Source organism: Periplaneta americana, chromosome 8 (genome assembly GCF_040183065.1).
Source record: "Periplaneta americana isolate PAMFEO1 chromosome 8, P.americana_PAMFEO1_priV1, whole genome shotgun sequence".
In the NCBI taxonomy this organism is placed as follows: domain Eukaryota; kingdom Metazoa; phylum Arthropoda; class Insecta; order Blattodea; family Blattidae; genus Periplaneta; species Periplaneta americana.
In genome coordinates, this window is record NC_091124.1 from 85,185,616 (window position 1) to 85,257,704 (window position 72,089).

General features: G+C 35.9%; 1 long non-coding RNA gene across 1 annotated transcript; it reads right to left on the reverse strand.

Annotated features, from left to right (window-relative positions):
• Positions 1–37,172: 37,172 nt before the first annotated feature.
• LOC138704317 (uncharacterized) lies at positions 37,173–40,305 on the reverse strand. The gene is made up of 3 exons (XR_011333310.1): positions 38,723–40,305; positions 38,526–38,611; positions 37,173–38,140 (listed from the first exon to the last, which is right to left on the reverse strand). It is a non-coding gene; the product is annotated as an uncharacterized lncRNA (long non-coding RNA).
• Positions 40,306–72,089: the final 31,784 nt, after the last annotated feature.

A 72,089-nucleotide genomic window follows, 5' to 3' on the forward strand; every position in this document is an offset into this window, starting at 1 on the left:
ATAAGCTGGGGGACTATTTCGAAAAATAGTCTAATCAGGATTTGAATTATGCGTTATGCATTATTTACAAATAATGCCGCCACATCGGTTCAGTGGCTACAGCGTTGACTTATAATTAAAGGCCATTTTCTTAGTCCCACAACAGTGGAATGAGTATAAGTGTGCATGGGATATACAATAGCGTTTCCCCTTCAGTATAGGCTCTCCTCACAATCATAACAAATAACACGCACTACAGAGTCACTCTAAAACAGGTTCCTTACTCTTAAACAAGTACAGTATACTTCAGTTTAGCAATGTTTATGATATTATGCACTACTAGTTCAAATGTATAGTATATATTTAAAACAAGTACGAAAGTACGGAAGTTAGTAGAGGAATTCGGAAGACAGTATGTCTGTGTAAGTGGCTACATAATTGTATATAATTAATGTAGACTGACATAATCTGTTCTAAAAAAAACTATACTTACAGCAGCACTGTAATTTTAAAAACACAGAAACGTTTTAAAATTGATAAAAAGAAAATAGTCTGTCGATCTACCTTCAACTAATAATTCAGTGCCAGCGCACGAATTTTGTAGAGATCTGTGTGAAATGATTGAGCTTGCAAAATTTTCTTCAACAAAGTTGAGGGCAAGCAATTTAAAAATTTTATTGAGAAGTACTCATGTATATGGAGGGTAGCTGTGAATATATTGAATAAGCAGTCGCGGACAGCCGATGAGGGGTGGCCCTCCAGCTTCGGGGTTGGGCGAATGGCTAACAACCCATCACAGTAAAAAACAGCTTGTTACGAAACCTTCAAATAAGCCTCGGAATTGGAATGATTCTCTGGCACGACCACAGCAAAGGAATAAGGTTTTTAGATTTGGTACTTGGAATGTTACAAGTCTATTAGGGGTACGATTAGTAGCAAAAGAACTAGCTAGATATAGAATAGACTTTGTGGGAGTACAGGAGGTTACGTTAGATGGGAACGGCATAACACAAATAGGAGATTACTTGTCGTATTTTGGGGAAGGAAACGATAATCACCAATTAGGAACAGGATTCCTTATTCATAAAAGAATAAAATCAGCATTAAAAAAGGTCGAATTTATCAGTGATAGGTTATCGTATTTAGTACTTAAGGCACTTTGAGAGAGAAATATTGGTTAAGGGGGTTTGAGAATAAGGTGCTTAGGAAAATATTTGGGGCTATGAGGGATGAAGTTACAGGAGAATGGAGAAAGTTACACAACACAGAACTGCACGCATTGTATTCTTCACCTGACATAATTAGGAACATTAAATCCAGACTTTGAGATGGCCAGGACATGTAGAACGTATGGGCGAATCCAGAAATGCATATAGAGTGTTAGTTGGGAGGCCGGAGGGGAAAAAAGACCTTTGGGGAGGCCGAGACGTACATGGGAAGATAATATTAAAATGGATTTGAGGGAGGTGGGATATGATGATAGAGACTGGATTAATCTTGCTCAGGACAGAGACCAATGGCGGGCTTATGTGAGGGCGGCAATGAACCTCCGGGTTCCTTAAAAAGCCAGTAATTAAGTAAGTAAGTACTCATGTACACAAGGACAGTATCTGTGTTATAGGCTAGTAGTACCGGTATTTTAAGTAAAATTTTAGAGAAAAAAGTTTATTGCAATATAGGCTTCAACATTTCATTAAGAGCAGCATTTGTGTTACAGTTGTATCGGCATTTCAAGTTAAAATTTTACCACAAAGATCGTAATGTAGATTTAAACATTTCATTAAGAGCAGTACCTATGAAACAGTAGAATTTTGAGTTAAAATTTAGAGAAAATATTATATTATAGGCTAAAATAATTTAAAATTTATATAAATATTTTCCTCAAAAAAGAAAAAAAGAAAAATATTTATATTATTTTAAATTATTTTAGCCTATGTTATAATCTTTGCTCTAAATTTTAACTCAAAATGTTACTGTTTCATAGGTACTGCTCTCAATTAAATGTTTAAATCTACATTACAATCTTTGTGGTAAAATTTTAACTTAAAATGCCGATACAACTGTAACATAAGTGCTGCTCTTAATTCATATAGAACTAAAATTTGACAAATTTTAGTGTATCTCACATAGTCAATGTGAATGTGAATACTGTTCACGTGAATTTTTTTAGTAAGTTATTTTACGACACTTTATCAACATCTTAGGTTATTTAGCGTCTGAATGAGATGAAGGTGATAATGCCGGTGAAATGGGTCCGGGGTCCAGCACCGAAAGTTACCCAGCATTTTCTCGTATTGGGTTGAGGGAAAATTCCGGAAAAAACCTCAACCAGGTAACTTGTCCCGGCCGGGAATCGAACCCGGGCCATCTGGTTTCACGGCCAGACGCGCTAGCCGTGTTCATGTGAACCACACCAACCGAGCTTTCCCTCCTGTAGGAGGCTCTAGCCCTTCATCGGACACAGTGGCTTCATTCATTCATTCATTCATTCATTCATTCATTCATAAATATTTTAAGGTGGGAAGAGGACATTGTCATGATCTACTTGTAAAAGACATAGCTGCGAAAAGATCAATGTGGTTCAGAGTTTCTGTAGTATGTGAACTTGTAAGTACTTATTGCTTCGCTTCGAATAGCGGCAAAAATTTTCTCTATAAATCAGGAAGATCTCGTACACTTTCAGTTCCAAATCGGTCACGACTAAATTAATCGATTCAACGTAAATTAAGAACGCAGAAACTTACATTTAAAATAATTTAATGACAAAAACATCTGTTCTTTTTTATGAGCACACTTTTTTGACTTGGAATATTTTGCCATATTTACCGCAACTATTTCCTTCAATGTAGAACACATTACTCCTGCCGCAGCTATGGTTTTTGCAAGTTGATCATGACATTGTGCTCCTCCCTTCTTAAAATATTTACACATATTTTGAATAATTTTAGCTGACTGTGTATATATGACGTTACTGAATCCATTCGGTAACACACAATGTTCATTTTCATCATAACTGTCAATATTTCGAGACAGACTTCCAAGGACGTCACATGACAACTAGTTTACATTTCAAGTAACCCCAGCACAAAACTTAGTTTCAACTCATATGCGAAGAATAGAATACTGAATAGTCTCTTCTTCAAATAAATTGTTGCAACAGCGCTTGGTTTCTTGTAACTGTCGCATATCGATACGCTTCACTGACTGCAACCTCTACAGATACTACCCCCTTCCCAATGGCTAAAACATCAGTGAACGAACAGTATGTTATATAAACTTTTTTCATCACAACGATGTCGGAAATCAGATCCTAGAGTGTGCAACGATCTTCGTGATTCACCCTTATGTAGTTATGTATGTGTGTATGTATATATGTATGTATATATGTATGTATGTATGTATTTTAGTAGGTTATTTTACGACGCTTTATCAACATGTATGTATGTATGTATGTATGAATGTATGTATGTATGTATGTATGCAAATTAAATTGTTTTGTTTATGACGTGTCGCCAGTGTGCCGGAATTTTGTCACGCAGGAGTTCTTTTACATGCCAGTAAATCTACCGAAATGAATCTGTCGCATTTAAGCAAACTTAAATGCCATCGACCTGGGCCGGGATCGAACCCTCAACCTCGGCCACAGAAGGTCAGCACTATACCGACTGCGCCACTGAGGCCGACTGTATGTATGTATTTATTTTATTTTATTAGGTTATTTTACGACGCTTTATCAACATCTTAGGTTATTTAGCGTCTGAATGAGATGAAGGTGATAATGCCGGTCCAACAGCGAAAGTTACCCATCATTTGCTCATGTATGTATGTATGTGTGTATGTGTGTACGTATGTATGTATATACGCACATATACACACACACTAACCGTGATGACATGATGATAGAAGCAATGAAGATGTTTTCGAACTTCATTATTTTTTCTTCGTTTCTTAGGTATCGTATTTTTATCAAGTCACAAATAGAGCTGAGAGTATTGTTTAATATTTTTCTTATTTTATGGTCAAGTTTACCCCATTTTACAGTACGTTTCCAGTTTTGACACAAAGGCCCAGTTTTAATTTTTATCCTGCTTATACGAAATATAATTTACATAAATTTGCTCTTAATATGTAGGTGCGAACAAATAAACGCATGAACCCATACACACTCATGTTAATGATAAAGATATTTTAATTGGAATTAACACAAAAATTGATCGTTTGTTTAAAATAGGTAACAACCACTACTGTACCGAAGGGTAATGCTTTGGTTCCATTTGGACATAGTAATTAACTTTCTCATCTTTACATCTTAAGAGTTTATAAATGTGAAATATTTTTAGTACTACTACTACTACTACTACTACTACTACTACTACTACTACTACTACTACTACTACTACTACTACTCAATTATTATTTTTTAAACTAACTTGAGAGGGGCAATTGCCCTCCAGACCGCCGTCGCTAAATTAGACTAGTGTTCGATGTGAGAGAATCATACATTTATGTTTTTCATATAAAATAGTTGTTAACGAAATATTTAACTATTCAATAATTTCTAGTTAGTTATGTGATGACATTGTATCAACTAGGTTATTTAGCATCGATGGAGTTGGTGGTGGGTCTGTTTGTTGAGTTGATTAGAGGACTCGACATATGATTCGCCTTACAGTTGGTTAAAACCTCAGAAAAAATCCAAGCAGGATTCGAAGTTGCTATTATCACCCACACCTCTACCACCACTGCTACTGCTGCTACTGCTGTTACAGGTTACTACCACAACCTTTACTACTGTTGTTACTATTATTAATTATACCTAATTAGTACAATGAATGAAACAACAAATATATTCTAATACTAAACTCAAAATACATTAATAGCTTTCTATATTGTTATCATTTCATTATGAGACATTAAAATACAACAGTACGTTTATTTAAACGCGCAGAAAACTCAATCCATTCAAGTTATACAAGAACGTCATTTTATTTTTACTTCAATTTTTATTGTACCTGAGTTTTTGGATGTACTTCACTCCCACCCCTTCTACTAATGAAGTTCAACCGTCCTCCACACAGATCCAAGACCTCATATACAGTCATAGTAGCCTTACGGTCATAGTAAAAAACAGTACGTTCCAAAAATATGTTCGCGTTTTCCAGTGGCGAAAGAGCATTCAATATTGAATTATTTTCGCACAGGTACTGTCGTCCATTTGCCTACGTCGTATCCCGGTTTCCCCCACCAGCTTTTATTCGCCAGCTAGTGGGTGGGCTGACTTAGCTCTTTTCTGAGAACATTAATTTCTGTTAGGAATGGATGTTTACGTAATATTATACAATTGTTTAAAATAACTTAAATAAAACGGCCTCGTTAAGTAATTAACTGTCACGTGATTTCCCCTCTTTCTACGACCCTACGACACAACCATTTGGACGGACAGTAGATAGTATGTCTGAGTAATTTTATCTTTTCAGATCGGGCAGAAGTGAAGATTGAATTTACAGTACGTAAAGTACTCTTTTATAGAGTAGGTACAGAATTATTTCAACATGAGTTACTAGTACGAAGGACGAAACTGGTAATTGGGATTAGGTACAATAGTCTGTAGTGCGATAATATGCACAAAAGAACTGAAGCCTGTATCGAAATGAACGGCCACCATTTTAAATATGTGTTTAAATATCCATATTATGATTATTTTTCAATTTAACTTCATTCTCTAAATTGACGTTAATGTGCTGTAGACAGTATAATATACACGCATAATGAATACATCCGAATGGACAGCTCAGTTCGTGAGTAAAAACACTCATTGTTAATACTGTACTGTATTCTGATTAAATAAAAACCTAATGAAAATGAACAAACTCAAAAGCGCGATATTTTCTAGTTTACGGAAATGGATGAACTACTTTTCTTCCCTCCTATACCTAGTAAAGTGATTTGTTCCTATATTACGCCAGTATCATCGAACTCCAGTCGTGGAAGGGGGTAGCAAACGGCGTTGATCCAGAGGTATAGCCAGTAAAATGCTATTAAAAGTAAAATGATGTCCCTGTACATGTGGATACATATCATAGAACAAATAATTTTTAATGAAATAAAAGAAAAACGTTGATTTCACACTAGACTGGAAAACAAAATGCAAATACTCACTCAGTTATATACGATGTAAATTCTTTCTTGTTAGGCTCAAAAATCGGGCAGAATGTGAAAGCCGGAACAGGAACCATTTTACGTATGTCCCTAACCACATTGACTGTCGCTGGGTTCTCCTGGTACGCTGTCCAATAGGATGCAATGAGGAACAATGAAGAGACTAAGGCGAAGAGGACACATACTGTCCAGAAAATTCTGAGGAAGAGAACATCAGAATAAATATGTTACTGTCCGTAACAGATTCAGCTGAAATATCTTCCAAACACAGTACATTGTGGATACCTCCCTAGTAATTAATAATCTACTGTGTACCTATACATTTTATCTTCTCACGCTCGCATGTGGATAGCTGCGTTTTGTACTGCCGCTTTCTCTCTACCTCTGGAAGCATGGAAAGATAAAATGTATGCACTCTAGTTGTACAGAGTGGGCAAAATAAAACTGGCCCGGAAAGTATCCATACAGTCCTTCATCTTCTTTGAGTTGATCCACATAATTATGGATTAAACAGATTCTGGACATACCGGTCAGCATTAACAGTTTCGTGAAAGAATCGTGTTACGATGCGGACACCTGACATTGCGCACCAAACACCAATCTTGAGATTATGCAACGGCTCTTCCAAGTAATCATGGGGATTTACTGATGCATAATGGCGCATGTTCTGTGAGGTAACATACCCTGACAGGCTGAACCAGGCCTCTTCTGAAGAAATGAAACCTGTGGATCCAAAAGTCCGGATTCCACTTCACTTAGAAACCACCGGCAGAACTCAACACGCGAAGGTTCGTCTGGACGCTTTAACGCATGCACATCAGTAAATTTGTAAGGATACAGATGCAGATCCTTTCTGATAATGTTTTAACACGACGTTCTCTTAATTCCCACTTGCACAGATAAACGGCGTTGCGATTTCGTCAGACTTTGTTCCAGGTTTTCCGGCACTCGAGCAATGTTTTCTGGTGTTCGAACTCTTTTCGGATAGTTACGGTTTTTATTCGCTACAGCCTTATACATATAAATTCATATATTTCATATATATTTTCCGCAGGCCAGTTTTATTTTGCCCACCCTGTATTTCAACAGAGTATCTGCGCAAAGGGAGCTCTAACCGATATAACGACTTTTTTTTTTGTTTTGTTTTTTCCTTCCTTAATTTTTTATTTAAAAGTATGTAGGCCTATAGCGCATATTGCATCGCTTAAAAATAAATCTTCTAGACAACAAATACTTCACCCGAATACAATAATACTGAAATAGTGCTTCAAATGGGGCAAGGAGGTAGAGAGCTCCATGCTTTCATGATCCCAGAAATTTAATAAGATGGTGTTGTCGGCACCAAGCTCCGACTGTCATTTTAGTGCCAAAAATTTTCGGTGTTCGATTTGGTAGGAAGCTGAGTGAACCTTGGGGCCTTTATGGAAGTTTGGCAACGAGAAAGAAAAATCGCGCCACAACCAGGGATTGAACCCGGAATCTTCTGCTCAGTAACCAGTTTATTGTTATATCAACTGAATTACCCGACTTCACTTTCGTATATTGAAAATTTAACATCCTGCAGCATCCCTCCCGACGATACTTCTCTATTTTTTTTTTTTTTTTTTTTTTAGACAGAGCCTGTCAAAAACGGCAGAAATAATATTCTACAGCGTAGTTACTGGAACGTGTTTTAATTGTGTAACCGACTTTTCTAATAAAAAATGCCGCATTAAGGGTAAATTACAAGATGAGATTTGGTTCTTCCTTATGCGACTAAGGAAGTGTAAGCTTTATCTTTATCATAGACTATTTACTTCATTTTATTTCGAATGACAGTATATTACTCGCCTGTCGAATATAGAACGTCCTTTCATGGAAATCTCTTTACACCCGGTGAAAGATAAATTGCTTAACAGTTCCTTCATGAAATTCATTGTTACACGAACTTCCACCTTCTTCCTAAGTTAAAGAGAAAATACTAATGCGTGTGTCGAACCATTGCTTCTCCTACACATAAAGCCGTAATGGAAATGTTGCGTCATGATTTTGAAAACCCAGCTGCTGTCATGTTAAGCAATATACACTGCGTCTCAAATTGAAGTCATTTAGTACTTAAGTGAAATTGCGCACTCACTTGAGTTGCAAAATATAACCGTAAATACAGGGTGATCCGTTTGGGTTTGAATAAAATAAAAACACCGTGAAACATTTACTACTGAACTTTATTTGTTGAAACTTTATGCATACAACACTGAAAGATGGGAGATTCCTCAGAGCTCAACATGAACCCTATTGTGCACCCTGCACAACTCATAACGATGATGCAATTCAGCCCATGTCCGTTGTAACATAAGAGGGGTGATTGTTGGAAAGCTTGAGTAATTTTTACTCTCAGATCATCAATGTTCCTGGGTTTCTGTGAACAAACAATGTCTTTAACAAAACCCCACACGAATAAGTCAGGAGATATTACATCTGGGGAGTTTGGGGAACAAGCCAAGAGATACCTGCTTCTGGTACTGGGTTTCGCCTGCGACCTCCTGCATGTTTTTTTTTTTTTTTTTTTTTTTCCCCCACAGAACCTGTTTCTACAAATGTTCGCTATCACAACATTATGGAATCATATTTAGGTACATTACGCACACCATACTCATGTCGAAATTCCCTTTGAACTCTTTTAACACTCTCAAATTTAGCATACCAAAGAATACATTGTGCCCGCTGTTGATCTGTAGTAGCCATTTTAATCATCTACGATTTTCATTTGTCCTTTCAGATTATGCATTGTTGATTGTCATATATGGGAACTCCCATCCTTTGATCATAATATAACCAGCAAGAAATTTTCCCTACTATCATAATAGCTTTATAATAATAAATTAATATTATCCATATCCAAACGGATCACACTATGCATTATTCCATTTTCCTCACACATTTCCATTTTCAATCACAACAAAAACTTCGCTTACTCACAAATAAACCACTTTAATTGTTTCAACCAGCAAAAATTACTTCGTTTATTTGAGAAAAGAACTGTCTGTCACTTACATGTTTCAATGAATCATTTTTAGCTCTTTATATTTTACTTAGGTCAGTGATAAAATTGTAAGAGAGGTAATACATTCATACTTCAGACTAATTTATACATTTTATAACCTTTCAAACTTTTTCGACCTAATTTCGCCATAAAAGGTATAAACATTTGGGGATGTCAGGCTGTATCGCATTATTCATATCAAGTGATGCTATTTATTGTGCATAATCATGTCATGTGGCATTTGAAACATCATGAAATCTTAATACAGTCAAGTTCATAATATTTTTGGCGCAAGGGGCACTTCTATTTTTACTTTCCATCCTCCCCCCACCGCAAATTCGAGTAGGTATTGATTCAAACTCTTCTAACCCATCCATGCCAATAATTGTCGCCATATTTAAAACATAAACATGGCTTGAATTTCTACTAATCCACCCATATTTTGGCACGCAAGAACATTGTTACTGAATATTAGATAATATTCATTCGCAGATAGTGCAAATATATTCTAAAGGAATAAAGTGACACAAAAATGAACTTACTTGCAATACAAGTGGTGTAAAACGAAACCGTAATCGCATCGTGGATGATAATATACAGAATATCCCAAAAAGACGTATACACTGTTTGTTCATCAATAACTTAGCAACAAATTGAGATAAAATTCTTATTTTCGGGGAAATTATAGCTTAATGTTGTTGGTTAGCAGTGACTGTCTACGAAGGTCAGAGCGGACAATTGGACAATATCCAAATACGTTGTGCATTGAAACTGGTTATGTCTAAATTTTGTACTGTAAGAACAAGAACCTTGTGCATTGAATGAAAGATTGTATTCGAGATACTGAAAGATAAATGCAATGTTTGTCCTTGGTACTTACAACTTTAAATCAACGTTTTTATTTAAGAACGCAAGTCTAATTTTTATAGGCCTAACAAAAGTAATGAAGTATAGGCATGATGTTTCTTTTTAATTAATGAAAATAATAATACATTTCAAGATAAATTCTGTAGCTTTTCCTTGGGACTTAAAGCTTTCAATAAATCAGTGTTTTATTTAAGAACACAAGAATGTATACTGTAAGTTTATGAAAGCAATAAAAGGTAAAGTAATACAAGTTTCCATGTTCTTATTTATGTCTAAACAAAATAATCTACTATGATGTAATAATATGTTTTTAATAAGTATTTCTCTAAATTAGACCGACAAAATTAGGGAGCAGGTAGATAACCTTCGTGGAAGCATATTTTGTTAAGGAACCCATGGACTGCGACTCTTCGTTTCATTGCAAGAAGGTGGGAAAGGATAATCACTCTTTTCAGTCAAAGAGTGGTGTGTCATTACTACTATCACTCGGTTTGTATACGTCCGGAGCCCAGTATCATTTGGTATCGATTACAGCACGTTTGTTTACTTCCATTGGTACGACCTCTTGTTATCCGTGTTATTCGTCTACGTAGTTTAGTACTTGCACTGCACTCATTCTGTTGTAATGTTCAGTGCAGTTCAATGCGTCTTTGGTTTCGTTTTTCTGTACGTATTTTTTCTTTGTTTGGATTAACACACAGAATCATGTGACACAGAATCGCTTGTTATTTGCAAATACCTACTTACTTTATCCCGACCTGTAATTCCTTCTTGCACTGAAACGAAGCGTCGCAGCCAATGGGTTCCTTAACAAAACATGCTTCCACGAAGGTTATCTATTTGCTCCCTAATTTTGTCGGTCTAATTTAGAGACACCCTGTATATGAAGATAGAAATAATAAATTTCAAGGTACAGAAACCTACAGAAACTTCACTTGGAACTTAACAACTTTTATATTGATAGTGTTTTGTAATAGGTATTATCAACAATTTTGTGGCTTTATAAATCATTTCTCCATCGGCTCATTTCCTTGAAAAATAAAAAAAAATAGTGAAAATACTGGAATAAAGCACGTAACACATTTTATGAAATGATGGATCTTAAACACTTTTTAGTTAAGTCTCCTGATTTTGTTGATAGCGCCTTTCTACAAAACACCATCGATATCAATCAGTGTTTTTATTTAAGAAAACAAGTAATACGTCTACTATGTCTAATTTCGTGGAAGAAAGCTTGTTCCTTTTTTTCTTTGAAAATGAAGCCTGCTTTGAGAATATGCGCTTCGAAGGAACTGACGTTGCTGGTCGCGAGATATTCAAGGTTAACTCGCCTGTCATTATTTAAAAAACGCACTTTTTTTACGGTGAGAACCGAAGCCTTTTGGTTATGTAGAAATCATTCGGATGATTTTGTAAGCATACAGAATATTTTGAATGCTTTTAACAACCAAAATAACAGAATGAATTCATTCTAATAGTTCCCAGCACTATTCCTATTAGAGTCCTGCAAAACCGGTTGAAAACCGAACATACTTACATAGCGCTACTGAACGCCTGGCTTTATAGGCAGTATGCGAAGTACATCTGCTTGCGTACTGCCTCAGTATTCGGTTTAACTAGTATTCGAGTTGATTCGATCTCTCTGTGGGTGGACGGCTCTGGCGTATAAAATGAAGATCACAGCTGCGGATCATCAAGAGGAACAAAGAGCATGCAGCGTGAAACTACAGACGTTGTAAAGCGTAAATTGCAGAAAAAAAACTTTCGGTATCCACAAATTGCCAAGGTTGTAATTTTTGCTTACACTAGAAAACTGAATTATAATATTACAATAATGACACACTTAAAAACAGTAAACTCGATCAATAGTAAAACTAAAACAAAAATAACTTTATATCTTCTGAAACCTACTACAACCAATGCGTTTAGTATGTTTACTATGACTAGAGTCATAAACGTAATATAGGTTTTCCATTCATTTAAGTGAACCTTATCGCACCGTACAATCTGCAGAGTTATTTCACTTCTACCCTGTATATGAATAGCTACTGTTTTGGAGGAATGCATTTAGAGTTAATAATTATTTAATTTTATGTTTCGTGATTAATTGTAATTCTATTTTGGATTTATTTACTTATTATATCTCACATTATACATTATGCTCATTTCATTTTCTACATACTAAATTGATGGAAAGATCACCAAACAACTCTAGCCTCTCTAGCAACACTTGTGAAACGAATATTGGCCATTCCATGAATAAGTGTTTCCACCGAGCGTAACTTTAGATTAGTAAAACAGATTTATTAATACATAAACACAAGAAGTCAACTCTGACCATGTAGTCTATGATAATAGGCCCTAATAATAATTGTGAACATCAAATAGTTGATATTAGCACGTGTGTAATAAAATAGTTCTTTGAATGACACTTGTTTTCTCTGAAGTAGATCTTTTCTATACAGAATGATTTGTTTCTAAACCATGCTATTCTTTTATTATTCGTAGTTTAGAAATGTGTAAATTATACTTATTTTGTACAGAACAACAACCATTGGGAGTCAAAGTAATCCTATTGTTAAAAATAACATTACTGTTTATCAACAGTAATCTCACTAGACGTTTTGATTTATCTAGAGAAAATCAAAACTCGAGTGGGATTTACTCCAATACAATAAAATATTAATTGACTTACGAAAATACAACTGTCTTCAAATGCATTATTGTACCATCTCAACATTACAAATATTACACTAGATGCATGCTAGATGGCAGTAGTGTCTTTATACAGACACTGTAATGATTACTAGCAATGCCTTTTCGTCGAGAAGTTCTCGATCTATACACGATGGCAATGTTACTAGTCAAGAAGGCTTTGTTGATTCAGTTTCATTTTTATTAAAACCACTACAGTTGCATTCCACTTCAATTATCCGAATCCCAGTAATCAACGTCACTTGACAGATGATTTTCAATAAATCTTAATATTAAACAATCTCTGATACGTGACTATCCATAATATCATATAGCAGAAGCTATAACATAACCTAACTAATATACACAAGTGTTAGAAAATTTTTAATTAACGACGATGACATAAAAAATAAACATGAATAATTTTAAAAGGAATAATTATTATTGAATGTACAATTTTCAAATTTGAATGTGGTTGGTGGTTCAATTGATGTTACATTGCACTTGTGCGTAATAGAAGTGGAACTCGTTGATTTATGCCTACATGGTGTATTCAACTTATTCAGGATTTCCGAATGGTGCTCTTCATTTATTTGTAAATCGGATTTCAGAAGATGCATAGGTATGATCAGTGATTTTTATTAATTCTTGTTCTTGAATGGCAATGCGAGTCATATTTGAAACTGCTGTGCATCGACTGGAGTTGTTTGTGTATGTATATATATATATATATATATATATATATATATTTTTTTTTTTTTTTTTTTTTTTTTTGACGTCCAGACCAGCGCAGTTTCAAATGTTGGCAAACAAAGAAACAAATGCTAGGAATGCGATAAAATTAAACAAATGCTAGGGACGCAATAAAATTGTGCGATAAGCAGCCATGATTGGTTGAAATACGTCCTTTCGTACCGTTTTATTGGTCAAAAGTAGTATGACGTAGTAAGAGTGTAATAGTCTTTTTAAATTGATTTCTTAATAAATAATATTGCAACTGATTAGAATAATTAAAAAGCATGCAACTATTGTTTTAGACGTAGGCCTATACATTTTTTTAATTTAAAGTACAAACGTCATAATGGACATGTACTTATTTCCTGTTTTGTTTTATAATGAATTGTAATTATATTTTTGAATATGTTTACATTATGATTTTTCACATTATACATTACGTCTATTTCCTTCGATGTCACTGTGTCCATGGTTCATTTATTTGTTACTAGTCAAATTACTGCAAGTTCGAAATACAAAAATAAATGTATTAAAGTGTCAAATTATTTGTATTCCTATTTGAAGCAAACATATTTTTGTAATTAAACAAAATAAATATCCTTCAGTATTATTACTCTGTTTGTATAGCCTACTGAGAAAATGTTAAAGAGTTATTGTATGATGAAATGTACCTGGTGTTATTTGGAGATCGTATTTTCTTCCTCCTTACCATTTCTTTCTGTGTGAGTTTTGTGTTCTAAATAATTCGTGATCTTACATAATATCGATCATTGGGTTACACAAATCGAACAAGATTCAGTGTATATGTGACGATAAAGAGTTACGACATAATCAAATGATGAATTATGACGTATACTGTTTAACACTGGTATAGAAAAACACCAGCTATATAGCGTTTATTGGTAATAAAAATATACATGGTTTGTTGACGTATTGTTCTGTGAAAAATTATAACATTGTTTAACATATCTATAAGTAACTTCATTAGTAAAACTCTAAAAGCTTAAAATATAAACGATACTTATAAAGTTACTGCAAGTTCAGAATAATAAAGAAAATATATGTGTTATAGTGTCGAATGAACTAAGAATACTTGCAAACACTTTCTTTTTCAACAAGACAACGTAAATTTCGTTGTTACACCGGTTGTGTACTCGAAAAACGTTAGTTTCATGTGAATGCGCCTGATGTTCTGTCTACTCTGCAATACGTCAGGCGTAATCGCTCGACAACCGAGTTATTCGGCCCGCTGTTCATCGTAGCCGGTTGAGCTCCGACCGGTCGAATCTAAACCGGTTGTGTGCGCAGTTTTGCAGGTCTCTAATTCCTATACCTATGCTTTCTCTTTCAAGGAGCACCAGCAGAGACATGTGACATTACAGAGACAGCCGTTGGTGGAAATGCCTGATAGACTGTTTACCTTCCGAAGCACGCATCTCACAATACATATCCTAGTTAGATTTCACGCAATAAATTACTATATTTCAATCGAAACCATCACTTTGACTTGTTCTTTACTAGTAGCCTATCATAAATAAAAATGAAGAGAGGCGGCTCTGTCCATAACACTATTTTCTTTTCTACACTAGCAATGTAAAGTCTTTATTGTTGCTCAAAATCATTCATAGAATGGCGCGTTTATAATAAAATTGTCATAGCAACTATTATATCATGAATTGGTATGTATTTATAACAATGCTACGCCGTAACCATAAATACTAATTAAAACAATGCATTTCCAAAGAAAATAAATACTTTGTTAATCATTAACGCAATCTTACTTCTGAATATTAACCATATAATAAATTTGCCGTGCTCTCTTTCATAGCTTTCACAAGATTTTTTATATGGACAGCAATTTAATGTAACAATTTACAAAATTGTTCTGTGTTTGCCAACATAATTTTGAACAATTACGCTAAGTGTGTAAATTACACAGTAGAACAATAAAAAAAACATTAAGCCTACAATAGGTTATGGGAATAATAAACAGCACGATACCACAGTCTAGTACAGCGTTGTCAGACACAGCCTAAACGGAGCGGAGCGCTCCACTATAACTCGTTGCGAGCTCCGGTGCTTCCACAGACATAAGCAAGTTCACGCTCCGACTGGACGTCTCTAGCACCACAACCGGTTTCGGAGCTTACAATTCTGACACTACTGGTCTAGTACATAAAGTCACGAAGCTTGAGTTGTGAGTGTGCTATGAACAATATACTGTGCCGATACTATTTCGCATTGTCTGTAATGAGACGATATTAGCGATCCTAGTGGTTAGCAACTAACTATGGATGCATATTTACTATGTATTCAGCTTCATGACTGTATATACTGGACTGTGACGATACCACCAAAGTAATGACGTACCAATCCAGATGGCCGACATCCTGATATCAAACCCCATTCATCACACTTTCTTTGGTTTGTTATTTAGCATCGATGAGATTGGTGATAGCGAGATGGTATTTGTCGAGATGAGGCCAAGGATTCGCTATAGATTACCTGACATTTGCCTTGGGAAATAACTCTGAGAAATTCCAACCAGGTAATCATCGTAAGTGTTAATAGAACTCGCGTTCGAGCGCCACTACGGTTCGGCAGGCAAGCACCGATGGCTACCACTGTCTTAGATCTCTTTCAGGGTTTTGGGAGATGTAACAAAAAATACTACAAAATTAGACAAACCGCTATGGCATTCTTCACTACACTCCTAGGTACTTATTATAGTATAGACCACGATAGCAATAAATCACATTTTTTACCCTTACCTATTACAGTATAGACCACGGTAACATAATACATTATACAGGGACATCATTTTATTTTTAATAACATTTCTAATATTAACCTGGCTATACCTTGGATTAACGGTTGAGAATCGGAAACACCGTTCGCTACCCCGTTCCACGACTGGAGTTCGATGATACTGGAGTAAAATACAAACAAATCACTTTACTAGGTATAGGAGGGAAGAAAAGTAGTTCATCCATTTACGTAAACTAGAAAATATCGCAATTTTGAGTTTGATAATTTTCATTAGGTTTTTGTTTAATCAAAATACAGTAGGTCTACTGTATTACCTAACAATAAGTGTTTTTACTGACGAACTGAGTTATCCATGCGAAGATATTCATTATGCAGTGTATATTATACTGTATACGGCACATTAGCTTACAATATAGAGAATGAAGTTAAGTTGAAAAATAATCATAATGTGGATATTTAAACATATTTTTTGAAATAGTGACCGTTCACTTTGATACAGGCTTCAGTTCTTTTGTGCATATTATCGCACTATAGACTATTGTATCTAATTCCAATTATAATTTTTGTCCTTCGTACTAGTAACTTATGTTGAAATAGTTCTGTACCTACTCTATAAAGGAGTACTTTACGTACTGTAAATTCAATCTTCACTTCTGCCAGACCTGCACAGATAAAATTACTCAGACATGCTATCTACTGTCCGTCCAAGTGGTTATGTCGCAGGATCGTAGGAAGGGGGGGGGAAATCACATGACAGTTAATTACTTAACGAGGTCCTTTTATTTAAGTTATTTCAAACAGTTGTATAATATTACGTAGACGTCCAATTCCTAACAGGAATTAATGTTTTCAGAAAAGAGCTAAGTCAGCCCAGCCACTAGCCTTTACAGAGGGGTGAGCAGAAGCAGGTGGGGGAAATCGGGATGCGACGTAGGCAAACGGACGACAGTATCTGTGCGAAAATATGATTCAATATTGAAAGCTCTTTCGTCACTGGAAAACGCGAACATATTTTTGGAACGTACTACACTTACTCACTACTGTTTACTATATGCGGCCTTGGTTCTATGTGGAGGACAGTTGGAACATCATTAGTAGAAGGGGTGGGAGTGAAGTACATACAAAAACTCAGGTACAATAAAAATTGAAGTAAAAATAAAATGATGCCCCTGTATAACAAACCATAAAAATTGATCCAATAATTAAGTCAAAGAACATTAAAACTCATGTCAATTTAATGAAAGCATAAAGAAAAATCTTTGGTGCACCATACGGTGATAATTGTACCTTGTTACAACGAATAACTGTAGTAATTATTATTTATTACTCGTAATGTCTAATAATATTTGATTTGGTTTGGAGGATGAGAAGAGTACATTACAATAACTCGGCACGCACAAAATTAAAATCGCATTGCTGCATAATGTTGTATCCTAAATAATGCAAATCGTATATGTGTCAATATTCAGTAGCAATACCTAATTAACCATTTCGTAGAAAATTTCGCCATTATAAATGATTTATAATCCTACTCTTTTTCTCGAAAGTATTGAATATCGGTAATGCTACTGACTGTCGTAAGGCAAGACAAACTAAGAACTGTACCGTACTAGTTTAATAATAATAATAATAATAATAATAATAATAATAATAATAATAATAATAATGTCTGAAAGTAGAAGACATCGATAGTTCACTTTCAGCAATTAAAACGAATTAGAGGGAACGAAATCTGAAGGAAAAACACGGAACTGAAAACAATCAACTTGCCAAAGTAAATGAACCAGATGAAGAATGTAGTTTGAAAGCGAAATTTTTAATTTAACAAATCCAGACTTTCGGGAAACAAAACTGTAAATTCTATTAAATCATACTGAAAATCTGCATACTGTTATTTAACATGTCATCAATAAATCTCAAATAAGACTGTAATATGCTTGGCATGTTTATAATCTGCGTACCATACTCGATCACTCATGCAAAACTAATCAAAGAATTTTTATGATACACAATGCTTAGTAATGGACCTATTCATCGTTTAATAGTACTGCGAGGCGAACCTAGCGGCAGAAATTGTAATGACGCTCCGAATCCCACTCTTGATCATGCTGTGCTCCAGGTTGTATAATCTCGTAAGCAACGGTATGAACATAGCTTGTTAATTTAAGATGGCTGTGATGAAACGCGTTTATGATGTTCTACAGTTATTGCATTTGTAAATATTAGGAAACTCGCTTCCCTCGTCTATTAAACATTAATTCATGCAATGAAGTATAACATGAGTAAACTAATTGCATAATACACTAAACTTAAATCTAGTGTAATATATAGCTAGTCGGCGATATATATTATGGAGTGGGAACTGGCCACCCTACCCATTATCTCCTGGCCTAGTTGCCTCATAATTGGTGCCTTCTTGGTATCACTTGTGAGGTTCAGACTTGTCTTCGGCAGTTGACTAAACAACAACAATCTTAAATCAAGACATATGTACGAAGAAACTTTTAACCCCTAACTTGGACGTAAGTATACAGTGAAATAAAACATAATGATTGATAAAGTTGAATGTGACCAAAGATATTATTCGAGTTATGAAATTATTTGAAATAACGTATTTAAACTGTCTCTCATGTAAAATTATAGTTATAAGTATGACTTACCCTTATGTGTCCCGATTCCTTTTTAAGATCTTTCCTTTATCTGCAACTTTACACAGAAATATGGTGAAATTTACTCTGCAGAAACTGTAATACAGTATATTCCGAAGAATTAAAGGAAAACTACTCACTACAAATTAATGTATAAACAAAAATTGCTCTTCTTTCCAGGTCATCAGCACAACCATTTAACACAATTGAAACACTTCTCTTCTTGAAATAACTAAATACACGAGCTATGTAGTAATTACATTATAAGAATAATTAACTTGTCATGAACCTCTAAGAAACCATTTCGTCATGAATTGTATGAAAGACTGAATTATAGTCTCGTGTCTACACACAGATGGCGTTGAACTCAGTCTAACCTACCTATGTATAGTACCGGTACGTACGAATTCACAGACTGTTTCAAAATTAATTAAATCAGAAATATTAACGAATGAAATTTTATACAAGTCTATCATTTGATTGTCAATCATCACAGTGACGTTAGAGTTGTGGCTATACAAAATATACGAATATTGCGAGGGGCAGAGATGTGGGTAATGTTAGCAGATACAGATGCACAAAAGAAACATCTCGACTTCCGACACACTGATAGAATTCGCTTAGCAGTAGCTGACTACACTGTGTCCGGCTTAAATGTGTAACATTTCATTATTTTATTACTTGAAAAGTACTGTCGATATTTACACTCGATTTAGTCTATGGGTGGGGTAACTCAAAATGTTTTCTGTGTTTGCATGGCGCGGGTGTACATCGCATGCGCGCATGCGCAAAACACGTCGTTCGAGTAAATAGCCAATTAGCTGTGGACTCCACAGCAAAAGACATACAGTACTGTGTCCTTTCTCTCGCGGAGTTGAAATCTGTTACGCAGGTACGTCGATTTCGGCGTGAATATCAACTGAGACCAACTGACGATGTTCCAACGTACGTAACAATCATGAAATGGGACAGATGCCTTCTTGAAACTGGGAGTTTGGTTTCAAAGTCGCGCTGTTCCAGTGGCTGATGTTGAATTAATCCGTATGTCTTTCCAGCGGAGCCCCCGTAAATCAATTCGACGAGCAAATAGGGAGCTAAATTTACCTCGTTCGACAATACACGATGTCGTCTATAAAAGATTGCGCCTACGGGCATACAAACTTCAGATTCGTCATCAAATCAAACCTGAGGACAAGCCGGGACGGAGGACATTCGTGGAGACAATTCTGGCAAAAATTGATGAAAATGAGGCATTCCTGGATATGGTTTGTTTCTCAGACGAGACTACATTCCACATTTCCGGGAAGGCTAACGAACACAATTGCCGCATATGGGGGACGAAACATCCCCACACAGTGGAAGAGTATGAACGAAACTTTCCGAAACTCAATGTGTGATGTGCATTGTTGAAGAACAGAATCACAGGCCCATTCTTTTTCGCGGAGCCTACTGCTAATGCAAGAACGTAGTTAATAATAATAGTTTTATTTTAATAATAATAATAATAATAATAATAATAGTTTTATTTTCCCTGGCCATCAGGCCTACTTAGACATGATGCAGTTGTACGCTGTGCCACAACTTCCTCCTAACGTGATCTTCCAACAAGATGGGGCGCCATGCCATTATGCGGATATTGTGAGAGATATATTGGATGAGTTTCCTTAACGCTGGATTGGAAGAGATTGTCCTTCGATTGCTTGGCTCCTAGAAGCCCAGACATCACTCGAATTTTTGTGGAGGTTTGTCAAGAATCAAGTTTACCAGACACCAGTTCGTGATCTATCTGCGCCATCGCATTGTTGCAGCTGTCGCAAATATTACGCCTGCAATTCTGCAAAACACATGAAGAGAGGTGGAATACAGATTGGACGTCTGCCGCACCACTAATGGTGCGCATATCGAGGTGTATTACGTATGTAAAAAACATTTTGAGTTACCCTACCTGTAGAAGCAAACCGAATGTAAATATCAACAATACATTTCAAGTAACAAAATAATGAAGTATTGTACGTTTAAGCCGAACACACTGTATTTATTGATCCTCCTTTCATATCCATACCTTTCATGCAACTAATGAATTGTGTATCCTTTTGAATTGAATTAATCTACTTGCTATGTATTGTACAATTTTGTGTAGCTCAATTGATAAATTCTAGGATGATAGGAAAAAAGCGAATAAATCAAAAATCAAAGTTTTCAGGAGAGAAAAATCTTTATTTCCATAAGAATGTTGTACTTACCTACTAATCACAAAGCACTGAATCATTTTAACAATGAATCTTAACACCTATTAGGCGTGTTTACAATTAAATATCACGAAAGAGACACATGACATCTTCTCTTGACTTAATATATAATATTGACTTATTTGCTTATAACCTGTATGTTAAATATATACTGTTTTCACCATGCAAATAACATGACTTATTTTCTTGTGGCCAATTAGTAAAATATGTTTATAATGATGGTACAACTAACTTTGAAACTACTAAAATCAACAAACTAATAAACTGGCACTCTTTGAACTATATTTTTTTAAAGAAATAGGACACATTACATTTCATAAACACATTTGAAAATTGCAAACCAAATACCTGTTAGGTGCCAAAACTACTGCTCATCGTGAAATAGCTGGCCTCCCCATTACTTTGTACAGATTGTGCCGTCATAGGAATACTGCAATATTTGAAGTACTAATAATGTTCATATAGCGTTGTTAGCAGAAGAGATCATACTAAGGGATATGCTACTGGAGCTAAATGACAGTTGTGAGCAGTATGGAGTAAAGATAAATTAATGCAAACAAGACGAAGATCATGGTCATAAGAAGAAAAGTAAAGAAGCTAAACTTGCGAATTCTACCACAAACGAGGCAGTAGAGCAAGTAGACAGCTTCAGATACTTGGGGTGTACTATAAGCAGTAACATGAGCTGCTGCCAAGAAGTCAAAAGAGAACAGCATGGTAAAGAAAGCTTTTAATATAAAAAGGAGCATCTTCTACGGATCTCTGGAGAAAGAACTAAGGAAGATACCAGTGAAGTGCTTTGTGTGGAGTGTAGGCCTAGCATTGTATGGAACAGAAACATGGACATTACGACGAAGTGAAGAGAGGCAACTAGAAGCATTTGAAATGTGGATATGGAGAAGGATGGAGCGTGTGAAGTGGACAGAAACGAAGCTGTGTTGAAAAGAGTTGGTGAAGAAAGAATGATGCTCAAACTGATCAGAAAGATGAAAAGAAATTGACTGAGTCACTGGTTGAGAAGATATTGCCTTCTGAAGGATGCACTGGAAGGAATGATGAACGGGAGAAGAGTTCGGTGTCGAAGAAATCAAATGATAGACGTCATATGAGAAGACAAAGAGGAAGGTAGAAAATAGAAAAGACTGGAGAATGCTGGATTTGCAGTGAAAGACCTGCATTTGGGCAGAACACTATGAATGAATGAATGAATGGTGAATAATGTTCATTTATCAATGTTGATTTTAGAATGTAGGCCTATTGGCCTTAATACGCAACATTTTTTTTCCGACGAAAATGGCGTTTAGCCGGTTTTTTTTCAATCTTTATTTCCCATTGGTGTCCAGTGTCCATTACTGAATAAATTCTCAATATCTGGTAGAACATCAGGAACCTTTACAGAACTCTTAAGTCACATATAGAATCCTTCATAACTGAGTGTAATAAGATTAAGAATGTTGGTTATATCATTTTTCTTTTTCTCTGGAATGGGTAAATCGTAGGTAGGCTTATACCCTAGGTAACACCTTTTGGCTCATGTCCCTCCTTGTTTTTATAAGCAAAATCAGGATCTTCATTATGGGAAAGCCAGCAGTTTTTCTAAGTATTGATTTTCACGAAATATGTTTCTGCTTTTATCTTGGTACTAAGATCACCTCACGTGTTACAAGTGTCGATCTGTGGTTCTTTGAATGATATAATAGGTCTATGAAAGTCATCAGAGAAAGTTGATCTACTCACTGGATCATGTGCAATCTCTTATGTATTTCTCACACAAATTAGATGAGTTAAGATGAGCTGGCATGTAGTATTTGTCACTTTCTCGTCTTGAATTGTGGGCTTGTATTTAGAAATGGAATTTATGTGATACCTTACTGCAGCTAGATTTTCTGCAGTATGTTTACTTGCAGGTGCATGCTTTCCACTGCTGTCATTAGTAGTAAGTTCTCACTGACGCAGTATTGGCTCGATTATGCAGAGAGATATTAAATATGAATGTATTTCTCATAGAGTTCTCACAAAACAGCCTTACAAACGAGTACTCGTTTACCATGAGCCTGGAAATAGAATACAGTGGAGCCTCAATTGTAGGCAGTTCGATTCTAGGATGGAGCACATCGACTCAGAGTTCTGCCACCTTACAGGGTCCTCAAGAACAATGTTCACTATTTCAGGTTCGCATTGTATATCGTAATTTTATCAACAGAGAATCGAGCCAATTTCGTAAATTAGATCGCAAGAATGTCACAAGTAGATATATTTTAAAATAAATGAATTTATTCTGGTTGAATTTAAACATCAGACAAAAATAAATGGACGATGGCTAAAACGAGGAAAAATTTAAAGTTTTGTGACATTTTTTCATGAAAGAACTCTGCACTCTAGAGAATTAAAAATACACATAAATAAAATAAAGGTAATTATTGCTTGTGCTACTGAATAAAATACTTCCCTTACATATCACAGTACAGTAGTGGCTAGAAAAACCGGACCGACCCCTGTAGCTGATTTCAGAACCTTGTTCACTCAGAGCACGATAGACTGGTAACTAAGACTTTCGTGGTTCGAATCCTGCCTGGAAAGGAAACTTTTTTTTGTTCCTTATTCAAATTTATTCCTAATACTTTTCGATTGCAGCGATATTTTACTACTTAATTAACTTATTACTCCCAGAACATGAATTTTACCAGCAATCGAAAAGTATTGGGAATATATTTGAATAAGGAACAAAAAAAAGTTTCCTTCCCAGGCAGGATTCGAACCACAAAAGTCTTAGTTACCAGTCTATCGTGCTGTGGAGTGAACAAGGCTCTGAAATCAGCTACAAGAGTCAGTCCGGTTTTTTTTTTTTTGCCACTACTGTACACACTGGTCCTTTTGAGAGAGCAAAGACAGAACATAATATCTTCATTGTTTTTAGTTGGTCTCTTTACAGTTTTTATATTTTCAAGAATTGAACTGGAAATAATATCAAAATCACTATTGCCAGTAATACTCCTCTTCCATTTCGCTAATGTACTTCTGGTATGAACAGTTCTATAGCTAAACTTGCCACACTTTAACGCTTTAACCTTTCTTTAGTCTCTCTATCACAACGAACTTAGTTTTCATCGAGTACGAATTTCTTTTTTCTTTTAAGCGTGGTTGCGCTCAATACGAAACACCCGACTACTACCAAGAGACAACTGTACACGAATACCTCACCTTCGTTCACTCACTCACCATCCCCTACTGCTTATAAGGAAAGGATAAATAAGACATTTTTCCTGCCTAAAATTGAGGCTGCAGTGTACGTGAGTGATTATTTTTATTTTTCAGGATCCTGTGTCCTTGTCCGTTTTACTTTTGAAGATAAAGTGTCAACTTACATGCGTTTTTAGGCTTTCTCGGTGCCTGTTACCAAAATTGGGCTTTTTGGTATTCTTCTATGTCCTGAAATTTGAAATGTCCAATGTTTCGGAATTACATACAGGTTCCATCATCAGGACAGAATACAGGCTGGGAACAACCTTCACCGAATCCCATGGGTGTTTTCTGTTTATTGTTAAAGTATAACATGGATGAACTTATTTCCTAGCCTGCGAGAGTCCTTCGACTTATTTTCTCATTGTCAAATGAGGCGTTTAGTTGCAAAATCAGATAAATCACAAATATAATTTTTCAGTATGAAGGAAAAACGTTTGCAAGGAATCAAGGATTTTCAACGACTACTATTTTTCATCATACAAATCCATGTGATGTATCTGGCTTTGGAGCATAACAGTGCTATAGCAGTTGTAGAATCATATTATGAAGATATGAATTATAACATTAACTTATTTCGAAAAAAAAGTGATGTATCTGATTTTGCAACTACACGCCTCAAATCGGAAAGATTTTGGCAATGGTCACAAGCGGGTAAGTTGATTTGTTTGCTTTTTACTTACCGAAAATAAACGGTTGTTCACGTATCCGGTTATACTCAAGTCTCATGTCGCCTTTTAAATTAGAAATGGCTTGTTCTGTTTTTACCAAAAGATAGATCACACTGCCTTCTAACCAATGCAATGGTATACTTATCTCATTTTGGCTATATTGTGACTTGTTCGTTTTTTCTCTACCATCCTAGAATTGTTTATACATGTAAATTGAATTAATCTGCTTGCTATGTTGTTGTATAGTTCGAAGGCAGGTTTGAACCTCACAAGTGACACCAATAAGGCGTCGCTCACGAGACACTAAGCCAGGATATAATGGGGTAGGGTGGCCAGTTCCTTTCTTTTACCATTGCATATATCACTGACATTTTTACGGCTCAATTGGTGAAATATAATGTTTGTAAATTGAATTAATCTACTTGCTATATATTGCATATAGTTGTGTAGCTCAACTGATGAAATGTAATGCTTGTAAATTGAATTAATCTCCTTGCTATGTAGTATATATTCGTTTTTATGCTCGTGTAATACATATTCTGTCCCGCGCCTTGGCGTCGCGCTCTAAGGCATCCTGCCTAGGACTCGCGTTACGGAATACGCGCTGGTTCGAGTGCTCATGGGGGAAGAAATTTTCTCATGAAATTTCGGCCAGTGTATGGGACCGGTGCCCACCCAGCATCGTGATGCACTTGGGGAGCTACGATAGGTAGCGAAATCCGGTTGCGAATACCAGCTATAACGGCTGGGGGGATCGTCGTGCTAACCACACGATACCTCCATTCTGGTTGGATGATCGTCCACCTCTGCTTCGGCTTGTGGGTGTGAGGCCAGCAGCCGGCTGGTCGGTCTAGGCCCTTCATGGGCTGTAGCGCCACGGATTATTTTAATACATATTCTGATGACTGCAATTTCCTACTCTCTCCATCTCACATTATTTTGAGTTTTTTTAGGGTTCTATCATTTCCCCACATTAGACATCTTGAGACGGTTCCTCATATAGGATAAGGAGGTTTTTGATTAGATTAGTATTTCGTGTTAATATTCTCATATGGATAGTAAGTATGGGGAGTGTAAGTAAGTTTCAGAATGTGAGACGGAAGCTAGGCGGACAGGAAACATGTGTCCAGGCGTGGAGTTGACTGATGAGGGAATGTATGGACTTTGCCTGCGGGTGGTCAGTAAAATGACGCCAAGCCAGGTTCCAAAAGAGATGATCTGGTATATGTCAGAGAATTGTCAGGACGCCGGAAGTAAGGAGATGTTCTAGTTAACGAACAATTTTTTAAGAACGCGTCTTAAGTGACGTAAGTGTAATCATGGCCAATCAGGATTCTTAATAGAGACACGTGATATATAGATAGGAGGGCGAAATCGTATGTTTGGTGGTTGAAAGTAGAGGATAGATTTGGCAGATAGACAGAAGGCATATACAACGCGTACGGAGAGGTCGAACTCCACATATTCTCGGCAAACCTAACTCGGAAGTATAACAATTTACGGACTTAGAATTTTTTTAGTGGGTGTAGTAAGAAGTCGTGTGTTGCATTATTATTATAAGTCTGAATTCTTTCCTCTCATCACGTTATCAACTGTCCGTTATATTACTGGTGTTTTATAGTACAAAATATATAATTACGTGAACTCAGAAATTAGTCTACCAACTTGCGGGAAGTGAGAGCGAGATATTATACACTTGGACGCGCATTTCTGCTAATCTGAAACGAACACTTAATAATAATAATAAACGTTTTCATAGTTCTTACCAACAACTTCTGGTGTGCGCCTACATCATTTCAACCTACGAGCACGTCTCCCAAACCCCATGTCCCGACCGTTTTTGCAGCTGACCTGGGACCTCATCCTCTACCGGAGTAATCTCGAGGAGGCTGGCGCCCAAATTAATCAGTGTACATAGTTAATTATTGACATCGACGTGCCTCCTTGAGATACTTTCCACATATTTCGGAGCTGGCAGCCGAGGGCGACGACGATCAACAACGACGACGACCGCTACAATCTACACGTACGTGATTTCGTCGACATTCCATAGTAATCCCCGAACGCCAGCTGACCACACATACTTACTTACTTACTTACTTACTTACTTACTTACTTACTTACTTACTTACTTACTTACTTACTTACTTACTTACTTACTTACTTACTTACTTACTTACTTACTTACTGGCTTTTACGGAACCCGGATATTCATTGCCGCCCTCACATAAGTCCGCCATTGGTCCCTATCCTGAGCAAGATTAATCCAGCCTCTATCATCATATCTCACCTCCCTCAAATCCATTTTAATATTATCTTCCCATCTACGTCTCGGCCTCCCCAAAGGTCTTTTTCCCTCCGGCCTCTCAACTAACACTCTATAGGCATTTCTGAATTCGCCCATACGTGCTAGTATGACCTGCCCATCTCAGACGTCTGGATTTAATGTTCCTAACTTATTTGAAGGTTTCGTAACAAGCTGTTTTTTACGGTGATGGATTGTTACCCCTTCGCCCAACCCCCAAGCTGGAGGACCAACCCTCATCGGCTGTCCGCGACTGCTTATTCGATATACTCACAGATACCCTCCATATCTGGAGGCCGTCTCCTCGATCCGCAACCTGAGGACGCGCTATGCCGTGGTGATAGGAACCCACAATACATGGGACCACACATACAGTGGCTCAAAATGAAATTCGTACAGTGGAGTATTAACTAGTATTGAACACGGTGAAGAATGACTATGTTGATTCATTGAATTGAAATCTGCATTTTCTAATGCCTTCAATATTGTAGATTTTATATTAAAAACATTACTTTCATAGAACAGTACATAAAAGTAAACTAAATAATGTATTTGTCTTCGCAGCAATTCAGGATCAAATTAAAACCCGTACAGTACACTTATAAAGGAAACAAAAGTACACACAATGTGAATCTCTCATTCGTATTCAAGTTTTGCTCCCATGTAGACGTGCTTCACTCCGAAAGGGAACTGTTTGTTTAAAACTACTATGGGCCGTCAAAAAGGGCAGAGTTCTATAGCTGAACGTGACGTAATCATACATCACTAGACAGTGGATGCGGGATGACTTATCGTTGAATGTAGGTGCACATTTACTATATGTTACATTTTTTTTTCATTCAGACCATTGGCTGAACAGGTTTTAAACGTAAACAGACGACGTCAACATGCTACTGTATCTCCGTACAGTCAGAAGGAAAAGAAAAATAACGTACTGTAGTAGTGTAGCACATACCTTGCAAGCTCAGTCCTCGTCATCATTGATGCAATTACCAGTGTTGCAGTAAACGACGATGTATTCTCATATGTTATCGAAGCTTAATCGTCTTCTCCTATCGCTTAAACAGTTTTTGTATCGAGAGAATTTCTGAAGAAAAACTCTAAAATGGGGATCACTCAATTTCTTTAGAGAAATATTTGCACTGAGCATCATGTTGCACGTGTCGTTTAGACCCGCACAACTAAATGATGATGATGGTTCCTCAGATTTCATTTCAACGCATTTCCTGTGCGATGTACTGTTGCAATGTTTCTCTATAGCCTGAGTTGTTCTGGTTTTTATTTCAATTTTACATACATTACACAAGATATTGTCTTCGTTAATACATAAAATGTTACTCTCATATTTCTTAATTGCATTTCGTATCTCTAAGCGAATTTAACGTTTTGACTTCGACATTATGAATGGATCAGCACTACACTATTCAACTCGTACTAAATACTTGAGCAGGATAACACAACTGCACACATTGCGTTGCAATGTGGACCGGGGTTCCTTCGTTATGTACGCTGCTGTACTCGCCAGGTACACAAAAGACGAACGACGAGGCACGTGCCATATACTCCGATAAGAAACAACTTCACTTTTCCTTAAGTCATCCCGCATCCATTGTCTATACATCACCATCAACAGAGCTAGTCTTTAAGAGAAATCCTCAGATTAGTGAAAAGATCGCATTCCATTGTGCGGGATATTGTAAAACGTTTTAAAGAACGAAAAACAGTAGTAAACAAGCAAAGAGAGAGCTCCAGAAAAATCTTTAGTAATAGGGATGAACGTTGATTACTCAAAAAAAGCGAGGGCTAATCCAAAGTTATCTGCACCTAAGTTGGCTTTAGAGACTGAAAAGTGTTTAGGGAAGAAATGTTTTGAGAAAACACAACCACCACGGCCGAGTAGCGAGGAAGGAACCGTTCATTAGGAGGAGAAGAGTACAATTTGCAAAGGAGCACATAAACAAGGATTTGAATTTTGGAAAACGGTTCTATTCACTGATTAGAGTAACATAAACCTCTTTGGTTCGGATGGGAGGGTTTATGTGTGGGGTAAACCGGATACGGAGCTCCAAGAAAAAAATCTAAGGCCCTCTATGAAACACGGGGGAGGATCAGTTATATGAGATTGTATGGCTGCTAGTGGTGTCGATAATTTGGAGTCCATTGAGGACACCATGGACCAGAATGTATATTTGAACATTTTAAAAAAGAATGAGAAGTTCAGGACACAGAAACTAGAGATAAATAACAGACTCAGATTTTATTAGGACAATGATCTGAAATATAAGGCTCTGAAAGTACGCACTTGGCTCCTTTACAACTGCCCCAAAGTGTTAGAAACCCCACCCCAGTCACGAGACATAAATGTAATAGAACATTTAGGGCCGTATTCATAGACATTCTTAGCGCGGGCTTCCGGTGGATGATCAGGGTTTTTCGTATTCATAAACCAGTGTTAGTGATATGATATGATTTGAATTCTGTACAAGTAACCAGTGGATAGCAGGGGCTAGTTTAGCACGCTCGTAGCGCGTGCTGCGAAATGTCTATGAATAGCACCCTTATGGTCTGAATTAAAAAACAGCAGCACTCCATAAAAAAAAGTTGAAGAAAGCCATATTAAAAGAATGATCGAAGTTTCTTGCATCTTATTGTTAAGATTTGGTAAAATCTGTTCTAAGAAGATTGCAAGAAGTTATAAATGAGCCGTTCAGAGTAAAAGTGGTGTAAGTCAAAGTTGGGTAAAGAGGTTTAAAGTAAACATTCTGTAAAATGCAGCGCAAAGTAGCAATTAATACGTCCTTCTTGCTATCCACTGACTACTAATAGTTTAAATAAACTGAATAATAATTGCTACTTTGCGCTGTATTTTACAGAATGTTTACTTTAACCCTCATTACCCATTTTTGACTTACACCACTTTTGCTCTGAACGGCTCAAATAATGAAGGATTTCCAACAAAATATTAATAAATTAAAGTTGTAGCCTATTTTCACTTTCTACTGAGGTAAAACATTATTTTATTTTTTTTATAATCAGACTGCGTCCTCAGTTATATAAATTGCGATATGTGGGCTATCGGTTTCCTTAAAGCAAAGTAAAGAGAAGAATTGAATGCTATCAGCTGAATTTGACAGAAAACATTTAATTTATGTCCACTCATTTATTTTTTCCAGTATTGCTGCAAGATGTAAATCTTAAATACGTATTGTATAATTGTCATATTGAGTAGCATTATAAAGTGTAAATTTAGTTTAGTTTAATGGCTGTACTTCTTAATTAGTGTATTACATTGCATATCGTTTGGTAGCTCAATGTACGAGTTTCGCTTTGAGCCACTGTACAAAGAGGGCTGACCTAGGCACGAGTGAGATTGCCTGCTCGAAACTTGGTTCAGCTAATCTTAGTGCAGTCAGCCCGTGTGGGTTGCAAATGCTCCGAGCTTGATGATCGGCGCAATAGATCTTGAAAGTTCGCAGTGCTAAGTCGTAGTAACCTCTCCCGGAATTAAATTCAATTCAATTCAATCTGTCGCACTTATTATATATGTCACATTCAGCTGATTGCATTCAATTCTTCTCTTTACTTTGTTTTAAGGAAACCGATACGTATCGCAATTTATATAACTGAGTTTTCCCAGACGAATTGGCTGATAAAAATAAAATATGTAAATAAAGGTATTCATTTTCACTTCTAAGTCACCGGCGTAGTGTTCGGAACGCACCTGTTTGACGCGAAAACCCATGTTATGAAACTTTCTTAATAGGAGTGACGAGTTCGCCGATCAACTGTCCGATATCCAGGGATGTAACAAATAAGAGAAAACTGAATGAAAATGCAATTTGGTCCGTAGTGCGATCACAAAGTCAACCCATCAACTTCTGCAAAAGGCAAAGGAATAAGTCACAGACATTATTTGAAAATTGAAATATTTAGGACATACAATTATGATTTTATCATTATTTATTTATAAATTAACAGTACTTCACGTTAAATAGTATAGATTTTTTTCTAAGGGAAAACAATATGTACTGTAGTTGAATAAAAATATATTGCGTCACGAAGCATTGGAAGAGAGAAACCTAATTACTGGTACGTAAATATTGTACATGTACAAACTGAAAAACAAAAAAGTAATTATTTTCTAAGCTTCAATTTCATTGCTCATGTATTGCAATTGAGAACCGTTTTTGCAAAACTTGCTAATTGAAAAAACTAAATTTTACAGGAGAGACAAAACACTACAGTAAGCAAGTTTTGCTGTAACTCTCACTTATAGCAGAACGCAAGTTTTGAAAAAACGATCACACTTTGACACACTACAATGAAGAGAAATAACTCAATTTCACTAAGACGCCTTGAACATCATGTAGAGGTTTGTCTTATGTTAACGAATCCATCAAAATCTCAATTTTGCAAATTCTGCAGTTAGCAAGTTTTGCAAAAACGGTCCTCAATTGTAATGCAGTATGTATAATGTTAAAACACATTTTCTTACATGATAATGGTTCATTTTTCTCATTTCAAGGATCTGCTGCAGACGTTTGACGTTTATTTTTAGAGATAACATTCTGTCCAAGGTGTAAGAGGTATAAGTGCTATTATTTTAACTGATGATTATTCATGTCATAAGGAAGGAAAAATGTCCTTACAATTTTTTCTAATTGCAATATTTAATTAATTATTAAAGTTTACAATATTAGACATTTTGCACGTTGCTGGATGGGGAGGAAGGGATTTAGAAGTACATAGAACAGCTCAAGCGGGTACAGACATATCGGTACAAAACAGATGCTCTGTTCTAATGCAGGAGCGGATCATGGCAATACTGTTGATTACATCAAACGAGCAGCAAATACAAACTTTCAATCTCATTACTGGAACATTATGGTAAATTTACATTTTATGTAACAATATTGCTCCATTTTTAATGTACGTCTAAAAAATAAACAATAATGGTTTTCTGCACAAAATCACACGAATTTTTTTCTAATGCAAAATTTTAATTTCTCGTGCTTCCGTAAAGCAGTATCATTTTTAAACAAATTTCTGGGTGTGTAATTTTCGAAACGGTGTAATAGACTCCTAGTTTCTAATAGTCGTTGAGAAACTGCTACAAAAGTTTGCCGATTAAGTAACCTTATTTGAGAAAAACGTTGACGGTACATCTTCTTGCCTCACTTGAATTACGACTTTCTCCATAAATTAATAACATATGATATTCCTAAACTGTGAATGACAATGTAAATTGTTTATCGAATACCCTAAACTGAACTGCCATCCGCTCGGCAGTAGAGCTATGGACAGGGAACTTGAACTCGGCTGATTCGTACGTCTGTGCAGATTACTGCCTGCTGAACGTTGCCACATCTCTCACGCCAGAATATTAACAAATTTAAGCATGCATTTTTATTTAATTTCACGAAAACTTAATAGAAAACAAAAATACTGATAAACTATTAACTCTTTGCTAGATATACCTACTGATGTGGTTTTTTTTTTCGTAATTTTACTAACGATATAACCAGTATAACGCAAATAAAATAAGAAAAAAAAATTTTCTGGGAAAACTGTCAAGTTTTGACCCTATGTTGTAGCTATGGACATTTTTTATGCTGTAAACCGTCCCCGACGACTGTGAAAAGGAAGGCACTTACACTCTGTATATATTTTTTTTCTTCTGGTGAAACCCATATTTCTTTATCCGCCAGAACGTCCCTTATGCGAGTTAAAAATTTCCATAGCACAGTGCAAAATGATGTTTACGCAGTGTTATTGCACAAAGAAGTTTTCTTTCAATATATTTTTTCTATAAATGCCTTAAAATGATGGATTTCGACTTTTTCAAACAAAATATTATCCAAGAACATGATGTTACATGAGTCGTAATAGAAAAGTGATAGAGTAGCAGCAACCAAATTTGAAGAGCAGGAAGTTCTGTCTTGAGTCTTCTTGAGAAATACCGGTACTTACCAACTTTTATTGTGTATTTTGGGTGTTTCTGTATGAAACATCGTTTAACTGCTCTCATTTTTAGAATGACATAGCTAACTGATCTTTATCTCATTTAAACTGAAGTATTCACTCCAAACTCTTCTGTCAGCAAGTTAAACTCTAATTATTTAGGATTTCTTTTTTTTTTTTAAGAATAGTCACTCTTATTCCGCAATATGCAATCCTCGAAATGCACTGAGAACGCAAATCGGTTATCAAGAGCACTCACCGCAGAAATCTACAAAGCAATGTGCACGTGAGACTGGGATTAGCAGAACCAGCGTACGTCGTATTATTAAAACAGCAAAGTTGAAAGTTTTCATCCCAAGACTTTTGCATTCATTTAATGAAGATGACCCTGATCGGAGAATGCAGTACTGTGAGTGGTTTCGGAACATGGTGTAAGAGGATGAGGTCTTCGTAGGGAAAGTTGTTTGGTCCGATGAGGCACAATTTAAGTGGAACGGAACTGTTAACCGGCATAACTGTGTCTACTGGTGTGCAAACAATTCACATGTTTTTGTGGAAAATGCAGTTAATTTACCTGGAATTAATGTTTGGTGTGGGTTGTCATCTAGGGGTCTAATTGGACCATTCTTTTTGATGGAACAGTAACTGGCCAATTGTACCTGAACGTGTTAAGCACATCCGTCTTACCCGCCATTCGTACACTCTACGAAAATGAGGAATTTTACTTCCAACAGGATGGTGCACCATCACATTGCCACCGAGATGTACGTGCGTACGTTGATGACAATCTTCCAGGGCGCTGGATAGGACGAAGAGGTCCGATTGAGTTTCCAACGCGTTCTCCGGATCTAATTCCGTTGGACTTTTACCTATGGGGGACTCTTAAGAATGTTGTATACCGTAGAAAACCAGCTACATACTCGCTGAGGACACTTTCACAAACGTCGCTCGAACAGTAGTTCAACGTACCCATGGTGGGCATTTTGAGCAACTTTTGGAACTGTAAAAGTCTAAGATGTTTAATGCTCATCGTTTTCTGTTTGTGTGAATTCAGTTTTGTTATATTAACATAGTTTTTTCTTTGCTTGAAGTGGTGTATACATTTTTGGCACCCTCTGTATATTAATATGAAGCCCTGCAGCATGTTGTGTGCCCTACTTTCTACACAGCTAATCTGTTTCCAGAGGGACATTGATCAAAAGTTGTGCTCTATTAACAACACACGAATCCCTCTATTTGTCTCAATATAAGAATTTATCTTAGTTCAGATTGAATGGTTCGTAATACATGAACCACTTTATTACCTCAATATGTTTCTTATTAGATTATGTTCAGCTGAAATGGCTACTAACATAGGATAACGCCCTTAATTTTCAGAACATACGTATTTAACTTCATCTGAAGCAGTTGGTAACATACTAAGTGCCTTATCTGTGAAAGTTGTTACAGAATTATTCGCTTTCCTACTCGAAACAGTAAGCGTGAAGGATTATAGGCCTATACATAGTCAACCTCCTTTAAGAACTGAGTCCTTTATTTCTTGAAATACTGGATGAGACATGAGGCAGTATAGAAAGCATTGCACAGGCTTGCACAAACAGCGCTCAACGAGAGCGCGCTCCTTCGGAGCGAGAGAGCGGTGTTTACCGCTCGCCGAAACGGAGAGGAAGATACGTCAGAATGACATAGAGGAGAGGGAAACGACCACTCAGTTATCTAGTGGAGTGCAGTGTGTAGGCCTATTCTCATTAACTGTTTCACGTTGCTTACCTACTGCTACAGTACAGTATGGAGGAATCTAAAAGACTGAACATAACATTTAACATTTAACGATTTACAGCTCGAACTTATTGATCTTCAATGTGACCTAAGGGCTAAAGATCGTTTGAATAATACTACTAGCCTGGTTGAGTTTTACAAGACTAAACATTAACAATAATGTCCACGACTACACAGGCTGGCTGTGAAAATGATTCCTATGTTTGGCTCAACATTTATATTTGTGAGCAACTGTTTTCTATAATCAACTTTAACAAAGGCAGGCATCGAACATCTGTAACTGATGTTTCATTACGATCAGTAGGCTACTGTTCCTTTCAGCTGCCAGCAGCATAAAACCTCGTTTTGATGTACTGATAAATAAAAATATAACAAAATGATATTGTATATTTAAGTAGCTATAGAATTTCTATTACTTCTGTAAAATAAATATTTATTTATTTATTAATAGTAGTCCAAGATAGTTTTGCAAACACTGAACGCGAATTCATTTCATAAACGCTCGTAATAGTACTTCCTTTTGTGTATATTTGGTACGAGATACACCCCTTCTTCAGTCCACCCTTATACATAGCGCAGCTAATATCTGCATTCCGCTCATGAGCTGTGAGCCGGCTCGGAGAGCGCAAACCTTGTGCAGGCCTGTCATAGCATAAGAAAACAGCTGAAGACGATATACAGAATGAACCGTAAGTAATGTAATTAATTTCAGGGGACATTCTTTGAGATATATCAAACAAAATGGTTTATACAGTTTTGCTCGTCTTTCCTTCCTTTCCGAGATAAAAATTGTTTTGTATGAAATATTTTATAACGTGTTTTGGGAAAGCCATTGATTGAATTTCCAATATTCTCGGCAAATTTAAGAGAGCAGTGTATTATGATAATAAATTAATGAAATCCTTCTCTCAGTTTTGTCCTTTATATTTGCAGAAATTTGATCCGAACAAATGTAACATTGAAAAATTCCTTTGCAGAACGAAATGTTACATTTGTTCCGATTAAAATTACTACACATTTAAAGGACAAAACATTTAACTGTATAAATTATTTTTCATATATTCCAGTTAAATTATTAACCGAAAAAAAATAATTAGTGTAAAAATTATAAATTGAAAATTCTTTCAATCATTTATTATCATAATACACTAATCTCTTAAACTGACTAAGCATACTGGGGATTAAATCAATGGCTTTCCTAAAACACGCTATGAAATGTTTCGTATGAAAAAACTTCTAACTCGAAAAGGAAGCAAAAACGAGCAAAACTGTATAAACGTTTTGTTTGATATGCCTCAAAGAATAACCATCTCAAATTAATGACATTACTTGCGGTTCACTCTGTATAAAACTCGGTACAGAGGCTACATACAGTCCCTGTCAAAGGAAAGAACTTCGTTCTGTCGGGCATAGAACCCGTATCTTCTGGATCTATGATTAGAAATGCAACTGCTTGAATCATAGGCCCTAAATCCGTCGAAATTGATTCATATTTCTCGTTTGTTATTAGAAAAGACTGGGTTAGTACTGTCATCCTCTGAGGAGTTTAGTGCTGAGAGGAATGCGGTTCCGACTAGTCTAGCGCGGTACTGGAGTGGGAGGGAAAGTGACAGCTGCAGTCTGCAAGGAAGTGCAATCATACTGAAAACATTTGACTCGTATATAGAGTACCTAACACGTGCACACAGTCACACACAACTACAAACTGAAGACTGCATATTTTTGGACGATTAATACTTCCCACTCCGCTCGGCTCGGCTTGACTGTAGCAACAAAAGAATCTACCTGCAACCCCCCCGCACCGATGGCAAAAATACCTCAGGTCCCAGCACTGAACTCGTCGGAGGAAGAAAGTAGTTTAGATAAATGTTACTTTATTACTATATCGGTTCTTACGTTTAAGGACTCCGACTTACAAAACTGAAATACAATAATTGGTATTATCTGCATACTAAACTTGAATAAAATTGGATTATACCTTATATGCAGCACCTATGAACACTTACAAAGGATTCACTGTCTAGGAAAAAATCTCTGTATCGTTTCCACTTTTATTTTACAGAATTGTATTTCGTAAACAAGTATACAGGCCTACATATTTTTTCATAGAATAAAGTAATTTGCTTCATTGCCAGCAGTTAGGTGTACAGATTATCATAAAAAAGAATTTTGATATGAACAAACTTCAGTATGATTTGTAACAATTCTCTGTAGACTTAACAAGGCACACTACTAGAGACAGGATATAGGCAGCAATAGCATAAATGGATCATTTTTACTGTCTCGTCTTTGTATTCTACATAAAGGAGAGAGAGACATGTGTCGGTTCTGCAGCTTATCTGAGTGGTAATGTCATTTATACTTCAGAATTTTGCGGAATTATATTCACTTCCTTTCCTTCCCTCTTAACCAAATTTTTCCTCCACCTCTTCCTTTCATACTGAAATTTAGCCTATTTCAAATTATTTCTCAACGTTTTCCCGCCTCTTCCGCTCCTCTGCTTCCTCTCTCTTCCGCTCCCTCCCTGTTCCGTCCCTCTGCCACCACTCCTCTTGCTTCCTCCCTCTTCCGCAGCTTCTCCCTTTTCCGCCCCTCTGCTTCCTCCCTCTTCCGCCGCTCCTTGCTTCCTCCCTCTTCCGCAAATCATCTGCCCCTCTGTCGCCGTTCCAATGCTTCCTCTCTCTTGTGCTTCTCCGCTTCCTCTCTTTCGATTCCCTGCTTCTTCTCTCTTCCCCTCAACATCCTCCTCTCTCCACCGTTAATTTCTCCTACAAAATAGCCATTATTTTCGTGCGAACTATTCCAAGACACAATCGAATTCCGTTATAAACAGGTACAAGCAACCTAAAGAACAAGAATATAATTATCGTAATAAATAGTTCAGCGGCTATTAAGCTAACCCTGCAGTTAACTTACATGTTGAGAAGTGTTATTGTGTTATTATATTGATAATCCTTCCACGCATCTGTTCGCCAGTATACAATTTGCCTGAATGATTTAAAATAATAAATTGATGGGAACGAAAGATGCAGTTGGAGTGCAGCGAAAAATCGACGAGATACCTAGAAAAAATAAAGAAGTGTATGTAGTATTTGTGGACCTAGAAAAAGCTTTTGACAGAATGGATTGGAATAAACTTATGGGGATCCTAAAGAAAAGCAGTGTGGATTGGAAAGAGAGGAGGTTATTACGTAATCTTTATATGGAATATGGATACCCGTGTCAATAAACGATTATTAATTAAGGAATGTGGACAGAAAAGATAAAGATAAGTATCTAGTGTAAAGATGGAACAAAATTAAAGCCCTTAAAGAAGGCATTAAATTCCGAAACAGATATCAACATCGGTCGAATATACCTTAGTAAATTATTACCACTTGATTCATTATTACAAGGATTATGGAAAGCGTATAAGCCATACGTTCTGTAATCTAAAAAGGTACTTACCCCTGCCGATGATAATAATAATGTAATCCTTCATAAATCCGCTTTTGGTGGTGACGTCATGGTTGTTTCGAATAAGTCCCTTCGACCTGAGAAAACCTACTAAAATATAAATGAACGAGTAAAATTGATGTCGAAAATACATAGCTGGACTATAATATTACATTATTAACGAACATTAAGCTCTAATGGTCTCTTACATGGTATCACTGAATTCTGTTTCATTCAATATCTGTGCAAGTGCTGAAAGTGGCAGCTCCACACTGGTCAACACCTCGCTGAGCTGGAAAAAAATAATACATTTAAATCACTAAGATGTTCAAGGGAGATTAATTCTAATAAAGACAATTTAGGTATAATTTTCACTATTCTACAGTATGTACAAGAATACTGGACGGAGTGAGGGAGGATGAGGATCATGCCTGTCTATAGGAAGGATGAGGCCAGGCAGAATCAAAGACGTTATATATAGTCGCGACGCTGTTATTCCCGGCGTGACTCCTCCTCCTTGCTTGCGTCTTAGGAAGTCAAGGCTCTATAAAGTCTAGGTAGGTAGTATCGTTCGCCATTTTTGTTCTTTCGTTGCCGATCTACCAGACGAGGGATCTATTTGCCACACCGTTAAACATTATCATGTCGTAGCTCCTATGATAATAAATCAAACGCACTGTAATTCAGCAAATAATTGAATGGCAAATAACGTCCTCGTGTGCTTTCTGCGAACGCCAACGAAAGAGCCAAAATGGCGGGCGGTTATATTAAGTATTTATCCAGCCTTAGGAAATGCATAATTTCTTCATCAGCGAATCACAAGACGCGCGCGTTTAAATGCAACCGACCTGCAACATGACTGGCTGCCGGAAATTAGAGCGACGGGACTATAGTACAGCAGAATTGTCAACCCAACAGGCTAGGCCTTCTCGTCCGTGTTTTCAGTTACGTCGTTAGGAAATAGTAGTTCTAACAGAGACAGGAATAATATGAATCTGCAGTCAATCTTAAAGTTTATATTTCAGTTAAGTAATATTATGCATGAAAATTGTATCGTTCCGGGCTGTAATAGTAATTTTTGGCCGATCGTGTTTTTTAACAACCTTACCGATGTTGCTGGTAGGCCTTGTAAGTTAAACTTATAACACAAGTGCGGTAAGTAAATAAATCAAATCAAATTTTATTTCTTTACTTAAAAGTAACGAATTATCAGTGTCACGCACCACTATGTGCTATCATAAAATGATTAAATGGCCGGCATTTTTAGTTTTGTTAAGCAATTACAGGGAAAAAAAAGAAGCGAACAGGTTGTTGTGAGAAACAACAAACGTAAAATTGATACAGTACATTAACAAAATGAGATTATGTTGATATTTTGTTGTAATTTTATTTGGTTTGTACTTCTACGTGTATTGACAATCTTTCACTTAGCGAATTTTCATGAAGAATACAATTATACTCTAAAGACTAGACGAAAGGAGCACCTTACTTTAATGCTATAAGATTGTTTTTTTATAGCTGGTTATTTTACGATACTTTATCAACTGCTCTGGTTATCTAGCGTCTGAATGAGATGAAGATGATAATGTTAGCGAGATGAATCCAGAGTCCAGCGCCCAAAGTACCCAGCATTTGTTCTTAATGGGGTGAGGGTAAATCCCGGAAAAAATCTCAACCAGCGTTTGAAACCAGACCCGCTCGTTTCATGATCAGGCAAGCTAACCGTTACTTCACTGCGATGGACTCGAATATTGTTACCATAACGTATTGAAGTAAAGTTCTCGGCACGTTACGACCCTCTCCTCACATCATCGGTTTCTCCAGCATGACACAATTACATTCTTCACTTTGTTCCGAAACAAGAGAGCCCTTTATTGTTCCGAAGTCTCAACTGACAATGGGAGAAGAGTAAGGGTAGCCAGGTGCATTCTACCAATGTTACAGCTTCCCTGTGAGTTCCCAAAAGTCAAGCAACGGGGAGGGGGGGTGGATTTCCATTGTATTCTTACTGTGTATACTTTTAAATCTGGGGCTTGAAAAGAAAACTTGTTGGTAAGTTAGTGGTGCACTTATTCCAAACGTTATCCAAGTAGTAAATCAGCTTGACATAACCTGTTTTTCACTATATTTATTATTATTATTATTATTATTATTATTATTATTATTATTATTATTATCATCATCATCATCATCATCAATTTGTTTAAAATAGGTTAAAAATAAGTATTGTGTGACTTGGTTGTTGCTGTCATGTGTTTCTTGTATCGTGTTTGAAAATATATCTAAATTTGTCCGATGTATTAAGTCTATGAATCATACAATACCCCACATCTGCAGAACACATCACCAACAGCAACCACAACTACAGTAATATAGAAACAGACATGGAAATCCTACATATTCAACCGAAAAAGAAAACTAGAAACTAAATAGGCCCACACTAGAACATTACGAAATACTCTTACAAAAACACATCCGCAACACAGAATTAAATTTCAGAACGCACACACTATTTGACACAACAATGGCGACCATAAACGCACCGTGCACCAAGACAACATAAGATGAAACCGGAAAGAAGGACCTCACTGGAAGTATGAATATGATCAAAATGAAGCCAAAAGTAGCCATTAACTAAGAGGTAAAATAGCAGCATAATTTCAATTATCACTGGAAAGATATTTATACAACAAATTTTCCAAATATTTACAGGAAAATATATTAAAAGTGTGAAAACAGGCTGTACAAAAAAAGATCTAATGACAAATAGTTACTGAAGCTATGAATTAAGGAAGGGTGGATGAAAGACAATAAAACCTATTTTCAAATATAGTGTTTAAAAATTGATTTCAATATCCTTAGGCCCACCATATTAAAATTCAGTGTTATAGCGGTTATGGAAAGCCTATAAGCAACATAAAAGTTTCATACTGTGATCTACGTATACAGTATATAAAGAAGAGTTACTAGCCAGCCGCCGGATTGCATGACCGACCCTAACAAATCTCGGCGTAGTCATAGTCACTCCGAATTCAGTAATATATATCTGTAAAAAGAAAAAAGACTAGTATTAATTATGTTAAAAATATCACTGGATTACATACAGGGTTGTTTCTGATTTCTGATAACGAATTTGAATGACATCATGTGCGTCAAGAGTCACACGACAGCTGAACTATGGCGCGAGGTGACAGACCAGTAGTAAGTGATCTCATAGTCAGAGTGCACGGCGACTCACAGCAGAAATTCCCAAGAAAATCGATCCTTTTTGGGAGGGGTACATAACAACCCTTTCTGATGCCATGTACAGTTAAGTGAAAATAAAATAAGCCTGCAATAAACGAGGTTGCGTTATTTCCAAGAAAGGCATCTTCTGTGTACTTAATAAGATTGGTAAAGCTCGAATGGGATTAATTTGTATCATCTCGTGGAATGAGGCGACTTGTGACGGGTGGTGGATTTGCTTGCTTTTTCCACTCTGGAATTAATCCATCCGAGCTTTGCCAGTCTTATTGGGTACACACAAGATGTCTTTCTTGGAAATAACGAAACCACGTTTTTTGCAGGCTCCTATGATTTTCACGTAACTGTACTTGGCATCGGAAAGAGTTGTTGTGTATCCCTCCCAAAAAGGCTCGATTTTCTTGGGAATTTCTGCTGTGAGTCGCCGTGCACTCTGACTATGAAATCACTCACTACTGGTCTGTCACTTCTCGCCGCAATTCAACTGTCGGTGAGATTCCTGACGCATATGACGTCATTCAAATTCGTTATCAGAGATCGGAAAGAACCCTGTATTCCTCTGCTCTTTATTAATCATCCTAATGTACATTAAGATTTATAGTGGCAGACACCCACTGAAACCGGCGGAAATAATATTGATAATTTCAAATCTCCAACATGTTCAAGAAAAACATTCTGATAAAGACAATCTAGACATTATGAAAACTAGTCTATACACAGACAGATACCGGTAAACAAGATGGGGACCATGCTGCACTCCTGGTTGCTAGTGCAGTTACACTTCAGTAGATACATATTTAACTTATGATGTAACTTTAAACTTGTGTTGTAATATTAAGAAGTCAGCTCTAGTTAAAGACTAAGGACAATAATTATTTAGAAGGCTAAGAAAAATGTATTTTGAGAAAAGCATAACCGTTATTCTGGACAAATTATAAAGTTAATATAACTTAAACATTAAAATGAGACAAAAATGCATGAAAATAGTAACACAGAATACAAAAAGGTCATGAACGTCACCTTTGCAATCAAAGGCCAACGCGTTTCTAACAAAAACATAAGTGATCTCCATAGGAGTCTAGTACGACTGACTTGATCTCAAGTGAACTATACTGGCTCAATGGCCAGTAACTTACTGTACAATATAACTGTTGCCGAACGCATAATAAATAAATACTATAATACATATTTTGGTCATTCAGAAAAGAAAGAATACAGAGATCTCATCAATAAAACAAGACGCTCGAGCATGAGTTCGATTCCCGCTTGAACTAATTACCTGGTTCGGTTTTTTCCGAGGTTTTTCCAAACTATAAGGCGAATGTCAGGTAATCTATGGCGAACCCTCGCCTCATCTCATTATCACCAAAACCCATCGACGCTAAATAACCTAGTTGATACAGCGTCGTTAAATAAATTATAAACAAAATAAAATGTACTACTAATATAAACGAAACAACCACAGCGGGACTCGAACGTAGGGCTACTACCTTTTGGTCTGAGGTTTGACGCATTATCCGTTACACCATAGCTCCATACCGACAATTTTCTTCTAAAAAGTACAATACCGAAAATGAAGGAGATGAAACAAAGAAGCAGTACAGTGGAATACTATCTCATTATTTGCAAGCAATTTTAGATTCTGTAAAAGCTAAGTTTTAAAAACACTGCTTGACAGTTCTCAACAGTTGGGCTTCATCCAACTGCTAGTAAGATCCGAAACCATGTCATACCATTCCATGATTATGAGTACCAAATGTACACAAATTTAGCGACTGACAATTTGAGATTTTTTCCGTTGGAGATCCTGGTTTCTGTATCTCAAACTGCGTGTCTACAATCCCTCTATAACCAGATGAATTTTTTTCCGTTAAATTCTGAAACACCCTGTATAATTCGAAACATATCAACATCTCAAATGAAAAATTCTAATTCTAACAAGGAATCGAACCCAGACCGTCTGCATGATAAGCTAAAGATCTGACCACTCAGTCGTGATAGGGTGTAAGATTCTGCCGACAGCATACCGCATCGGATATTCTGTCTCGGACCGTTCGATGTGAATATGATTATATGCATTCTTATGAGGCTGCATTCCACTGTGATCTATAAACAATGAGGAGTTACTTACGGTTCGGTGATAGGACTACTCAGCCACCGCAGGATCTGAGCCTGTAAGAAACATACACTATGATCTCTGAACGCTGAAGAATTACTTTACGGTTCGGTTATGTTCCACAGTTATCCTTTCATAGTGTCTGCCATCCTATAAAAAGAAAATAAACCAGTAATAATTACGCAGGAAATATATTTCTAGGTTAAATATTCCACTACTTTTAGTGTTCTTACTATACATTAAGCTTCAGTGCTCTGGCTAGTGCACTGCTGTTACATTCAATATCTGTCCAATTGTTCAAAGTGGCAGCCCCTCACTAGAGTGGTGTCTTCCAGTAAATACCTGACTGAACCGTTCGATGTGAATATGATTATATGCATTCTTATGAGGCTGCATTCCACTGTGATCTATAAACAATGAGGAGTTACTTACGGTTCGGTGATAGGACTACTGAGCCTGTAAGAAACATGCACTATGATCTCTGAACGCTGAAGAATTACTTCACGGTTCGGTTACGTTCCACAGTTATCCTTTCATAGTGTCTGCCATCCTATAAAAAGAAAATAAACCAGTAATAATTACGCAGGAAATATATTTCTAGGCTAAATATTCCACTACTTTTAGTGTTCTTACTATACATTAAGCTTCAGTGCTCTGGCTAGTGCATTGCTGTTACATTCAATATCTGTCCAATTGTTCAAAGTGGCAGCCTCTCACTAGAGTGGTGTCTTCCAGTAAATACCTGACTGAAAGGATATTAATAGTTTCAAACTTCCATCATGTTTAATGCACAAAAAATCTTATAAAGATAATCTAGTTATTATAACTAGTCTATACACAGGTATATAGGACAGTGGGGAGTGCGAAGATAGGACCCATGCTGCACTCCTGTCTCCTAGCGGCGTCCATCTATACCCAGGCCGTTGTAGCCTTGCATATGACAGCCCTTCCTATGGAAAAGGTGAAAAACGCTGTAAAGTAGTCTTCTGAACAAATCAGAACGTAATATTTTCTATCAACTGTTACTGCTGCTACGCGGAGCGCTGCTATGTTGTCAATTTCGCAAAAGAAACAAAGAAAGTGATAACTCACTTAATGACAATTCTTTTCGTAGTAAGATATCAGAATTGATGTCAACTTTACGAGCAGAAGAAGGAATTTGTCCGTATAGGCTATATGGACGTCCCTCCATTCCTGCAGATAATTTAATATAGTGGACATCAAAAACTTTATGTCTTTCTAATAGGACAACAATAAAGAACGGAATTCCATATCATTTCAATTAAGAAAAAGAATAGTAATATGGCAACAGAAAATTTTCCAGAATAGGTATGTGAACAAACATGAAAAGAGATATTGAATTTTTATATCATAAGCAAAGTCAACAATATTCAGCCTTGACTTTTGATTGCTGATTCGAATACTATACAGCAGATAGCACGTGAAGGAATCGAGGTTCGTTCATGTGCTATTTCTTTGACATCGTTACATTACAGCATAGAATCCAAACTTTGTTGCACAGTATAATTTGCTTACATGACATAGATATATTATCAAATTATTACAAAACAATTTTGTAAAGTCGTAGACAAAGACAATATTTGCTTACGTACACATGCATGGAACATAGTAACTTACTCCTGTATAGTTTACAAAAAGGCATACACACAAATTGTTATATATCCTAGATTCAGTTACAAACTTTTTGTATTATGCAATAGCTCTGACATGTCTTGAGTAATTTGAAACGGAAGAAATACTATATACCAATAACCATTGTGCAAAAGCTAAATGAAATCATTTACCTGCCCTATTATTCAACTTGGGCAGGCATTAGTGCAGAGAGAGAAAACATTATGATGAAAAACATGTTTGTTAAAAAAATGGAACTTGGAAGAACCTTAAGAATTGACAAACATTTAACATACAAAAGATCAGCTTCACTAAAATTGTGAAGACGATCATGATGAACATGGTGATAATGATGAGCAGGAAGAAGAGGAGACGACGATGTCGACGAATATGACAATAACGATTATTATTTGAGATATTTCACAAATGGGGAAAATAGAAATTCTTATCAAAATAAATGCCCAATGTATTCTTCAAATATATCTTAAAATTGTGCCATTACATTTCGAATATTATTCCAGCAGGTAAATGGTTTTTATTCAATATTAAACCCAAGAAAAATTCTGTCATTATTTTCTTCATCTTACGATGTTTGGGTGACGTAAAGTTTCTTTCCAGCCATAAGCAGTGCTGACTAAGATCAGACGCTATGGACAGTACTCTATAACAGAGTCGCCAGTATGAAAGGATAATTCCGAGCGCTTGGCGTGAGACGAACTCGACAGCACAGTGGTAGAGCACCTGACCGGAGACCAGGAAATCGCAGGTTCGATTCCCGCTCGAGGTTGTGAAAAAATTTTTCTTTCATACCATGGCATGATTGTGACTATAATAGTATTTAATTCATTATTATTTTCTAAACTAGATTGTTATTAAAAACAATGGAAGTATGTTATTAATGCCGCTGTCACATGCCTCTTCACCAAATTAAATTTATTTAAGTCATGCTCCAATGACAAATTGTAACGGAAGCGAATATCTGTGCCAATGAACTATAAAGAATCAAGGAAGGTGGATAAAATAAGAAAAGTCATAAAGGAGCAAACATTCAAACCCTGACATATCTATTTTCAAAAAATACACTTCAGATGCCAAAAACTTACATATCTGCAATGAACAAAATAATTTATGTGGTAAAATATTGAAGATTATTATTATTTATTTTTGTTTCTTATATAATTTCACCACAGAAAAAAAAATCGTTTATTACAGAGAGACATATCTGTACCACTTTCTGAAATGGACATGTCAGGTTTTGAAAGTTTGCTCCTCATCACAATATATGTAGATTGAACAAAATAAAATAAATTTCTTAACAAAAAGTAAGTAACCAAAAATTGTATCAATACCTCTGGTCTAAAAGTAAATCTCTTTCTTTATATTCCTTTCATATGAAAATCCAGTGATACAACTATTATGAAGGAACTGTTAGCTATGTACACTGAGCAGTTCCTTACAGTTCGTAGCTCCTTCGACAGCTTCATTTTCCGTAGGCCTATTAATGCAGTCCTATAAACAGATAGACTAGCATAAATATACGCTTGAAAGATATTACTGCGCTAAATATTCCATTGCTTTTTTTACTTATATTACTTACGGTTCGTAGCACCTGACAGCTGAATTTTAGGCAGGCCTATTATTGCAGTGTTATGAAAAGAAATACTCATATTAATTTATGCTTGAAAGATATCACTGCACTAAATATTCCATCGTTTTATTGTTATTATTTACGGATCGTAGCTCCTATTCAGCTAAATTTTTGGTAGTCCTTTTAATGGAGTTCTTTAAAAAGGAAAACTAGCAATAATTTATGCTTGAAATGTAATGACTGCACAATATTCCACTGCTTTTACTTGTATTACTTATAGCTCTTCGACAGCTGTATTTTCGATAGGCCTATTAATGCAGTCTTATAAAACGAAATACTAGTAATAATTCATGCTTGAAAGATAAGACTGTACTAAATATTCCACTGATTTCCATTTTCATTTCTTACGGTTCGTTGCTCCTCCACAGCTTTATTTTCGGTAGGCCTATTAATGCGTCCTATAAACAGAAAGACTAGCATTAATTTATGCTTGAAAGATACGACAGCGCTGAATATTCCACTGCTATTTATTATTATTACTTACGGATTACGGATCTTAGCACCTCGACAGCTGTATTTTCGGCAGGCCTATTACTGCAGTATTATGATGAAAAGAAAAACGAGCAATAATTTATTCTTGAAGATATCACTGCACTAAATATTCCACTGCTTTTTATTTTCATTATTTACGGCTCGTAGCTTCTTTTCGGCTGTATTTTCGGTAGTTCTATTAATGGAATCTATAAAAATAAAACTAGCAATAAATAATTTATGCTTGAAATAAAATGACTACAGCATACCACTGCTTTCATTTTCATTACTTACGAATCGTTGCTCCTCTTCTCTCTTTAGCTGTATTTTCGGTAGGCATATTAATGGATTCCTATAAAGAGAAAAACTCGGAATAATTTATGCTTGAAAAATATGACTGCAAAAAATTCCACTGCTTTTTATTAGTTTTCTTATTACATAGATATTAAGCTTTTGTGGCCTGGTTAGTATAATTGAAAGCCTTTACATTCAATAGCTGTCTAATTTTATTGGTCAAAGTGCCAGCCCCTCACTGAAATAGTGTTTTATATTAAATATTTATATTAAATATTAATAGATCTCCCAGCTAGGTCCAGTGAACCCGTCGACCAACAGCAGGTGTGGTCCCCCAGACATTCTGGGGGTTGTGTGTGAATGAAATAGCCACCAAAACGTTAAAATAAGGTGTTCACTTAAATCGGCTACAACTTGTCATTTTCACTTCAATATGAAAGAATTGTATTCCAATGGATACCATCCCATTGTGGAATCCTGAGAAACGAGAATGCGGATGCTTTAGCAAAGAAGGGCAGCACTGCTACTTACAGACCTGTTACTAAATCTACGTGTTACTCTGTGAAAAGATTTATTAAATCTACATACTTAGACTTCAAACAAACAAAATTTGATAACACAATCTCAAGGGAAAAAATGGAAATCTCTGCATCAAAATCCACAGTTAATTCCCGATTTACCACGAAAATCGTCTGTAGCTGCATTTAGATTGGCAACAGGCCATGATTGTTTGGCCAAACACCTGCATAGAATTGGAATATATCAGTCCCCTAACTGCCCACTGTGCAACTCAAACCAAGAAATGGATTCGGAACACCTCAAAATCTGTGCTTCAGTGGTTGCCCATGATAAGATCTTCGCAAAATATTGGAGTGCAAGAGGTCATATGACTTTATTATCAAACGCCTGGCATTGGAAAACAACAACAACATTTTTTTTCGCTACTTTGTACTATTACAATAAATTTGGTTTTTTCTTAAAATAATTTTGTTCGGATTAACCAGATTTTCGGATTAACGAGACTCTACTGTATTAATATCCTTTCAGCCAGATATTTAATATGTTGTTGTTTTCTAATGCCAGGCGTTTAACAATAAAGTCATTTGACCTCTTGCACTCCAATATTTTTCAAAGATATTGTGACAGCGACGTGAGATTCGAACTCACGACCAGCGTCCCGCAAGAGAGAAGATCGCGCGGAGCACTTTGGGACGGCGCGCGGCGGAGTACTCTCTCAGGAACAGGACGGGCAAGAGAGGGTGATTGCCTACTTCAGCCGAACACTATCCAAGTCTGAGAGAAACTACTGTGTGACGCGTAGAGAACTTCTTGCCATTGTGGAAGCCCTGAAGCACTTCCACAAATATTTGTATGGCCAGGAATTCCATCTGAGGACAGACCATTCTGCACTCACCTGGCTATTGGGCTTCAAGAATCTGGAGGGGCAGACCGCCCGTTGGGTTCAACGACTGCAGGAGTACAACTTCACCTCCAAACACCGCCAAGGGAAGAAACATTCCAACGCTGATGCCTTATCACGACGTCCGTGCCCGGATGGCTGCAAACACTGCCTGAAAGTAGAAGAGCGAGATGGCGCCTACGCAGTCCGAGCAATTGCCACCCAGCCGAGCCCAGGATGGGATAATGCTGCCATAAGGAGGGCGCAGCTGGAGGATCCAAACATTGGACAGCTACTACGTGATGTGGAGTCCGGCCAGAGACCAGTATGGGCCGATATCGCCAACCTAGCACCACTTACAAGAGCTACTGGGCCCAGTGGGAATCCTTCACTGTCAATGACGGTATCCTGAAGAGGCTTTGGGAATCGGCCGATGGAAAGACCCGCATAGAACAACTCGTCCTGCCCAGGAGCAAGGTGAAGGAAGTGCTGGAAGAGACTCATGCTGGAGTGACTGGAGGCCACCTGGGAGCCAACAAGACGCTGGACAAGTTAAGACAGAGGTTCTACTGGCTACATCAGAGAACCAACACGGAACAATGGTGCCGAAGATGCGACACCTGTGCAGCCAGTCGCGGACCAAGGACACGCAGCAGGGGAGCCATGCAGCAGTACAACGTGGGAGCTCCTTTTGAGAGGATCGCCATCGACGTTGCTGGACCGTTCCCGGTCACGGATCGCGGGAACCGCTACCTGCTAGTCGCCATGGATTACTTCACAAAATGGCCAGAAGTGTACGCGATTCCCAACCAAGAGGCTTCGACGGTGGCCGACGCGCTGCTTGACAACTTCATCTGCCGATTCGGGGTGCCCCGGGAATTGCACAGCGATCAGGGGCGCAACTTCGAATCCAACCTGATGGGAGAATTGCTCGAGCGTCTGGGGGTGCATAAAACCAGGACCACTCCCCTCCACCCACAGTCCGACGGCATGGTGGAACGATACATCAAAACCGTGGAGGAGCACCTGCGGAAGGTGATGTCCAACCATCAGCGAGACTGGGATGCCAGAGTCCCACTGTTCCTCTTGGCCTACAGAGCTTCGGTCCACGATACAACAGGGAATATAAAAGAAGAAACGCCAACGAACTCGAGCAGTTTTCAGTTGATTAGTCAGCCAGTCAGTGAGAAAGCCAGAGCAAGCAAGCCAGTCTTGTGTACCGGAGTTCGACTCGAGTGTGCGTCCGCAACTGCGTCAGCATCCGAAGGCCTGAGTTCGAGTGCAGTGGACCGCAGTTGGAGGGACCTGAGTTCGAGTGCAGTGGACCGCAGTTGGAGGGACCTGAGTTCGAGTACAGTGAACTCTGTCTCTGAAGGTCTGTGGTTCGAGATACTGTGAACTCGAGTGACTGAGCTAGAAGAACTGTGAACTGAGAACTAATAGTTCTGATTTGTAAATAGTGCTTTGTAAATATTAGTTAAGATTAACAGTTCATTGTTGTTCGTAATAGTCCAAGTAAATTGTCATTGTCGTCGGTGGAGTGCTATAACGAATATTGTGTTGAGTGAAAATCCAATTGTTGACGAGAGCGTTTAAGACGAATTGTAGAAAGGAATTATTGTTGGAAGAATAAAATCCTATTGTTGAGTTGAAATAAATTTACAATATTATCATGGCCAGCCACTGAAGCACAGATTTTGAGGCGTTCTCAATCCATTTCTTGGTTTGAGTTGCACAATGGGCAGTTAGAGGACTGATATATTCCAATTCTATGCAGGTGTTTGGCCAAACAATCATGGCCTGTTGCCAATCTAAATGCAGCTACAGACGATTTTTGTGGTAAATCGGGAATTAACTGTGGATTATGATGCAGAGAGTATAAATTCACTAAATTTCTTTTACTTAAAAAATTATTAAAATAGCACATTCAAGGGTACTTACAACAATTAGTGTACCGTACATAATTTACACAGCTGTCATGCTCATAAAATCAGTAATTTTCTGTTGTAATGAAGTGAATCTGTTGGTTGTGGTTATAAAAATAGCAACAGTGTACTCCCACCATAGTCTCTCAGCGCTCGTGAATAGCTTGCATTCCATTACAGGAAATATTTAGGTTAATCCGGAAATCTTGTAATCCGAATACGTCTTGGTCCCAATTAGTTCAGATTAACGAGACTCTACTGTAATTCCAAATCTTCAACATGTTCTAGACACAACAATTCTGATGAAGATAATCTAAGTGTGTCCATAGACTACACATGTACAGTGAGCGGCATAATAAAATTGTTGAACAGGAGAAAATGTTTCAAGAGCCGTAGCGCGGTTGGCTACAGTTTTAATTCCTTCTCAGCATAGACAGTAATACATAACAGAAAAGCAAAGTGATTATCTCGTCATCATTTGAACCAAAACTTTCGTCTCGGAGCATGTGCAATGCAATGGATCTATTGCTTCTTTCCTTTACAAATGACGTTATGTTCACCCTTGTCTTTTGGTCATTACTGAGCACTGAACACAACACTCCAGCAGGTATTTTACTCGACCGAGGCGAGTGGAGCCGCGGGCGTAATGTGAACTATCGTGATGCGGTATTACGAACGCAGGAGCAGTAGCGCCACGGCTCCGGGCTGCAGGACTCCACTGGTCTCGGTCGAGTAATAGTGATATTTCTTTGTTGTCGCTGCATTGAAGCATATACTGTAATTCAAAATTTGTTACCTACATGAAATAACTTATTACCTAATAATTTTGTAAAATCATAGACAATTAGGGGAGAGTCGGGTAGTATCGGACAGTGCGTTTCTTTCATCTACCACCATATGGTAGTACCTGAATGATATGGTTACGTTTCTCTATGCGACATCACAGAAACGCAACCATGTCAATCAGGTACTATCATCGTGTGGTAGATGAAAGAAACTCACTGTCCGATATTACCCGATGTCCGATACTACCCGACTCTCCCCTGTATTCATTCACATTCACATACCGATACATAGCAACTTACGGCTCTATAATTAAAACAAAGACATACAAACAAGTTGTCATTGTGCACTGGAACTGAATGGAATTTACGGGAGGGGGACACCATGACCCAGCACTGAGACCTTTTACAATCTATTGTGCTAACCCTCAAGCTAGGCGCATTCCCAAACCCACACTGGCTGACTACACTAAAGTTCGCTGCATACTCAGATTTCTAGTAGGCAACCTCCCTCGGACCTTTGCCAGTCTCCTCCGTGTGTCGCCAACCGGCGTTCGGGTAATACTAGTGAATGATGACGAAATGAAGAAATGGTGATCGGGACTCGAATCTGGGCCGCCTCCGTAACAATATATGTAATTTATTTATTTATTTATGTATTTATTTATTTATTTATTTATTTATTTATTTATTTATTTATTTATTTATTTATTTATTTATTTATTTATATATATCTTGATCCTATTATCATCCCAAATTAAAACTTTGGGCATAGTTAATACATTAAATTATTATGAAATACATTTTTGGGAAGAAAATTAAGAGTCGCATTTTTATATTCATTTTTCAAAATTATATTGGACGAGCTTGAAAAGTTAAATTTTTCAGGTCGTGACATATGACATTTGAAAGCTCACTTCATAAATTTTCCAATGATGCCTTTCCATTTGTCTTGAAAATAGAACACTTAAAACTGGTCAATGCATTTAATTTTGACATATTATTCAATTTTTTAAGAACGATACCATGAAAACCGATCACTAAAAGAATCTAAAAACGACTATTTTCTATACACAATTACATCTTTTAAATGTGGAATAACTTTCGTTAGAATAAAAAAAATAATAATTTATTGCACTTTTTTTGTAATGATCTGACATGGAATGAACCTATTGCAAATGTGGAACACAATATAAGCTCTTAAAGAAGACATACAGATAAGGAGGCGAGATCTGGCATGTGAGCTGTGGGAGAGGGGAAAGATTGAGCTATCAGAAGGAAAGTTTGTTTCAAGATGGTTAATATACGAATCAACCGTTAAGAAAGTTCATCTCAGACTAAAACCTATCTTCCCTCTCCATACCCATTGATAATATAGCCTTGATACATGATAAGTTCATAGGTCAGATTTTGTCTCCTCTACTGTACCGTACAATTCCGAAACCAATATCAACATCTGTGTAATACACCTTAAAATGAAGATAAGGCCTAGCTTAAAAATATTGTGAAGATTGGAAATGTCAATCGTTCTAACTTCTAAGTACCATTTTTGGGTGAATTCGTTTTTTGCTGTTGTCATGTTCTATGTGCCATGGACCATAGTTTACGTTTGTTCCAAGTGATTGTAGATTGCCGAAGTGGTTCTTATTAATGATAATAAAAAGTGCTAGTTCTATGTGCCATTGTCTGTCTGCAACATGTTCCAAGTGTCATGCTTTTGCCGCATAGCATCTTATTTTTACACCGTTGCATGGCTCACCTACAAGCATGTAGGTTGTATTTTGTATATTAAAAAAACAGTAAAAATTAGTGCATAATATGGGAGGTGAAGTTGTAGGAATAAGGAAGTAAAGAAATGTCAGATCTGAATTATACCAAGTTATTCAGTATGTTCAGAATATTGGATAAATATATGAATTATTCACTTCCTGATTTATTCAATATTAACTTTAACAATTATTACAATTGTTAGATCATATCAAATTTCATCTATTACAGTAATCGAACATTTTGAGTAGGAAACGAAATAACCATTACATCCATCAACTCAAATTTCATACAAATATTATAAGTGTGTTTTCCAAAAGGATTTCCCTTACCTATCTTTTAATTGACCTAGAGTGGACACTTATCGCAATAGTGATAAATTCATTTAAAAAATAACAGCAAATAATGGATCTAGTGAAGCAGCACAAGTGGACCTAGCCCTTCATCATAAAAAATATCAACGCACAATGAACATAACCTACTGACTAATGATTTTTCTGTGATATCAATAAACTTACAAGTGCTGCCTGTACCAAAACTAACGCATTCCAACATGATCTATAGTAGGCAACTCAGTTGCTACAACTTCGGGGTGTGCATATCAGTAACAATAATACTGCTGTATGTATGTGGGATGAGACTATCGATCTTCGAGGAAGTTCAGAAATGACTTCATATCTAATGTCTGTCATCAATTAAGGTTTTATAAAGAGTTTTTTCTGTTGTTTCTCGCCAATGCAGTGGGTTTCAAAGAAGTCAAACAAAAATTCTTAGAAAGTAACTATTCTTTTCTATCGTGTGATAGGGATTTTGCGATAATGGAACAGAGGCGAACAGTATAAAAAACTAAACTCTCACATCTTCATCAAATTGGTAGAGACAAACCTTATTAGCTCCTTCCGTGTGATTTTCATAAAAAATATGACTTCTATTCTTTCAAAACTGTGGATCGCTTGCTTAACACTACAAAATTACCAATTTGTACATGTATCACGATAAAGGTTACATCTGAGTTACCCAGGAAACTTTTCTTATTAGAATAGGCCTACTTGTCTGAACTAGAAGACAGGAAAGAATGTAAAGTTTTGGAAAACAATGTGACCCAATAAGATTAAAGACGTGCGGAAATAACTCCAATAAATATAGCTCTTTTGTCAACTGTTAGGAAAAGAGATGGTGCCTTTTGTCTGCAGAGTACCATCAATTCTATGAGGAAGATGCATCTTAATTGCTTACTGGTTATTCAAACAGTAAGTGTTACAACTTCTTTTGGAAAACCTATAATAAGTTTAAGTTTTACATTAAAATGTTTCCAAAGACATTTATAACAGATGGTAACCCATAAAGCGTTTAACTCACAGAAAGCACGAGTATAAATGACACTTGAGACGTTTTTTTATTTTATTATTTAATTTTGGTGCAGTAATTAATTATTTTAAATTACACATTATTGTACGATATAGAGTAACAAATAGGTAATACTTTTCTTCAGACAAAATATACAAAGCTTTCAATACATGAAAGTTTTATGTCTCTCCTGTAAAATTTTGTTTTTGGCATTTAGAATGTTTGACATTTCCGCCCTTCATTCAATAATTACTTACCACTTGATTTATTGTCACAAAGATTACAAAAAGCATATAAGCAACATGTTCTGTGATCTATGTAACAAGGTAGGCCTACTTTGCCTGTTGGTGATAATAATTGCCATCCCCAACAAATCCGCCCTTGGTTATGGCTGCATGGTTATTTCGTATACATCCCTTCGACCTTATAAAACCTATTAAAAGAAAGGAACTAGTAAAAATTACGTCGAAAATACATTGCTGGACTATACAGGATGGAAGTGAAGTATTCCCAGAGCGAATAGCTCATGTTGTATGTAACAAAAAGTGTAACACCATATTGGTGGTCGGCATTGCCGAATACATATCAATCTGATGTTGAGATTTCTAAAGATGTTTCTGTATGTGAAGCAAAATTTTCTGATTTGCGAAAAATGCAAAGGAAAGAAATAAACATGTTAGTAACCCCTCCCCCACAAATTAAACCAAAAGACTCAATCCAAACATTTTCAGACTAAAAATGAAGTTAAGTGGTAAATGTATTCAATTAATATACTGTACTTTCACTGTTTTGAACTCTTTAAGCACAACAAATTTTATCAGACTTAGATGGTCAATTTGTAAATGTAAAAAGTGCTGTTGTTCAGTTGTTCATTTTATGAAGCGCGACATTTTTAAAGCGCGGGATAACTATTGCAATACAGAATCTAATATCTGGTTAGGGGATTTTAAATTCCAAAAAGCAGGACACTTTAAAACTTTTTTTGAACAAAGATAAGCTAATTAGTAAGTTAATTTATAATTCATGTTTTGATTTTCAGGTACCGGTAGGCTAAGTCAGTTATTAATACAACAAATAATGTTAAAATGTTCAATCTTACGACTTATCAATTTAAAATTAACATTCGTTAATACATGTTAAATATAAAACATGTATAGGCCTAAAGTCTTCGCCTTTTACGGCATCATCAGATTCAATTTGCTTCTACGATATCTAAATTACATAGTGGAATTTTTGTTTTCTCTTACAGTAAACCATCAAATTGGTGTTACAATAATAAGTAATAATATGTAATAATGACTTACGAGTTTTAGATAGCTTATTTTAAGTCACTTGTTGGAAAAATGTTTAGGTTATAAATAAATTTACATTATATAACTAATTATATTCTATTTAGTATTGGAATACATAAAACTCATGTTAGAATGATCTTAGAATGTAAGCTTTCACGGCCCTCTAGCCCGGAAAATACCCATCCCATGTTAGAATGGTTTCAGTTACTTGTGTATTTTAAATTGTCACAATTTTAAATTCAAATAAGTTTTTTAACTATGTGTTTAAATATATGATATTGTGTTTTTAATTTAAAGCTCAATTTATGTAAAGCTTTGTTGATGTAATGTATATCTTCATTCTATATTTATCATAATTCGTAATATTACGTTAATGTCGTGGTGTCTGTTGATATGTGTAATGACCCTACGTAATATAAAATGAAATTTGCGTCTTCTGTTTGTAGTTTTTAAGCTTATTTTGTGCTTGATGAAATTGGTGTGCATTAAGTCATTCTTGAATATCTGCAAAATATATACGTTTATTTTAGGTTGAAATAGATTAATTTAATATTTTGGTTATTTGGATTGAAATTCAAATGTTAATATAAATATTAATAAACTTACGGTACATGTATATGTTTCAATTAAATTATGGCTTATTTAACGACGCTCACAACTGTGGAGGTTATATCAGCGTCGCCAGTGTGCCGGAATTTTGTCCCGCAGAAGTTCTTTTACATGACAGTAAATCTACCGACATGAGCCTGTCGCATTTAAACACACTTAAAATATGCCATCGACCTGGGCCGGGATCAAACCCGCAACCTCGAGCATACAACGCCAGCGCTATACCAAGGCCGACTGCACACGTTTCTATTATTAAGTTGGCGTTGTTACTATAATTCAGTTTTTGAAGAAGAATTCTCAATGTAGTTTCATATTAATCTGTAATGATACTATATTGTGTTACAAGTTATATTATCGTAAAAAGATTTATGTGAAATCTGTATTATTTGAAGTGTGTGAACGAGTCGTGGTAGTCTGTTCTCGTTTAGAAATTGTAATGTACTGGCTATTGTTGAGTTTGCAACATTGGGTTTAGATTAGGCCTACTCACCCTTTTAAATGACATTTCCAGCTGCAGCACTGCTGGTAGACAAGGATGCCGCTTCTCCTAGTTCGGTGAACCGTACTTTTTGCATATTCATGAAATTACTTGTGACAAAATCTTACGATTTTTTGCAAAGGAAGTAAAAAAAATCCCCACACTTATGGTTGGAATGGAATTTACCGAGGAAAGGCACTATGACCCAGCACTGCGACCTGTTAAGGTCTAATGCGCTAACCCTCTAGTGGCGCATTCCCAAACCCACACTGGCTGACCACACTAAGGTTCTCTGTATACTCAGGTTTCGAGCAGGCAGCCCCACTCGTTCCTAGGCCAGCATCCTCCGTGCGTCGCCAGCCGGGGAATGCTACGGAATGGTAACGAAATGGAGAAATGGTGACGGAATGATGTAAATACGTAATATGGGGAAAAATGGGAGAACCCCGAGAAAAAACCCCAACTGCGACCTTGTCCGACACAAGTGTCACGATGGGACCTGATCGGGACTCGAACCCGGGCCGCCTGCGTGACAGGCTGAAGGTCTGACCACTCAGCCACCGCAGAGACACTTATGGTTACTGAAATGATCTTTTGCTGTAATTTACTATAGCTTTCAGCGTGTCAATGTACATGCCATTTTTGTTCTTTTGTTCACACTGCACTCAGAAGGGAAATATGCGCTCTACAGCGCGTTGATTCCCGGAATACAAAATGAGAATTCCAGCAGTTACCGGTAATGTTTTCAAGTGAATGCCCCAATGTTTAAAATACTGAAACACTTCCTGCCAGCACTCGAAAGAAGATAAATTTATTTTGTTTCTTAGCACCCAACAGCACGTATTGACTTTCCTTCCTTCCATCATATGCTGCTTAACAGTTAATACCAATTTGATTTGAGACGTGCAGGCGGCCGGTGATATGAGTCACGTGATCACGATGCAGACTCATTGTTGCGCAGGGCCGGCTTTAAGCCGATTGGACCCATTTATCTCAACCGGGCCTCGCGCCTATGGGGGCCCCGCACCCAAGCACAATGATTTTTATTTTCAGGATCCGTCAAAATGGATATTATACGAAAATGCGCAGCAGATCTGGAAGTGGCAACGACAGACGTGAGAGTATAACAGAGACATGAATAAGTGAATACCATGAAGTTGCTAATTAATTAATATAAATTGCTACATGTTTGTGGAGTGAGGCCCTGAAGCCAATTCTTTCAGCAGAGGTTGAAATCCGCATGAAAATGCTATGAGTTTTTCGCTTGCAATAGGTCTACTAATACTGCAGTTCCAATTTTTTTATTGCCCTTCGAATCTTTCTGACAGTCCTAGTCACTGGTGGGTCAGAATAAAAGTTTTTCCAAGTTTAAACCGATCAAAACCTATTCATAAAGAAAAGAAGCACAACCCAACAAAGATATCATTTTGATAGGGCCTATATGGTATTATCATTGAGAAAATTATTAATTATTAAAAAAAATTATAAACAGGCAATAATAATAATAATAATAATAATAATAATAATAATAATAATAATAATAATAATAATAATAATAATAATAAAATAATATTGAACCGATTAAGGAATATCTACAGAAATACAGACAAAACTGGAGATCACATGTCATCAGAATCCCCCATTCTAGAATTCCACGCCAAATTTTAAATTACCATCCTGTGGGCAAGAGATCCTTGGGCAGACCGTTCAAGCGTTGGCAAGAGACCGTAACGGGCCACTAGGCCCAATACATGCAAGGATGATGATAATAATAATAATAATAATAATAATAATAATAATAATAATAATAATAAAGTTAGTGAAGATAAATCTTAAAAAAAAAGGTAACATGCCATGAAGGCACTTGGGGGGGCTTGCAGGTAGAGCCCCATGCTTTCCATGACCTCGGCACTAGAATGAGGTGGTGTGAAGATAAATCTTGGTGTGGAAAATAAAAAAAAAAAATAAAATAAAACTGTTAGACTTAGTTCTCCAAGACGAACAGCAACGACTATCTTTACACTAGTAACAGAACATAAGTCTTTCGCAGCGTATCTCCTCAAAACTGGGGTTTATACATAAAAAATGTGTTCTCTGTGAGAAGAAGATTCAACTATGAACTTTCAGCACATCCTAAACTGTATAGTTATCAACATATCAGATAATAAAAGTGTTAATAAAATCACAGATTTTTACTGGCATAGACTAGGCTATTAGAAAAGTGTCCACACTTGTGGAGTAACGGTTAGCGCGTCTGGTCGCGAAACCAGGTAGCCGGGTTCGATTTCTGGTCGGGGCAAGTTACCTGGTTGAGATTTTTTCCGGGGTTTTCCCCCCCAACCTAATATGAGCAAATGCTGGGTAACTTTCGGTGCTGGACCCCGGACTCATTTCACCGGCATTATCATCTTCATCTCATTCAGATGCTAAATAATCTAAGCTGTTGATAAAGCGTCGTAAAATAACCTACTAAAATAAAAAAAAATAAAATATAAATGAAGAAAATCCAATGTTATGAGCATTTGTTTGATTATTTGAGATCATTAATGCAGAAAAAACGTTTGAACGGTTTGACAATTTTATTCTGCCCATTGAATTTGAAAATTACCTAAAGTTTATTAAACTTAGAAAAAATCCCAAAAGTCTTTGCAGAAAGAAAGCAAGAATGATAACTTTTCCACATTAGAGGCAGTATCTAATACTAATATGTATTTTTAAAAATTATGTATTCATATTAAGTGATCTTCAGAATTAATATAAAAAAATATAAATTATAATGCTCCTCTTACACTTTGACTGAAAAGCTGATGACCGAGTGAAGTGACTACCGTTCGTGGTTTCTATCTGTGTTAATTCGATAAAGGGATGAATTGCGACATGTGCGAAAATGTTCATATTAAATTGTTGTGTAAGTTAAGTTAGGCTATATGAAAATTCCAATGTTAATTATATATATATATATATATATATATATATATATATATATATATATATATATATATATATATATATATATATATTATTAGCATGGTAATACTCGACATCATCTTACTGGTCATTAATTCCGCATCATCATCACCGTATCCACAAAAAATAACACAGCGTTCCGGTTCGTGAAAACGTCCATTTTGAGCCTAGTTCATAATAAAAATCAAACTGACCTTTCAACCAGGAAGATATTCCCAGTTTTTCTATTTTGTATTCTTTTTCACTATTCACCATATTATGTACCACAATTCACAAAATAACATATAGTCTTTATTAAACACATGTGTACAACTTTCACACATATTGCACATCGTCCGACCGCTCTCCTAATTCATAAAATGTAGGACGTTCAGCATGGCTATCACACAGAAGTACCAACATTATCACGATCCTAGTAAAATTACTGCACAGCAAGAAGGTACGTACAATGTCTGAGTGAAGTACAAATAACTGACATAACTATCACAGTTATTTCCATTTTATTTATTGCTTTATTTAGATTCCATCGGAAACTCGAAGCCGTACGTTATTAGGCTACTTAAGTAAGTGCAGGCCTATCGAGTTTACAATTTTCAAATGTTGGCTATCTCTTGCAACTTCTCCTGCTTCGTTTCATCATCCAATGAGGAAAGACTTTATACATACACATTGTTGTGCTTTTTTGTAAATCGAAACATACTCAACGTCCTCAACGTAGTTCATATTTTAAGCAGTGGCGTAGCATGAAATTTTGAGTAGGGGAAGCTAACTCAAGTTGTCTTTCATGCAATATGAGAAAATGTATTACAAAAATACAGTCTTAAAATAAATAGTAGTCGACTTCAAGTCAGCAGTCGAAGATTGGTTGGAACATCGTAAGTAACACCAATAAGGCATGACCTCAAATGATACGTAGTAAAATATGATTTCACGGTTTACACATATCTCTTAACAAATAGACACGTATACGTATAACATTAGCTCACTCCCTGTCATACTTAGAGAAATCACAATATTAGTATCATTACGTAAGTATGCGTCTGTCTTTTGATTGTGTCCTTCATTCACAGCAAGAGAGTCGGTCATTTGTTTTTTAAATCACACTTTTGTTCGTAAGTCAGTTTTGATAATACAATTGTCCTAAAAAAATTCAAGTAAATTAGTGTCAGGAACTGTTATTTCGCTCATTATTTAATATATTAGCCACAATGCACACTAACACTTCAACTGAACACAACTGACGAAAAGGGATAACGCGGAAATTACTTATTTTAAATGTTAAAGCTAGCTTCTTTGCGAGCCTTGCGACTAGGGTAGCTTAGGAAGGGATGGAAAATCTGCGGGGTGGATTACACAGAAGAAACCGGTCTGCTTGGAAGCTGGTGTGTGCAGGCTTCTTGTTCACTGCTGCATCACAAATCATCCTGAGCTGTCGCATCACAATATTTAACGCGTAAATATAAATTCTATTAAAATTAATAAATAATTTTGTTCATAAACTGCAGGTTTGTTATGAAATTATTATTAACTGGGGAAGCTAAGCTTTTTAGCTTACATTGACGCTACGCCACTGATTTTAAGAGATATTTTAGCAAATAAACATACAACTTTTACATAAATAACTATTAGTTGGAAATTAATTTATTACATTTTGTAGCCTGAGACTGACTGCTACGTAACTGTGGAGTGAAAATACAGAATGTAATGGTACACCCAGAGTTGCCAGATGTGACTAGTCGTCATTCTGGCGCATTTTATGATCCTTGAGGCGACGAAAATTTCCACTTGGCGACCTGGCAACTTTTCTGGTGTCTTTAATGTTAAAATTATAAAAATAATTTCATTGAAACATTTTTTTTCACAAGACTGTGAGCCATTGTACGTAATATTCTTCCGAACGTAAATATTCGTCAGTTATTGTAGTTCTGTTCATTTTCAAAAGAAGGCAGAGTAACGTTCAAGGTTGCGCAGAAAACTTCCCCAGGCTCTGACACGAGGAACTACAACGTGTATGATCTGTGATTTGCAATGATGTTTTAATAACGTACCGGTAAGTGGAATTAATGGATATAGATATATTACACCCATTTATGCCCAGGTAGGTCGTTTTCGACCCATTGATTAAAATTATTTATTCATGGCCATAACGAAAAGCATGCCTTTACTAAATACTTTTGCGTTTGTAAAGTAGGCTTTTATTCAACATTACTTTATTTCACTAGTGAGATGAAGACTTTACCTCACAGTTTGAACTTTATCTCACAGTTAATTAGTATTTTCCTAATACCCAGGTACACACGTATACTTTTCCATTGAACTATTACTCAAGAAGTTAATATATTAGTTACTAGATGTCACTACCTCTACTTCTTTATTACCATTTCTTAAATATACATACACTCAATCTCCTTCTCTATCTGCTACGTCGTAATTTGTACATTACATCCATATCTAATATGCATCTTTTTAAAATTTTGTTATAATTTACCTTTTGGGGTGCGAGGAGACTTGAACCTGCGAAGTTGGATTTATAGGATTTTAAAATTTAAAACAACACGCGTTAGCCAACTGAGCTAAACGGACACGATGATTAAATAAGTTTTAATATTCCTCTTAAGTTTACAGAAGTAAAATGTGAAATTATTTTAATCACAATAGTCCCGTGAACACTTCTAAATAATCCCTGAAACTTCAAAAAGACAAAAATACACGTTTAAAGTGAAAAAATATAATATATTAAAATTATATAATTAATTATAATTTATTTATCCAACGCCTTAGATACCATTTTTTACTAATCATGGCCTCCTACATCATGACCTACCTAGTACACGTATTGATTCTAAAATCCATACCATGGTATGTGATTACATGAGGACGTATTTTCAACATATTTTCTTTTATAAAACATAATTTTTCGTTATGGTCATGGATAAAATTACGTATGGTCTTGTGAGCGTGATCTTTATTGCACGAGTGGAAAGATTTAAGCACGAGGCGTCAGCGTCACACCCGTGCGATGCAGGGAGGAATTTTTTTTGAACATTTGCTTTAAACCTACTCTACATGCAAGAGACTGGTACAAAATGAAGTACTTGTTTGTATTCTAAGTATAATTTCCATTTTTGTCAGTGATATCCTGAAATAAAAAAGTTTTTCTCTACTTTTTTCAAATTTCCATAACTTCTTAATTATGAATGTCACTCCATTACTGTATTTACATTTTTTTTTCCAAATAACATCAGGAATCACCTCCATATACCGGGGGGAAAACCTTGTGATACACCCTGTATTATTATTATTATTATTTTTAACATTATTGTTTGAAACGCAACGCCTCACTAAATATTGGGTATGGTTACTATATAGGTCAGATGGTAAATATGATGTGAAGTTGCGCATTATTTCATTTAGTTTAACATTGTATAGTAAAGTTGTATAGTTCAGGCTTTTAAGGAACCTGGAGGTTCATTGCTGCCCTCACATAAGCCCACCATTGGTCCCTATCCTGAGCAAGATTAATCCAGTCCTTACCATCATATCCCACCTCCCTCAAATCCATTTTAATATTATCCTCCCAACAATTTAGTTTAACATTATTATATATTATTTAATATCCAGCATTGGTTATTTGTATGCTTCTATTGCGCATTCACTAGGTTAGGTATCCTAGTTGTTAAGAAAACAAAGTGCCTCGAAATGGTGTTTCTGTGCTCATCATTTACCCACATTTTTGAAATAATATTTATATTCCACGTTAATTTGTATATGTTTTTGTTTACAATTTAAACAATGATGCATAATTGGTCCAACAAAAAAAATTATCTTCCTAGGTTACACAATCCACGCTATTGAAACTGGGAGTGATTTATTAAGGACAGTATCCAAGATTGATTTAGAAACATGTTAAAGAAATATACTCCATTGATTAAAATTATCGTATTTTATTATTTAGATACAAGTTCAATTCAGAAACATGTTCAAGGCTTTATTCTTGTGTAAAAACGGATGCTGCCTGGACCAAATGGTATTTTTATTATGTAGTTATTACTTTATAAAGTTTGTTCTAGCATGGTCCAAGTATTGATTTGCAAAGAAAGGAACTTAATAAAACTTTTCCCTACATCTGAGATGAAGTTGATATTTAGGCCTATAGTATGGGACTGGTACACTCGTATTTAGTCTATGTATGATAATAAGACGTTTCTTTGCTCTCTTGAAAACAATCAGATTTTGGCTTAGTTTCTTTCTAAAGTGTTCCATTCATTTGTAATATTAATACATTTCTCACTTTCATATAATCATCAATTAACGCAACGCAAACCTGATGTCTAATGTGTGGTATGGAAGGATTTTCAAGTTTCATTATTGTTAGAATTGTTACCGGTATTATTATTTTCTGTATTTTATGTAAGCATTGTAAATATACACACGCTAAATTGAAAATGCAAGTTTTGACAATATACGTGCATTATTAACATAGTTTCGATTCTACAGTTACACCCATTTCGATAAATGTGTGGTACCGTAGTAATAATAATTATTTATTTATTTATTTATTTACTATTGGTTATTGTGCTGTACAACAGCCAGAGGCCAATAACAGTAAATAATAACAGTAAATAATAACAGTAAATAATAATAATAATAATAATAATAATAATAATAATAATAATAATAATAATAATAATAATAATAAGGTAATTTGTTTTCATGGATAAAATAAATACGCACAGAATCCAGATCGAAACCGATAAATATTATATTTCTTTTTAGATCTTTAATAAGAATAATGAAATATAATAAATTTATTAATATTTATTTTGTAACATTACGATTAAGTTATATCATAATAATTTTTATTGGTGATGTTTCATGTTTTTATTGATTCGTAATTTTGTGACTTTGTATACATTTTGCAGTATTCTCCAAATTTAAAATACCATTTAAAAACAATTTATGATTCACAGAATTTCAAACTTTCAGAAGCGCTGCATTATACGATTTATTTTGTTGTATTTATTGATAAGGAAGGATGGTCATAAAAAATGTACTGTATCAAAACCATAAAACCTCATTGTCCTCAGTAAATTTTTAATTGCTTTGCGTGTTTTAAATGTGCCTGTCCAGTCGAGGCTTAATTATCAGCCCCAATATATACATTTATCCCTAGAATCGCCATTGACGCTACAAAACGTAAATGTTTTTTATTCCCTACTTATTGTTGCAATTTTCAAGCAACAATCGTAATATAACTTAGAAAGCTTACCTCAGTTGGAAGAGTTCATCCTGGTTGTCCCATGGGAATCGAACCGAGCTCTTCAATACACATACTCTTCATAAAGTCCTATCTTTGTTTGCCTTGATTGAACTCAAAAATCATAATGGCGGTCCAATATGTCATTTGCATTGTTGAAGACGGCATTGTTACATGTTGAGCAATGAATGCGAATTCCAAAGAGAATGAAAAAATGAATCTAGAGTTAGTGAGTAGAAGCCAACTTGTTGGTAGAAGCACCTAGAAGCTGTAGATAAGAAAATTGATAGTACTTGGATTGAGAACTTTCGAGCTGATTTTTAAATTTAATCAACCGACAGCAAAGAAATTAAAAATATATTGTCGTTTTCATATTTTATATTTAAAACGTATTTTTAAGTTTCTGAAGAAATTGATATAGCTAACGTACATTTTATGAAGCAGTTATGTATTGCATTCCTGTTAGGCTACTTTATTTTTAGCAACAGTAATCTCATTTTGATTTATCTAAAGAAAATCAAAACTCGAGTGGGACTTAATAACTATTACACGATTAGAATAAAGTATATAAAGATTAAAAGAAATAAAGAACTCTAATACAATAAAATATTAATTGACTTAATAGAATTCTATTTCTCTAATGTTAGCTTCACCAAAACGTTTGAACGGATCTGCCATTTTCAGTTGACCAATGGCACTCGTGAGTTCTAGACTTAGGTATCATGAACACAATAATGTACGAAACGGAAATATAAAAAACTGGAAATTTATCCTTTGAAGAGGTGGAAAAATTCAAATATCTTGCAGCAACAGTAACAAATATAAATGACACTCAGGAGGAAATTAAATGCAGACTAAATATGGGAAATGCCTGTTATTATTTGGTTGAGAAGCTTTCGTCATCCAGTCTCCTCTCAAAAAAGCTGAAAGTCAAAATTTATGAAACAGTTATAGCCTATTACCAGTTGTTTTGTATAGTTGTGAAATTTGGACTCTCACTTTGAGAGAGGAATAGGGTGCTTAAGAAAATATTTGGGGGTAAGAGGAATGAAGTTACAGGAGAATGGAGAAAGTTACACAAAGCAGAACTGCATGCATTGTATTGGTCACCTGACATAATTAGGAACATTAAATCCAGACGTTTGAGATGGGCAAATCCAGAAATGCATATAGAGTGTTAGTTGGGAGCTAGAGGGGAAAAAAGACCTTTGGGGAGGTCGAGACATAGGTGGGAGGATAATATTAAAATGGATTTGAGGGAACTGGGATATGATGGTAGAGAATGGATTAATCTTGCTCAGGATAGGGACTGACGGCAGGGTTATGTGAGGACAGCAATGAACCTTCGGGTTCCTTAAAAGTGATAAGTAAGTAAGTAAGTAAGTAAGACTGTGTAGGAAAGCTTATGAGAAAACTACAATTACAGAAAAAACTGTTACAGGTTTCAGGATTACAGAAATCTTCTCTGTCAATCGCAACATTTTCTCAGAAGAACACTTCCTCCCAGCAGAGAATGACTGAGCAGCCAATGGATACACTGACCAGGAAGATTCCGACAATGTGTTTGTCAAATTTCATTTTGAAGTAACTGAGATAATACAAGATAACACTAAGTTAAAATAGATACAGCTGAACTATGCAAAAAAAAAAAAAAGAGATGGTACTGTAAGGTCAGCATTTAGCTGATATGACCCAATCAGAAACAGATTATGTTAGAAACTCAGTTTGTGCATGATATTTCATTACCGTACCTATATACTGATAAGTCAGGAACAAGCAGAGATTGTGCCATTCACACTTCTCCTACTGACTAATAACAAATTCTAAAATTCGGATCCGGCCAAAGAAGAGGGCTAAAAGAAAGAAAGACATTAGGCGGGCCAATATACTTTATCAAACTATTGTAATATTAAGTCCTACTTGCCAATTAAGACATTCAACAAATGTTGGGAACCAATGCCTCCTGTTAAATAGTTGCTCTTAATCAAATGATAATTCAAATTTCGTGTATGGCTTGCTTATTAAATTAATTAATTTCTGGCCATAGGTCACTAGGTTACAAAATATAAAGAAAAAAAAAGAGTAGCCTACAAAATGAATTTACCCTCGTTTTTTCATTTTTAAAATTCTTGGAATTCGAATCCTGTCATGTAGCCTACTGCATTGGACTTGTCCAAGAAAATCCTGTCCAGGGCCGCAATAAACCTCTCTGAGGTCTGCATCTAGCTCACAGGCCGTACTTTGCCTATTCTACACAAAGGCATTAAGAGCTCCTTCATAACAGGCCAGTTAGCAGAACCACTTAGTGGCTTGATGATGACGCTTCACGAAACATTGGTGGCCCTGCGAACGTGTGTTTGAAGCCCTGCTACCAAGCGTTTGAAGTCCTGTAAGGGGGAAGATACAGCTTTGAGTACTAAAAAATTGGTGAAATCCAGTTTTTTTTCTCAGTAATGAATAATTATTTAACCTTTAAATTTTATATGCTCAATATAACTTAATTATATACTATTTTCAGATTTAGTGAAACTAGTGCCATTATGGGTAATTATCAATACAAAACGGCACTCTTAACGTGTGCTTATTAAAACTGTTTCTCTGATAATTCAAACAGTTTTTAAAACATTCAGGTGAAATTTTGCGTGCAACTATATTTCTACTTCTGACTGAGGTTCTGGCTTATATGTATATCTATTATCACACAGTACACCTCACTTGATGGTATATGTCAGAGAAAGAATAATTGAGGACAGTTTTTGCAAAACTTGCTAACAGTAAAAACTAAATTTTATAGGAAACACAAAAAAATGAAATAACTGCAAGTTTTGCTACAGCTCTCACATAGCAGAAAGCAAGTTTTGAAAAAACGATCACACTTTGACACACTACTGTGAAGAAAATAATAAGATTTTCTTAAGAAGCCTTTAGTATCATGTAGAGGCCTATCTTATGTTAACTAATTCACCAAAATCTCAATTTTGAAAATTTTGCAGTTCGCAAGTTTTGCAAAAACGGAACTCAATTGTTTGTCCATACCTATACATCTCTAATCTGAGTAGTGTAATATGTTAACTAGTCAGTGATATATGCAATGGAGGGGGAAAGGAACTGGCCACTCATTCCCTTTATCTCCTGGCTTAGTTGCTTCATAAGTGATGCCTTATGAAGTTCAAACCTGTCTTCGGATAGTTGACTAAACAACAACAATTGTAACTGTATTTCATACTTCTGAACAAATGTACTGGTAGCTAGAATCATTAGTTTAGTAATGAATAATTCTGTAACCTTTGAATTTTATGTGCTCAATATAACTTAATTATATACTATTTTCAGATTCAGTGAAACTAGTGCTGCCATTACGGGTAATTATCAATACAAAATGGCATTCTTAACTTGTGCTTATTAAAACTGTTTCTCTGATAATTCAAACAGTTTTTAAAACATTGAGGCGAAATTTTGCGTGCAACTGCATTTCTACTTCTGATTGAGATTCTGTATATATGTATATCTATTATCAGGCAGAACACCTCACTTGATGGTATATGTCAGAGAAAGAAAACTGTTTGTTCATACCTATACATCTCTAGTCTGATTAGTGTAATATGTTACTCGTCAGTGACGTATGCAATGGAGGGGAAAGGAACTGGCCACCCATTCCCATTATCTCCTGGCTTAGTTGCTTCATAAGTGATACCTAATTAATGTCACTTATGAAGTTCAAACCTGTCTTCGGATAGTTGACTAAACAACAACAATTTATTGTAACTGTATTTCATACTTCTGAACAAATGTACCGGTACCTAGAATCATTAGTTTAACGCTTACAGTTTATTTTTAAACATATTTTTAACTTACTAAAATTTCAAAAAAAAAATTGGACTTCACAATATAATTAAAATAAAAAATATTTTTACTAAAGATATTTCAAAGACTGTATGTGATATTGTTCTTATAACATTTCGGAACAAATATAAAAAAGAATCACTCAGAAACATCCACATTTGTGAAAATTATCAGTGAAATGGCATTTCAATGCACAAAATGCAGCTGTCATTTTGTACTGCGGCCTCCTGTTTTAACATAATACACACTGCAACGATGTGTCATTGCTTGGCTCATGCGTTCAAAGACTCCATGCATTTGTAGTAAAGAGTCAACAGCTGCAAGAACTTGAGATATTGGCTCCTCCTCTCATTCAATCGGAGTCTCATACACCAGGCTCTTCAAAATCCCCACACAAGAAAATCAGATGAGTTGAGGTCGGGAGAATGAACAGGCCATGCAATGGTCACAGAATGTGCAGTTTTAGAAGCTTACAGTAAAAAGTGAAATGTAATCGTTTCATTCTCAATTGACATCAAAAAACTTTTTCCATTTCTTCTCTTCACAGGTTGACTACTCACTTAATAGTAGTTTCAGATCTACCTATGACTATTTAAAAAAATACTTTTGTATTGGTCTCATCTATTATCTGAGTATTGGATTTTGTTACACTCTGTATACAAAATTATCAAGATATGGAAGTCCTACTCTCATATTGTCAAATTGAAAATTTATTGGACGATTATATGAATAAATATTACAAATTTCTCGCTGAACAGTCTACAGAAGCCAAAAATATTTTCTGACATGAATACAAGTATTTCAACATGTGAATAAACCCCAGCCTCCACATAATCACAATAGTTTCCAATCAATTATATCTCAATAAAACTGCAAGAAATCTTCTAATTGCTATAACTACTTATTATTCATTTTTCAGCCTATGATATTGTAAACAACAGATGAATATCAACACTCACATATTTAAGATATACAGTATAATAAAATTAAATGAAGGATTTCAAAAGAAATTAAATACAACCTTATATACAATTCCTTAAATTCATGACACAGACATATGCTACATCTTTACAAGAATGCTACCACTTAAACATAACACTGACTAATACAGAAAATTCATAACATAATTCATGGTATGAAAGTCACGTGTACTCATACACAAATTTTTCACTTTTCCAGTAATAAGTAGGCCATTAATTGTATGTTTGATTTTGTATATACACATTGTAACATATCAAACAAAGAACATTAAATCACAATATATACAAATGTTAACACCAAATGTCACTGAGACCAAATGCAATTCGAAGTGGTGGAAGTGAGTAATTATAATTCAATAAACACAAAAATTGTATTATTGTCAAGACAACACTAAAAATCAAATATTATTAATATCCATAATAAAATAAAGTTTTTAAATCCTACACATTGGAAAATAATATGTAAGTCTTATTTCATAAAGATTTATAAAAGAATGATTAATAATTGCATTATTATGAACTATTAAAAGAAGTCCATAAAATGCATTATCACTGACGGTATTTAAATTTGCCATTTAATAATAATAATAATAATAATAATAATAATAATAATAATAATAATAATAATAACAATGACATTGATAAGACAGTAGATTACAAGCCAGTACTATCTTAGTAACAAGTTCTGGAAGAAATCATTCATTACAGATATCGTTTTTCCTTCCAATGCAAGCTTGAGTAAAGCAAATATATTTAAACTAATGTTTAAAATACCAATCACTAACAAAACAAATTTAGAAATTTAAAAGTAGAAGTGGTTCCAGTCAGTCATTCATCAGCATCAGGGCTAATAGCAAAATATACATTCATACACAACTTTAAACTGAAGTGGATCATATTTTAAATGTTAAAGGAATGCGGACATCAGCTACAATCCTAGCCAAGAACGTTGTTGTAGGCTATACAAAATTTTAAATGTGAGCAGAGCCAATGAAAGGGTATACAAGGCATGGCTGTATCCTGGGGATATTAATTAAAATGTAAAATTGAAAGTGATAATATTAGCTATTTAATTTGTGTGACATTTTTACACATATGTGAATCGTCGTGAAATCGTTGCATTGGGTGTGGCATCTACCGGGAAAACAGATTAGTACTATGATAGGTAGTAAACGCTTATTCCGTTTCTAATCCATGCCACACACAGACCCACAATTATCTGCTTGGCTTGTTCGGAAGCTGACTTGACCATGTATGTTAATGTTTTGATCAATTTTCTTTGCAGATCATGAGTTATCATCATAAATCTGGTACTCAGAAAAAAAAAAAAAGGAGAAGAAGACGAAGGAAGAATTATCTAAGAAAGGACAGAGAACATTTAAAAGCTTTGGTTTTGTGTTGAAGACAGCTAGAAAATGTAAACAGGAAGAGGAAGTGGAAAGTGAATCTTTGGATCAAAGAAAAGATATTCAATATGAAGACAAAGTAAGTACTAGTACATACAATACACTAGACCCCCTGTCTAC